At 45.3% G+C, this 56,982-nt stretch overlaps 1 protein-coding gene across 3 annotated transcripts; it reads left to right on the top strand.

Moving 5' to 3' along the window:
• Positions 1 to 7,269: 7,269 nt before the first annotated feature.
• On the top strand, positions 7,270 to 56,407 carry ATP6V0A4 (ATPase H+ transporting V0 subunit a4). Of its 3 annotated transcripts, none has more exons than XM_074940316.1 (21): positions 7,270 to 7,486; positions 10,817 to 10,949; positions 13,579 to 13,657; positions 17,078 to 17,172; positions 17,734 to 17,859; positions 18,264 to 18,358; positions 21,578 to 21,704; positions 22,434 to 22,516; positions 27,533 to 27,626; positions 30,790 to 31,002; positions 32,500 to 32,650; positions 32,945 to 33,084; positions 33,674 to 33,831; positions 35,315 to 35,408; positions 38,105 to 38,223; positions 41,533 to 41,791; positions 43,892 to 43,999; positions 46,102 to 46,233; positions 48,061 to 48,178; positions 50,982 to 51,153; positions 55,761 to 56,407. In XM_074940316.1, the coding sequence occupies exons 2-21, from the start codon at positions 10,833 to 10,835 to the stop codon at positions 55,852 to 55,854; spliced, it is 2,574 nt and encodes an 857-aa protein (XP_074796417.1). In that variant the 5' UTR covers positions 7,270 to 7,486; positions 10,817 to 10,832; the 3' UTR covers positions 55,855 to 56,407. The 3 variants fall into 3 exon arrangements, with proteins under 3 accessions (XP_074796417.1, XP_074796426.1, XP_074796436.1); XM_074940325.1 differs by having other exon boundaries at positions 10,756 to 10,949; XM_074940335.1 differs by having other exon boundaries at positions 7,271 to 7,486; positions 41,575 to 41,791; positions 55,761 to 56,406.
• Positions 56,408 to 56,982: the final 575 nt, after the last annotated feature.

Below are 56,982 nucleotides of genomic sequence, written 5' to 3'. Positions count from 1 at the left end.
TTGATATCGATCATATAAGCCTCTATCTCTTTGCATCTTCCCTGTGAGTAACTAAACCTCCAGGTCCACGTTTAGAAAAGAGATTTGTGGGGATGGCTGGGGCTGTTCAGTGGCTCCAAAGCCCCTTAGCCTCCCCTCCCCTTTAGTTTATCATATTTATATTTGGGACTCGGTGCTTTCTGCAGTGGCCCCCTCACAGCTCCAATTCAAGAAGGTGTTTACACACATGCCTAACTTTCAGCATGTGAATAGCTAATTCTCTTTCATGGGTTTTCTGGATATTTTTGTTGTTGAAATTGTAAAGCAAAAATGTTATCAATGTTATCAAAATGAACATTGGCTAACTTTTCTCAATAACATTTTTGATGATGTGTTTGAGAACAAAAAAAATTGGGGGGAATTTGCAAAAGATATTGTGAGAATCTCTTAGCAAATGCAATGTGGTTCCGTGTGAAATGCTTCGGAACAAAATCAATTTCGAGGTTTTGAAATGGTTTGCAAAACTTTTGGGTTTGCCAGCCAGTGCTAGGTTTGTTACTTCGACTGGTCCACGATAGTGTGACCTTAATGTGCCTTCCTTTCTCTTCCCTTTGTCCCTCCAGCACCCTAGAAATTGTATAAGTCATTACTACACAGTTCCTTCTGGCTGAGTTAGAAAGAGGCTCCCTTTAATTCCAGCTAGCACAGCTGCTGCATACAGACAATGGGGCTCCTGATTCGAGACCCAGATCCAGTACTAATTAGAACACGCTCACTACCAGTCTAGGCACTGCATATGGGGGAGGGGCTCTTCTGAATAGAATTTACTCCTGGGTCTGGTCACCACCAGTGACAATCTGATCTTTAATAATATTCTTTTTAATAATGTTCTGCATTCAAAATGCCGAAGGAATGAAATGGATTATCCTTTCAGCTTCTATCATGAGTCTGTGAAGGTAATAAAAATGGGGATCCAGCTTTATTACTCCTCTCTATATTCACTCAGTGTCAACTAATTAGATTTAGTCTCCAATGTAGGAGGGATCTTAGCAGTGCTCAGCTGGTGATGATTGCATGTCTGGAAATACCAGGCCCCTCTCCCAGCTACCTTCTAGGACAGTATTTGAATGTAATTCTGGACCTGCCACTGAAATGTTGTGAATAAAAATGGGAAGAGTTTTATAGTTTTGTTCCTACCCCTTTAGTACAAACAAAGTTAGCATTAAAATAATATGATCTTGTTGGGAGGGAAGGTGATCTTGTGGATACTAGACTTAACATGGGAGACCCTGAGTAGCCAGTTTATTTTATTGCGTCAGTACACCTCAGCCAAGGAATGAATGATGATTTCTGTTCTCTTAGCATTATAACCAAGCTTAGCAACCCCTTTGTTTGGCAATGCCCACTCTGACCTGTGCCGGCTCCTTCACAGCACCATTTGGGTGGGGAAATGCAACTCCCTTGCCTTTCACCAAGTATTGAAGCCAGTTACTTTGCATCGGTCTTCACAGCTGAGGATGTGAAGGAGATCTCAAACCTGAGCCATTCTTTTTAGGTGACAGATCTGAAGAACTGTCCCAGATTACAGAGTAGCAGCCGTGTTAGTCTGTATTCGCAAAAAGAAAAGGAGTACTTGTGGCACCTTAGAGACTAACCAATTTATTTGAGCATAAGCTTTCGTGAGCTACAGCTCACTTCATCGGATGCATAAAAGTGGAAAATGCAGTGAGGATATTTTTATACACACAGACCATGAAAAAATGGGTGTTTATCACTTCAAAAGGTTTTCTCTCCCCCCACCCCGCTCTCCTGCTGGTAATAGTTTATCTAAAGTGATCACTCTCCTTACAATGTGTATGATAATCAAGGTGGGCCATTTCCAGCACAAATATAGGGTTTAACAAGAACGTCTGAGGAACTGTGGGGTGGGGGGGTAGGAAAAAACAAGGCGAAATAGGTTACCTTGCATAATGACTTAGCCACTCCCAGTCTCTATTCAAGCCTAAGTTAATTGTATCCAATTTGCAAATGAATTCCAATTCAGCAGTTTCTCGCTGGAGTCTGGTCTCGAAGTTTTTCTGTTGTAATATCGCAACTTTCATGCCTGTAATCACGTGACCAGAGAGATTGAAGTGTTCTCCGGCTGGTTTATGAATGTTATAATTCTTGACATCTGATTTGTGTCCATTTATTCTTTTACATAGAGACTGTCCAGTTTGACCAATGTACATGGCAGAGGGGCATTGCTTGCACATGATGGCATATATCACATTGGTAGATGTGCAGGTGAACGAGCCTCTGATAGTGTGGCTGATGTTATTAGGCCCTGTGATGATGGTGTCCCCTGAACAGATATGTGGGCACAGTTGGCAACGGGCTTTGTTGCAAGGATAGGTTCCTGGGTTAGTGGTTCTGTTGTGTGGTATGTAGTTGCTGGTGAGTATTTGCTTCAGGTTGGGGGGCTGTCTGTAGGCAAGGACTGGCCTGTCTCCCAAGATCTGTGAGAGTGATGGGTCGCCCTTCAGGATAGGTTGTAGATCCTTGATAATGCGTTGGAGAGGTTTTAGTTGGGGGCTGAAGGTGACGGCTAGTGGCGTTCTGTTATTTTCTTTGTTGGGCCTGTCCTGTAGTAGGTGACTTCTGGGTACTCTTCTGGCTCTGTCAATCTGTTTCTTCACTTCAGCAGGTGGGTATTGTAGTTGTAAGAATGCTTGATAGAGATCTTGTAGGTGTTTGTCTCTGTCTAAGGGGTTGGAGCAAATGCGGTTGTATCGTAGAGCTTGGCTGTAGACAATGGACCGTGTGGTGTGGTCTGGGTGAAAGCTGGAGGCATGTAGGTAGGAATAGCGGTCAGTAGGTTTCCGGTATAGGGTGGTGTTTATGTGACCATCGCTTATTAGCACCGTAGTGTCCAGGAAGTGGATCTCTTGTGTGGACTGGTCCAGGCTGAGGTTGCTGGTGGGATGGAAATTGTTGAAATTCTACTGACAATTCTACTGACCGCATTTGCTCCAACCCCTCAGACAGAGACAAACACCTCACTGCATTTTCCACTTTTATGCATCCGATGAAGTGAGCTGTAGCTCACAAAAGCTTATGCTCAAATAAATTGGTTAGTCTCTAAGGTGCCACAAGTACTCCTTTTCTTTTTGTCCCAGGTTAAGATATCATTAGAGGAGGCTTTGGAACAAATTGATAAATTAAACAGCAATATGTCACCAGGACCAGATGGTATTCACAAGGAACTCAAATGTGAAATTGCAGAACTAATAACTGTAGTCTGGAACCTATCATTTAAATCAGCTTCTGTACCAGATGACTGGAGGATAGATAATGTGATGCCAATTTTTAAAAAGGGCTCCAGAGGTGACCCCGACAATTACAGGTCGGTAAACCTGACTTCAGTACTGGGCAAACTGGTTGAAACTGTAATAAAGAATAATATTGTCAGACATATAGATGAACATAATTTGTGAAGGAAGAGTCAACATAGTTTTAGAAAAGGGAAATCATGCCTCAGCAATCTACTAGAATTTTTTGAGGGGGTCAACAAGCGTGTGGACCAAGGGGATTCAGTGAATATAGTGTACTTAGATTTTCAGAAAGTCTTTAACAAGGTCCCTCACCAAAGGCTCTTAAGCAAAGAAAGTTGCCACTGGATAAGAGGGAAGGTGCTCTCATGGATTGGTAACTGGTTAAAAGATAGGAAACAAATGGTAGGTATAAATGGTCGGTTTTCAGAATGGAGAGTGGTAAATAGTGGTGTCCCCCAGGGTCTGTTCTGGGACCAGTCCTATTCAACATATTCATAAATGATCTGGAAAAAGGGGTAAACAGTGAGATGGCAAAATCTGCAGATGATACAAAATTACTAAAGATAGTTAAGACCCAGACAGACTGCGAAGAGCTACAAAAGGATCTCTCAAAACTGGATGACTGGGCAGCAAAATGGCAGATGAATTTCAGTGTTGATAAATGCAAAGTAATGCACATTGGAAAGCATAATCCCAACTATACATATAAAATGATGGGTCTAAATTAGCTGTTACCACTCAAGAAAGAGATCTTGGAGTCCTTGTGGATAGTTCACTGAAAACATCCACTCCATGTATAGCAGCAGTCAAAAAAGCAAACAGAATGCTGGGAATAATTAAGAAAGGGATAGATAATAGGACAGAAAATATCATGTTGCCTCTCTCTCTCTCTCTCTCTCTCTATATATATACATGGTATGCCTAAATCTTGAATACTATGCGCAGATGTGGTTGCCCCATCTCAAAAAAGATATATTGGAATTGGAAAAGGTTCAGAAAAGGGCAACAAAAATGATTAGGGGTGTGGAATGTCTTCCGTCTGAGGAGAGATTAATAAGACTGGGACTTTTCAGCTTGGAAAAGAGATGGCTAAGGGGAGATATGATTGAGGTCTATAAAATCATGACTGGTATAGAGAAAGTAGATAAAAAAGTGTTGTTTACTACTTCTCATAACACAAGAACTTGGGGTCACCAAATGAAATTAATAGGCAGCAGGTTTAAAACAAATAAAAGGAAGTATTTCTTCACACAATGCACAGTCAACCTGTGGAACTCCTTGCCAGAGGATGTTGTGAAGGCCAAGACCATAACAGGGTTAGAAAAAGAACTACATATATTCATGGAGGATAGGTCCATCAATTGCTCTTAGCCAGGATCAGCAGGAATGGTGTCCCTAGCCTCTGTTTGCCAGAAGGTGGGTATGGGTGATGGGATAGATCACTTGATGATTACCTGTTCTGTTCATTCCCTCTGGGGCCCCTGGCACTAGCCACTGTCAGAAGACAGGATACTGGGCTCACTGGACCTTTGGTCTGACCCAGTAAGTTCATTCTTGTGTTCTTACTTCACTCCTGCTTCTGTCTCCTTGGAGGTCAGAGATGAGGTTTCTTCTCCTGACAGTAAGTACCTCAGTTCAACAGCTGTCGCCTCCAGTTCTGGCTAGTTTAAATGAAAAGCAGAGTTCACTGACACAGGGTAGAACACGAGGAGCAAATCACAAGCAAAACAGGCACGAAGCAGGCAAGTGCTGGGCCAAGCAGAGTTTCTAGGCTCTAAAGTCACTTGGAGGATGCCAGGTGATCAAGATGAAAACCTTAGGCCTAAATTTCCAAGGTAACCCCTGGTTTTAGATGCCTCAGCTTTCTAGCTACCCCAATTGGAGAAGGTGGGGGAGGTTCAGAAAGTGCAGAGCACCCTCCCTCTCAAGCTGAGCAACCAGAAACTGAGGCATCCGGAATCACTTGTCCTTGTTTGAAAATGTAGGCCTTACATATTCACAAGCTCTTTATTTCTGCCAGTGTGGTTGTCTACCCCACGTGGTCAAACTGTGGCTTTCCGCTTGTGAGCTCACTGTTGTGTGTCCAGAAATGTCTGGGTCTCAGAAAGTGTGTCGTTGTCTCTTTTAACAGTCCAGAGTCTGCAGGTATTAGACAATACCCTATTTTACGTAGTAACATGCATTATCATTAGCCTTCATGATTTTGCTTTGAGACAGGCCTTTGTCCCTCCAGTGGACCCCAGTCCCCAGCTGTAGAGGGGTATATATCTGTAGCTAGGCCAACCTTGGGAGCTGTTTGTCCAATCACACAAGTACAATTTAGTCATATAGTGCTCGATTGTGCTTTTGAGGGTATGTCTACATTACAGCTGGGAGCGTGCTTCCCAGCATGAGTACATAGACGCACTAATTCTGCTTGAGCTAGCATGCTAAAAATACCAGTGTCGCCAGGAGCAGCATGGACTGCAGCTTGGGCTACCCGCCTGAGTACAAACACATCCGGACCCCTGGGTGCATACTTAGGTGGCTAGGGTGAGTCGATGCCCATGCTACCCCCAGGCAGGGCCATCCCTGGGGGAGTGCAGGGCCCACGACATAGGCACCGGGTTTCTAATCTACCAGGGGGTGCTTCCCCTTCCCCCAGCTCAGCCCAGGCACTGCCCCCACTCTACCCCTTCTCCCAAGGCCCCGCCCCTGCCCAGTTCCACCCCCTCCCCCCGAACGCACCACGCCCACGCTCCTCTCCTCCTCCCCCCCCTCCCCAGTGCCTCCTGTTGCAGTGAAACATCTGATCTGCGGTGGGCGGTAGGCGCTGAGAGGGAGCTGGAGGTGCTGATTGGCGGGGCCCGCCAGCGGGCAGGAGGCACTGTGGGGAGGGGGAAGTTCTCATAGGGGGGCTGCTGGTGGCCGCAGCTCACCTCCTCGCCCCCACCACCTGCCTGCCCGCCACTCTCCTCCCCGCCGCCTGCCACTCACCTCCCCGTTTGCTTCCTCACCCCACTCACCTGCGCGCCTCACCTCCCCATGATTTTATACAAGTGTGGGGCCTCCCAAAGTGCAGAGCCCAGGGCGGTCGCCCTGATTCGCCATACCCAAGGGAGGGCTCTGCCCCCAGCTAACTTGAGCAGAGCTAGCACATCTGCCTACCTGCACTGGGAAGGATGCTCCCAGCTGCAGCGTAGAAATACCCTTAGTCCACAGCCCTGAGCAAGGGGTAATTCATAAGAATCCCCACCCCAGGAGAGACCCTAGAAGGGACCATCCCTCTGAGACACCATTCCCTCCCTGCTTCCCCTTTGCTCGCCATGTTGAGGAGTAAAGGACTTCAAGTCTCTGGGGCTCACAATGAAGTAGCTTTCATGAGTACTAAAGTTCGCTTAAATAGTACAGTTTTCAAAAGGAAAAAAATAATGTTAAATCCCAACTCCCGTGAAATCAATGGGAGTTTTGCCATTGACTTCACTGGAGCCAGGATTTCACTGAGTCTTTTTTCTTTAGCATTTGAGGGGAAGGAATATAAAGCATTCATTTCCCATCACACAAACCAATAAAAATAAAGGTCCATAAAATCAGTATTCATGATCACTAACATAATACTCCTCATAGAACCTCTTTTTGGTGTGTGAACATTCCACATTAACCTCATACCAATGTTTGGCTGGAAGAAAGTCATAAATCTCTCCTTGTTCCTATCTGATCTCCAGTATTGTGTCTTTGCCTTAAAGCTGATAGAGATGTGTGAGAAACAGCTTGAAGGTTTTCTCTGTTTCCTGGGGATTGCTATTTCTTTAACCAATATTTGAATGAGTTTTCATTGGTTTATACTTCTCAGAGTACAGCACTTTACAAAAGTTCATTTTCATTTGAGAGCACCTTGGCTGTGCAAAGAAGCATGTCCGATTTGTTATTAATCACAACACTTTGCACGCTGACAAAACAGCCAACTCTTGTCACAGATCTGACATGAAAAATTTAGAATGAGCCAGACAGCTCCTGATCCATTTCACTCAGTGCTTGTTTTAGGACAAAAAGGGTCTCTCTTCTCTGGTCTAGACCAGTTCAGCCCTTAAAAGAACTGGTTTCTATAGATATGTTAAAGAAAGAAAAGTTTACTTCAGTCCTTCATTTGCTGCTCAGTAGAATTGGAAGTAGTTCCAGAATTCTTCAGGCTCCATAAAGAGCAGGTGATCAAGGTAAGAACAGGCATTCATATTACCTAACACAAGAATTCTGGCTAGCTAAGCCAAAATGCAATATTTTCATTGTTGTAGAACTACCTTTAGAATTGTTAAGACTTGATGGGTGGTTCTCCTCTCACCCCTGCTAAGGAAACAGCCTACATAAAGTTTTTTGGTCATTGACCTGATGACACATAATAATATTCTTTTTAAATCAACAACTAACTCTTACAGCTATATCTAAACGTGTGTACATTCTAACTATAACTTAGGAGATCACAAATGGAGTAACTGTGGATGATTGTTTAGCTATCCCTTTGTCAAACTGAAGAATTTTGAGGAAAAGAAAACTGACAGCAACTCAGATTGGGATTATATTCCATATTAAATTAATAGTGGCTAAAGTAAATGAGAAACTTCTACTATGCTCATTAGAGCTGGGCAGGAAATAATTTTCCAGTCTGAAATCTTGAAAATTGTCACAAATCAAAAATCTGATTTTTTAAAAAAAACAACCCTCACTTTGGATTGGGTCAATCAAAATGTTTCATTTTAAAAAAATGATTTCAAGATTTCAATCTTGATTATTTTTTTTTTTACCTTTAAAGTATATAAATTACCTACAATTTCAAAATGAAAGTTGAAGATTTTGTTTCATAAATGTTGAAATGGGCTGTTTCAACAAATTTGAAACTTTTCTTTTCAGATCTTTTCAAATGGGGAGATTTGTTGAAACTGAATAATTTAGGTTTTGATGATCTGTTTTCTCTGATGGAAAAAATGTTTTACTGTGAAATTCCCAACCAGCTGTATTGCTCGCATCCTATCTCAGCCATGTGAAACTGACAGATGATATATTTTATTTTAGCAAGTTATTAGTTATCAAATGTTCTGTTTTTCTATACCTTAAACTACCTAGTGAATGGGTACAGTGAGTGATGCAATGAAAGCTCAGAGGAAAAGGGATATGCATTGACTCTATATACGAATAATTGACTTCATTGAATCTCCATAAATCAGGCCATTTAACACCTTTTGTAAAACTCATCTATTATTTTTAGGGTGGTTTTTTTTAATGTCCTTGGTGCTTTAAATAAGAGGTGATTTGAACACACACGGACCTACTAGGAATAAGCATTGCAAGATTGGGTTGAAAAAGAGAGCAGGTTAGGGACAGTTCCCTTCCCGCCTTTGTTATTAGGTGGAAGAAATTCATCAAGGGATGCAGTTAGTAGTCGAAGTATAAAAATGTCGGTTTGGGTCTGATTTTTATTTTTAAATGCATGGAAATAATGTGTTCAATTGCATGTTTCTTCTGGCCAAGTGATTGCTATGTTTGTGCATTGAAATTAGCTGATTACATGCATGAATGCTCAGTGACATGATTATCTGCAGTTTGCATGTGCTGTTACCTAATGTAAATAGTGATAATAGCATGCACAAAGCAAATGAAAAATTGCATGTGCATTTTGCGTATGTCATTACATGTGCCTTATTTTGAAAATAGGCCCTTTGTGAAAGAAAGAAAGCATTTTATAAAACAAATATTAGTATGAAACATTCCAAGAAATGTTGATTTAGATTTAAATGAAAATAGATTTCCCTTTTATGATGTAAACTGTCCCTTGCTGTGTTTGCAACCCAGACACCACATTGTGTTAGGAGTGAAACTGACACGAAACAGATCAGTCTCCCTTACCTATCTATATTCAAGATGAGTTTAATGGAACAAGATGTCAGGCCTCTTGGCTCATCACTTTTGTGGACATACTGTGAATTTCAGTTTCAGTATCCAAACATGTTAATCACCCACATTTGGGTGGTCTGAAGTGCCCAGATCCTAGGCTGGGCACAGGGAGAAGAGGAGAGGGCAGGATTCACTCACCTGTTTAATGTAGAAGACCTATGAGACTCACCTCCCATGACAAGCATGCACCTCTCCCAGCCCCACCGCTAACTTTCCATCCTGCCATAGGGTGACCAGATAGCAAGTGTGAAAAATCGGGACGGGGTGGGAGGTAATAGGCACCTATGTAAGACAAAGCCCTGAATATCAGGACTGTCCCTATAAAATCGGGACATCTGGTCACCCTACCCTGCCATGATGATGACTCTGCGGGCAACATGGCTACTGCCCTCAGGAGAGGAAGAAACACTGCTGTTTGTTGTGCTGCAGCACTTCTTCCTCCCCTGCAGGTTGTGCTGTGTAGAGAGCCCTCTCCCTGCTGCTCTCCTCTCCCCAGGCCTGCTCCTTCCTCTCTTCCTCACTGCAGCTACCAGGAGGAGGAGAAGTGGAGGGACTGTGAGCAGACAGAGGATTAAAGGTGGGTAGGGTAACCAGACAGCAAGTGTGAAAAATCGGGACGGGGGTGGGGGGTAATAGGAGCCTATATAAGAAAAAGACCCCCAAATTGGGACTGTCCCTATAAAATAGGGACATCTGGTCACCCTAAAGGTGGGAGAGGTGGACGGGGCACCCTTTCTGGATTCTCTCTCTCTCTCTCACCCTGATTTTCTGTTTGGAGAGTTGTGAGGTGTAAATAGGGAGAAGCAAACTAGATGCCTAAAATTCATCCAGTCTCCCTAATGCGTTAGTATCTTGGACAAAGACCATATATTGTTGTATACAGGGGTACTGCCCTTTGGCTGCATTCTGCCCCCTTTTATGCCACAGGAGGGCCATGAAAGAGATGGGGGAAGCAGCTGGATCCTCATGTGCCAGGAATCCCCCTACCATAAGGGGGGGTCCTCCTGCTGTCATAACAGCCCTACACCCCTTGCCCCCAAGCTGTGTCTGGGTGGGCAGGAGGTTGCATGGCTGGATAGCTGTTTGTTCTGGCTCCGAAATGACCTGGAGGTAGCGGTGGAAAGCAGTTGTAAAGTTAGAGCAGCCCTTTGGAGATCTGGTTGGGATTCGGTCAGTGCCCTCTGCAGCTGGGCTGTGGCTGACAGGCTTTGTAACCCCTCACAGCTAAACCCAGTTCCATCGTTGTCCTTAGCTAGGGCATATCAAAACACCCCAGTGCTCTGTACCTGTCACACTTTTACTGGGGCTGTCAATTAATCACAGTTAACTCAAGTGATTAACTCCAAACAAATTAACTCGATTAAAAAATGAATCGCAATTAATCGCAGTTTCTTGCCATTAATCACGATTAATTTTTTGTAATCGTTTGACAGCCCTAATTTTTACCAAAGGTGCAGATTTTCTGGATGCCCAGCATTTAGCGTTCATTGTATTGGCTTAATAAGCCAGCATTTATACTGCCCTTTACATTTTAAAGTTTGTCACAAAGCAAACGAGCCAGCGTCACCACCTTAATTCTCCCATCAACACTGGTGCAGAACAAGAGCGAGCAAGATGGCGTCGATGTTCCGGAGTGAGGAGATGTGTCTGATGCAGCTGTTTCTCCAGGTGGAGGCTGCCTATTGCTGCGTTGCAGAGCTTGGCGAGCTGGGCTTGGTCCAGTTCAGAGATGTAAGTAGTTATGAGAGGTTCTCGGGTAGGAATGTTGGGATCAGCTATTAAAGGGCCACGGGAAATGTGGTTGGTCCCAAAAGATGCTGGGACAATAGATTAATCTGGAAGCGGGGATGCTACAAAAGTTTTTATAGTGGGGGTGCTGAGAACCCTTGAACCAAACTGTAATCCCTGTCTATAATGGAAACCACTTCAAGCCAGGGGATGTGGCAGACCCCCTGCATCTCTAGTTCCAGCACCTATGCTGGAAGGGCTTGGCATAAAGACTGTAAATACCTGTCTTGCTCTGGAAAGGAAGGAGGCCATGGGGTTCAGGCGGTGGCCTGGGAGATCCAGGTTCAATTCCCAGCTCTGACACAGACTGCCTGCATGACTTTGGTCCAGTCACTTATTTTCACTGCACCTCGGTTCCCTATCTGTAAAATGGGGATAAAAATATTTCCATTTATCTGTCTTGTCTATTTAGATGGTCAACTTGTGGAGGCAGAGACAGTCTGTGTATACACAGAGCACACTGGGACTGTGATCTCACTTGGGCCTCTAGGTGCTACTCAAATACAAATACAGTAGAACCTCAGAGTTACGAACACCTCGGGAATGGAAGTTGTTCATATCTCTGAACAAAACATTGTGGTGGTTCTTTCAAAAGTTTACAACTAAACATTGACTTCAATGCAGCTTTGAAACTTTACTGTGCAAAAGAAAAATGCTGCTTTTCCTTTTTTTTTAGTAGTTTACATTTAACACAGTACTGTACTGTATTCCCCTCCCCTTTTTTGGGGGGGTCTCTGCTGCTGCCTGATTGCATACGCCAGTTCCAATTGAGGTGTGTGGTTGACTGGTTAGTTCATAACTCTAGTGTTCATAATTCTGAGGTTCTACCGTAACAATAATTACTCTGAGTTTACTGTTACACATAATACTCTTCCTATCATTGACTTTCCAGTTTGATCGGATTACCTGAACAGTGTCCCTGTCTGAAAATTGAAAGTAAAGGTTTATTTATATGTCTGTTTAAGGCCAGATACAGTATGGTAAACAGAGCCACAGTCTAAATTATCTACAGTAAAGGGGGTTTCTTCTGTGAGAATTATAACAACTTGTAAGGGGAGTATTTGGAATTGCTGGAGTCCAAGGGTGTCTACTACCCTACAATGCAGTCTGTGGCCACCCTCACCCATAATTTAATATGGAGATACGATCCACAGAAATTACATCCACAGAGCTCCATTGTAATCAGAGCAGAGACATCTTGGCTCCAGATAGAGCATTGCTTGCTGGGTATTGTAGTCTCTATAGTAAAGATGAGCAAGGATGCAATGTCTCCATGTGATGCCAATTATGCATGATTGAAGTATATGCACAGTGTGGTGCTTCTGCAAAAATCTAAGCCCATCAAGGAAGATGCTGCTCCTCCAGTTCATCAGCTAAATCTGAGCCTGATGCCAGAAGTTAGATTCAGCTAAGAAAATATGAACCATTTCTCTGCATGCCAATTAGGCATCATTTGCATATCCTTAAAGTCAATCCCCATCACCCACCTAAATCACCTGGTTACCTTTGGTGGTTTTCCAAAGTGGGTATCTACAAGAACGTTGTTTTTGGAGAGCAAAAACTGCAGCATGAGATTTATCTGTACAAGGCAGGGACTATAAAGTATTTATACAAGGCTTGAAGCTGAGATTTATTGATAACTGCCAGTAGTGAATGGCATAGCGACAGACATATCCTTGGTGAATTAGCAGACCAAAAGAGTCTGCTGTGGGACATGGAAAATTCATGAGTATTTTTTCTGCCGTGGTGCTGTTGGTAGCAATGGTGGAAGCTGTACTGCAGACAGGAGGCAATGGTTAGTGTCTTCCACCGGTGGAGCTGCATCAGTGCAGATAAATGTTTACTAATTTGCTTAGTGTAAACAAGGTATATGGAATGTGCCTCACAAAATTACACCCCAAATAGTTACACCTGTGACATTGGCATGTACATCCCCAAACAGAGGTTTGGTTATTTAAAGAAATGAGAGGAAAGAGGATTCAGAGTCTTGTTCAGGAGAATATCAAGTCTCCCATTGCTAGGACCCCAGTTCATATCCAAGCGAGGTCAGCAGTGGTGGAGAATAATTGTCTGATGCCTGTTCAGTGGCGCTGGTGACACAAGTTCAGGGATCTTGGTTCAGTTCCTCGGTGGCAAGTGGGGAAGAACTCTCCTCTGTCAGGATAATGAGCAGGCTGTCTTGAGTGAATCACTGGCTGAATTCTGTGGTCCCTGTTATGCAGGAGGTCAGACCAGATGGTCCCAGTGGTTCCTTCTGGCCTTAATTTCTATAAAATCCAAGAAGCCTTTTCTACCCCTGCTCAGACCTCTGGCAGCCAGAGAAGCCATGACTGAATGGGCCAAGCATACCAGTTAAGGTTGAGGCACAGTGATTGTCTGAAGAAGTTTTGTATTCCCATTGTTTGTGTGGTGCCTGTTGTGTGGCTAGGAGGCTACAAGTTTCAGTAATATGCAAAGGCAGCATCTTTCACCCACGCTAATATACAGTTAAACTAAAAGTCTCCCAATTGGCAATGTGCATTCAGCCCTGGATTTGTTTGTTTGGTTTTTTGTTTTGTTTTTTAATTTCTAGTTGAATGTGAATGTGAACAGCTTCCAGAGAAAGTTTGTGAATGAAGTCAGAAGATGTGAATCCTTGGAGAGGATCCTCCGTAAGTAGACATTTGTACAATGCTACTGGCTCCAGAAGTGGTAATCTACTATTTCAAAAGGCAAAGTGATCTAACTAGCAAAATTGAATGGAATTTGTTCTAAAGATGGCAAAGCTTTCATTAGAAAGTCTTTGTACTTTTCATCTGAAGGCTTTGAAGTGTTTGCATGCACCAATTAAGTGCCACTATACTACTGGGGCTGGGGAGGGGGAGGGGGAGGGGGAGTGTACGTATCACACCTATTTTGCATATGGGTAAAGTCAGAAGAGAGGTTAAGTGTCCTGCATAAAATCACATTTCCAGCAACTGGGCTGGAAATGAAACCCGGGGTCCTGACTCCTAGTCCCGTGTTCTAACCATTAGAACATACTTCCTGCAGCAAAGCACACTGTCCCAGTCAGAGATTTCTTTAAAAAGCCGGCAGGCAATAAAAAAGGGGGGTTTTTTTAAGCTGTTTTTTCTTAAAGTCATTATTTTTGTGGGGCTTGCTAGGAAATGGTATCCAGTGAAGTGTCCATAGGATCCTTAAAATGTCTACTTTTCTACTGTGTGAGGGGGAAATAATTACACTCACTTAGCATTTATAGTGCTAATCACCCATTGATCCTCACGCACCTTGCAAAGGTGGGTAAGCACTATTCTCCGCATTTTACAGGCGGCTCTATTGAGGGCCAGAGAGGTTAAATTTCGTGTCCAGTGTCTCTCAGTGGGTCAGTGGCACAGCTGGGGATAGACCGTAGGTCTCCTACCTTCCAGCCTTCAGCCCTATCCCTTTTGGAAGAGGGCCCTGGATACTTAAGACAAGTGCTGCTTGTCGGGGAGAGGAGGGTGAAAGCTGTTGTTGCCTGGGGACAGTTTTTCAGTTGGTGTTGCAGGGTGCGGATTTTGAAGGGGTGCAAACAAAAAGTCAGTGGCCATGGATATAGGGCTAGATTCACAAAAAGACATAGGTACCCTAACTGCTATTTTAGGCACCTAAATCCCAGAATCAGGCCCCACCGGGATTCACAAACCCCCGGTCAGCTGCCACTGAATGCTGTAGGCAAAGAAACTAATTTGGCGGCTACATTTTTGCATTAGAAGTTCCCTCTGCCCCTGTCTTTCTTTCTCCGAGCACGTGCACTGCTGCCTTGCTCTAGACATCCAGATGTCCAAGCCCCAGTGTGATGCCTGAACTGCAGGAAGATCAGCCTTCCTCTGCCCAACTCACCTGTGGGGCCCAATCTGGTAAGCAGGCCCAGAGCTTGCCTACCAGATTGGGCCCCTGCAGGTGAACTCACACAAAACAACTGGAGGGGAGGGAAGGAGGAGCTCCCTCATAACTTTTAGTCCAGTGGCTAGGTTGGTCACCTAGAATGCATGAGACCCCTAGTTCAAGTCTCGCTCCAGCTGCGAGGAGATGGGATTTGAACAGGGATCTTCCATCTCTCAGGTGAGTGCCCTAACCGCTGGCCTATGGGATAGTCTGATATGGGGTTTCCGCCGTTTCTCCTGTTGAAGCTGTTCCACTTGGCCCCTAGCACCAAGAGAGAATCCCAAAAGAGGGTGGCACCTCTCTCCAGCTTGGATTTAGGCGGTGAACTCCCTGAGAGGGGTGGGGCAAGGACTCACCCCTTGCTTTGGCATCTCCCATTAGCTAGCTCAGGTGAGGAGCTGCCTAGCATGCCGGCTTTTGTGAATCCCATTCTCAGGTGCCTGTCTCATTCATTGTCCAGGAGCCTGGGCACCAAACCCTGGCTTTGTGATATCAAAACGAGGAGGTGCAAGGTTCAAGGTGTCTAAATAAATCTATTGTATGAAATGAAACACAGGAAAAATGTAGGCTGGATAGCAAAGAACCTTTGCTACCAGTGGGATCTATTCTATTGCAGTGTATTCTCCTGAGGTACTCCTGGGGGAATTCTGCGCTACTGCACATGCGCATAATTAATGAGCCCTGCAGATTTCTAATTTTTTGTGAGGAAAAAAGCTTCTGCCAAAATGTTGCTGCAGTTCCACCTTTTGCGCACCAGAGGGTGCTGTGGCAATAGAGCAAAGCTGCAGCTCCCCACCAGCGAGGGAAGGCGAGAGCTGCCTTCTTCACAGCGGGCCAGGTCAGGAGACAGGGCTATGGGGAGACAGACAGTATGGGATGCTGCCGGGTCAGGCCGGGTTCAAAACAGCTAGTGGGGGAGGACAGACTGGGACAGGGGCTGAATGAGAGTTGAGGTGCAGGGCCACATGGGGACAGGGGGAGGAGTGCAGAGCTACATGGGGACGGGAGTGGTGGGTGGGGGCACAGAAACACATGGATACAGGAGGAGGGGATGCAGGGAAACAGGGACAGGGGAGTGGCTGGGTGGAGGCATAGAGACACATGCTGATGGGGGGTGCAGAGCTACATAGGGACAAGGGAGTTGCTCGGTGGAGGCACAGAGACACATAGGGAGGGGGTACAGGGACAGAGGGTGGCTGGGTGAGAGCACAGAGACACATGGGGACGGGCAGATGTGTCTGACTGAATGGGAGAGGCTAGGGGTCAGCCAGGGTCTGCATGGGGAAAGCTCCCTAACAATCCCTCCGCTCCCCTGTTCCATACTTTTCCCACCCTATACAACAACCCTCCAAGTTCACACCCAGGCTCCTTCCCAGCAATGTACTTTCCTCTCCCTCAGCGCCTCTGTTAGCTCTGACTCCCCCAAACCTTTGCACTTTGCTTCTGAGGGGTGTGGGAAATATGGTTCTGTATTGTAGTTTAAATGAATTATTACTCAGAGTTCTGTATTAATATGCTTAGTAAGGAATCTATTTGTCAAAAAACATTTCCTTAATCTTTTTGTTGTCTGTATTGTTACAGATATACTTGCTGACAGGTATTTTGAAATAAATGACCAAAAATAATTGAAACTGGTGTGATTATATTGTGTTATTTTGACAAATAAAATATGCAGAATTTTGTAGAATTTTAAAATATTGTGCGCAGAATTTTTAATTTTTTAGTACAGAATTCCACCAGGAGTACTAAGGGAGGTTGGAGTAGCCCCACCCCTTGAGGATTTGAAACTGTGCTGGAGAAACCACTGTATGCTGTATTGTAAGGAACAGCAGTCTGGAGAGCAGGCACAATGAACTGATGATCATTTTCCACTGCCGTGTCTATGATTAGGTTAGCTTCGTACTACAGTCACGATTCCCAGGTGTATACAATTATCTCCTCTGGAGAAGGAGCAGCTTCCTTACTGCTGAGGGAGGCTCCAGGGAGCCAGATTCTTGGGTGTCGAAGAGTTCCACAAATATTTGGTGAATCTCCTAGAATAAGTGTCGAATGACATTTGAATACTGTGATCATGTGTCATGATGTCACATGCGGGTCACCACCACAGGCCGTGTCAGTGACCCCAGGGAAAGCCTAACAGTGCCTTTTGTGTGGTTTCCTTGCAGGCTTTCTGGAAAATGAAATGGAAAATGAGATTGTGATCTTCAAACCTGAAAAGTATCCTGAGACCCCCCTGCCTCGAGAAATGATTGATCTGGAGGTACAGAATTCTGCCCTGCCTCGGGGGCATATGGAGCAAGATTGGGCAGGGAAGGAGTGAAATTACATATATACCCATATATTTAACATCTCAGGAAAAACATGTGGGTCCCAGAAGTGGAGGAAAGTGACTCACCAGTGACAGATTCTCATGGGTTAGCCATGTTGTTCTGTAGTTGTGGCACAACCCTGTGTACTAGATCAATAATACTGCATTTATATATCGCTGATTGGTTTTAATCAAGATTGACTGTCACTGTTTGTCTGGGAAGAGACCATGATCTCTCTTCACATAGAATGATGGTCTGCTGGCTTGCCTAATTTAATGCCTAAATATAACTTTGAGTCACTGCATGTAACAGAGAAGGTGGCGGGGGAAGGTCAGGGGTTTGATAGCTGTGTGCATATTCCTAAACAGCCGATGCATATTTTAAAATGTTCATTGCACAATCGTACGTCTGCCCATATTATTTTACAATCCTTTTGATAGGGATGTGGCAGCCTGTAAAAGGATAACTGGGCCTGTCTTGAATCTTTCCTGTTTTGTTTTGGTTGTAAACAGACAGTTCTGGAGAAATTGGAGAGTGAGCTGCAGGAAGCCAATCGGAATCAGCAAACCCTGAAACAGAACTTTCTAGAACTGACCGAACTAAAACATCTCCTGAAGAAAACTCAGGACTTCTTTGAGGTGAGAGTTCTTCAGATGTGTTACTATCTGTCCGTTTTGTCCTTCTTTCTTTTCGCAGAGGGGTTGATGAATTTTAAAGTTGTTTATGCTTTTGGCTTTATTTGGGGGGGGGGGTAAAAAAGACTCCAGATTTCCTTTACTGCAGATTCGAGGTCAAATTTTCCAAAATGCCTTGGTGAGCCAAGTCTCACTGGGTCTCAGGCTTCTCAGTGCCTAAATCTCATGGGCTCCTAAGTCACTTAGACACTTGAAAGTTTGGTCTAGACACTTGGTCTAGCTCTCTGTAAAAAACTGTCTTCAGACAAAAAATAGCAACAGTAAAGACGTGACAACAGTTAAATCCATTGGAACATGTTAGTGTTTTTAAAATAATTTCAAAAGAAAATGATGATTTCTGCTTTCAGACAGAAACCAATCTCCCAGATGATTTCTTCAATGAAGACACTTCTGGTCTGTTGGAATTAAGAAGTACTCCTACTGCAGTGGCTGCAAAGCTGGGGTCAGTGTGGTTATAGGCTTATAGCTTTAATAAGGCCAATGCAAATATACCCTTCCCTTTTACTTCCACCAGCATTAATAAGCTGGTTTCAGCACCATGACCCAGTCTTAGAGGTTTGCTGAATTCAGTTCCTATCTTCGGACAGCTTAGTACAGGCTGCTTTTCAGTCTCTTAATTGTAACTCATTGATTAAAATGAAAGCAACATTAGTGTTTTGAAGGAGACAATAGATGATTTAAAAACTGATCTTTATGGCTCAGACTATTGCTAAATGGGATGGACAGCCTTTCAGCTCCAGGTCACTGGTTCAAATGTGCCTAGTGACTGAAAATCACTGCCATCTGACAGCTGTTGAGTGGCCTCTGGGAAACTTAGTGAGGAAAATGGAAAGGAGCATATATTCTGATAAGTCAAGTGTTAAAGTGCAATTAGGCAGGCCAAAAAAGAATTTGAAGAGCTACTATCAAAAGATACAAAAAGTAATAGCAAAATTTATTTTAAGTACTTTAGAAGCAGGTAGCCCGCAAAGCAATCAGTGGGGCCACTGGACGATCAAGGTGCTAAAAGAGCACTCAAGAAAGTCAAGGCTGTTGCGGAGAAGCGAAATGAATTCTTTGCAGCAGTCTTCACTCTGGGGGATGTGAGGGAGATTCCCACACCTGAGCCATTCTTTCTGTGAGACAAATCTGAGGAACTGTCTCAGATTAAAGTGTCATTAAAGGAGCTTTTGGAACAAATTGATAAATTAAACAGTAATAAGTCACCAAGACCAGATGGTATTCACCCAAGAGTTCTGAAGGAACTAAATATGAAATTGCAGACCTGCTAACTGTGGTATGTAATCTATCATTTAAATCAGCTTCTGTACCAGATGGCTGAAGCATAGCTAATGTAACACCGATTTTTTTAAAAGGCTCCAGAGGTGATCCCGGTAATTACAGGCCAGTAAATCTAACTCCAATACCAGGTAGATTGGTTGAAACTATAGTAAAGAACAGAATTATCAGACACATAGATAAACATGATATATGAGGGAAGAGTCCAACACGGCTTTTGTAAAGGGAAATCATGCCTCACCAATCTATTAGAATTTTTTGAGGGGGTCAACAAGCATGTGGACAAGGCTGATCCGATGGATATAGTGTACTTGGACTTTGAGAAAACTTTTGACAAGGTCCCTTACCAAAGGCTCTTAAGGAAACTAAGTAGTCGTCAGGTAAGAGGGAAGGTCTTCTCACAGATCAGTAACTGGTTAAAAGATAGGAAACAAAGAGTAGGAATATATGGTCAGTTTTCACAGAGGAAAAAGGTAAATTATGGGGGCCCTCAAGGATCTGTACTGGGACCAGTGCTATTCAACATATTCATAAAGTTCTGGAAAAAGGGGTAAACAGTGAAGTGGCAAAGTTTCAGACGATACAAAAGCATTCAAGATAGTTAAGTCAAAAACAGACTGCAAAGAGTTACAAAGGGATCTCACAAAACTAGGCGACTGGGCTACAAAAGGGCAGAAGAAATTCAATGTTAATAATGCAAAGTAATGCACACATAATCCAACTGTACGGACATAATGATGGGGTCTACATTAGCTGTTATCACTCAAGAAAGAGATCTTGGAGTCATTTTGGATAGTTCTCTGAAAGTAGCTGCTCAATATGCAGTGACTGTCAAAAAAGCAAACAGAATGTTAGGAACCATTAAGAAAGGGATAAATAAGACAGAAAATATCATAATGCCACTGTATAAATCCATGGTACGCCCACATCTTGAATAATGACTGCAGTTCTGGTTGCCCCATCTCAAAAAAGATATATTAGAATTGGAAAAGGTACAGAGTAGGGCAATAAAAATGATTAAGGGTATGGAACAGCTTCCATCTGAAGAGAGATTAATAAGAGTAGGACTGCTCATCTTAGAAAAGTGACAACTAAGGGGGGATATGATAGAGGTCTATAAAATCATGACTGGTGTGGAGAAAGTAAATAAGGAAGTGTTATTTACCCTTTCATGTAACACAAGTACCATGGGGCTCCCAGTGAAATAATAGCCAGCAGGTTTAAAACAAACAAAAGGAAGTATTTCTTCACACAACCTTTGGAACTCATTGCCAGGGGATGTTGTGAAGACCAAAAGTATAATTGGGTTCCAAAAAGAGTTAGATAAGTTCATGGAGGATAGATCTGTCAATGCCTATTAGTCAAAATGGTCAGGGATTTAACCCCATACTCTGCGTGTCCCAAAACCTCCAACTGCCAAAAGCTGGGACTAGATGACAGGGGATGGATCTACAATAAATTGCTCTGTTCTGTTCATTCTTTCCAAAGTCTCTGACACCAGCCACTGTTTGAATTTAGGATACTGCACTAGATGGACCATTGTTCTGTCCCAGGATGGCCATTATGTTCTAATGAAAGATATGCACATCACAGAAACCACCGCTGCAGTTTACACTCAGGGCTTGTCTACAGCAGAAAGCTGCAGTGAGTTTGAATGCAGTCGAGTCAGATGGCATGATGCTGACTGTGACTTTGCAGCAATGTTGGCTGAGACAAGTCACGTTCAGCACTGTGTTAGCTCGTCGTGGATAAATCTCCATATAGTGGTGTTTTGTAAAGTAGGCAATTCTTCAGTGGCCCTCATGATGGCAAGATTGCCTTGGGTCAGGGCTTAGTTACTCCAGCCTTGCGCTAGAGAAAGAGGGAGAGAAAGCCGGGAAACTGAACTCTGCTCTAAACCTTTGACCTCATCGGGTTGAGGCTGAGGTACATTGTTCGGTCAATATGGTGAAACTCACATGCCCTACCTATGCTGCACCGGCTGTGTGTATGGAGAGTATTTCAGTTTCCAGTGCTGTCATCCAGGTGCCTTTCACCATCACTGTATCCGCTTCACATATTTAAGAAGAGAATGAATCATTCTCTCCCTGTTCCTCTCCCTCCCTCCCCTAATCGTGAAGCAGAGAGGTGGGCTTATGGCCCCCTAAAAAGATAGAGAAAAGTGAATAGATTAAGAAGTAAGATCCGTGCTTGAACTTCTCTTAATAAAGAGGCCTCACCTAACTACAGCCACACCTGTGGCCAGGGTCCCAGGTTGGATTTGAATGTAAATACAGTCTATCGTAGACTACGGCGCCTTAATGATTATAAAACCCAGTATGGTACATGTTCAAAAATATTTAAAATATGCCTGCCATTTATCGGTCTTGTTAACACTGCCTAGATTCACAGCAGGGGTGATAAAAAGGGAAAGGATGGTGCCTTTTGAGCGTTTATTGTGGAGAGCCTGCAGGGGAAACATCTATTTGAGGTACACTGAAATGGACACTTCCCTGGAGGACCCTATTACGGTAGGTATACTCCTGCTTTACCTCCTTCCCATTTTATGTGCACACACACACCCCTGTAGAGAAACCCAAACTACTGCCATGATAACCCTCTGCCACTCTACTGTACCTGCCACCTTAGTTAAACCTGGGGTTCAAAGAGGCTAATCCATATAGTAAGAGAGGCGGGACAAATATGAGGTGGGGAGGCCCTCTTTAAAACACAACAGATCTTTGTTTTCCCCATTTTCATTTGTTATGATCACTGTTGCCCATTTGGCCTGAGCAGTTTGCCAATAATCAGGGCCTTGTAGGGCTGTTTTCAATAGGATGAGGACTCACTGTCAGGTACGTTCTTGGTGTATTCTTGTTTATTTATGAAAGTGTACACAAAGTTGTGTGTCCCTGAACACAGTAGAAACAAACAGCGGTTTTCTCGCTCAGAAATTTCCAAGTCTGTCCCTCCAGCAAGCTCTGTGCCCAAGAAGCCCTGTCCTTTGCTTCCTCTGACGGTCACACTTAGGACTCCTGCTGGCCTTCTGTCTCCAGTATACACAGCCTGCAACAGATATTCTAGCCCTTGGGTCTGCAACCAGGGGAACCCCTCTGAACAGCATTTTGTGTTTTAATTATTGTTCCTGGAAAACTATTTTAAAAATGCTGTTGAAAAAGGGTGACTAAAAATTTTCCCTTTTCAGTACTGTGCTGTACTTTGTTATGAGCATTTTAAAATCTGTCTGCATTGCTTTTCAGAAGGAACAGATGAAAAAGAATGTGTTCATTATCTTCTATCAAGGAGAGCAGCTCAACCAAAAAATCAAGAAGATTTGTGATGGGTAAGGCAGGCTGCTGAGAAAGTAGCAATGACTCTTTCGGGGGTGTTTACTTGGCAGGATTGACAAAAGGAGCCTGGGAGTAGAGATTATTTCTCAGCACTCTGCTGTCAGTTCTACCAATTTGCTCTATCCTGCTTTTCAATTCTGCTGTGTCTAATAATAAAAATATATATCACTTTGGCATTTTAAAATTAAGGCCCTCAGTTTTCCAAAGTGACTAGAGGTTTCAGGAGCCTCAATTTCTAGATTTCTAAGCTGATACCTTAATGGGCCTGGGTTTCAGAAGGTCTCAGCACCCACTCTATGGAAATCAGGCCCTTATTAGGGTGTCAGAAGATGGGCAGTCCAAAACTGGGGATCCCTAAAATCTCTAGTCATGTTTGAAAATTTAGGACAAATTTTATTAAGCTTCTGTTTAAAGGATCTGGTGCTATATTTTTAATAAACCTTTCTGTATTGAATTAACTGCTGACCTCTGTGCTAGTCTCTTTAACTGGTGTCAAAATGAAACAGCAAAGAATAAAAATTAAAATTAAAATCTTAAACATTCCGTCTCGTTCCCACCCTATTGAGCAAACTTTAAAAAAACGAATCAGGTCTGAATACTGCGTTACTGCTTCATAGCACTCAGTGCTGATGGGCTTTGTACTGTGTAAGTCAGATTTGATTAACTGTCACTCACACATAACCCCCTCCCCTTTGGCATGGTTAGCCGAAGTCTTAAGGCTGGCAGATTTTTGCAATGGTGACTCCAAGAAAGAACCCTATGTGAGAACCAGAACTGACCATACCTGACACAGCCATCTGGTGGGTGGGTCTTTTCCTTGGTCCCTAGGCTCAGTCAGGACTGGATCGGGAAGGAGAATTTTCCCAGCAAAGGTCTTTGACTGTGGAGCTCCAACTTGACAATCTGACCTTTAAGATCTGCTCCTGCATAATTGATATCCATGGGAGTTTTGTCCTTCACTTCAGTGGGAGTGGGATCAGTCCCTTACTGGCTGCCTTTACAGCGTGCTGCAATAAGCAACAACAAAAATTTCTCATGTATGTAACATGGCGACGACTATGCCTGAAGGCTTGTCTGTGCCAGGGCTCTCACCGGTGCCACCACCCAATCCGTTGTAGAACCAGCGGGAATTTTTCAGAAAACAATTTTAGTAGATATAAGAACCATCATCATTTTGGTTCTCAGTGCAGATTGAACTCAGGTCCCCAGAGCTAAAAGCATGAACCTCTGCCCCTTGAATAAAAGGGCAGCAGCTGGGAGCCTAAGGGAGTTAGGTACTCAAATCCCATTTAAATTCAAAGGGAGTTAGGCACCAACACCTACACCCTCTACCTGAGAGCTGAAGCAGACTCCTCCTTTGTGGGAAGCAGACACTGAGCAGTGGCTCTATGAACATGCCCGTAGGTTCTCCTAATCCTGGTTAATTTAAAAGTAGAAGTGAACTTGGTGGTGCCATTGTAGTCCTTAAAAAGCATTTGCTCACATCAGAAACCCAACATCATCAGTGCACAATTAAGCACAACCATTAACAGTTAATATTCTGCAGAACCCCTGGATTGGAATAGCAGGACTTTTACAGGTTAGAATAAGCTTTGATTGGGGGAACAGTATATGAAATGTTTGCACATCCCTCACTTCCAGTATGCTTGGCTCTAACTGATAACATTAGTCTGCCAATTTCATGAGCATTAATCCCATGCACAAATTTATTAAAGAGACGGAGGGGTGGGAACAAGGAGATTTTCCCCTTTCTCTTAAGCTGGTGGCTGCCTAGATGCTAATGTGAATGCCAAAATGGGTTTATCAGTGTAAGGGTTCCCTGCTGAATTCTCCTTCAGCTTTCATAGATGTCTGTCATGAAGGCAAAGGCGATATTTAATATGCAAAGGGGCTGTTAACCGATCAAAGTAGCATTGCTGTGATAATGTGCAAAATGTAGGAACTCTACAGCATGGTGGAATAAGCTTTCAAGTTTGATTAAAAATACCAATTAAAAGATGGGCTAAGAGCTCTGAAGCATAAGAAGCTGGAGATAATTAAGTGGGGCTAGTAACCCTGGGATTCTTTTGCAGGATGTTTTGTGGTTAGAGATCCCGTTCAGAGTGGGAGGCTAGGTAAAGAGATATTGTTGTGATTATAGAGGGCTCAAATACACGGCTGTGTGTTTTGTTAAGTTTGCCACTGTTCTTCCTCACGCACGGGCTAGAACTGATTCTGGGAAACATACCGTGACATGCTTTGAGACCATAATGTGACACGCATTTCTAAATGTCACATGCTGTCTTTTAAAACGATCAATGGAATGGTCGCTTTACACCAGCTGATAATCTGACCACGTATCCTTGTGTAAAAAAGCAGCATTCTCTTCTAGGCGTTCTTTTTCAGCTGTTTGATTCATGGAGCCATATCTCAGGACAGCCTTTGTGACATCCCCTGAAGTGACAGTGGTGGCACGAGCACTAGATAGTATGCCATCGCTGCATGAATCAAACAGCTAATGACTGAGAAATCTGTGTATAAGTAGAAGCTAATATGTTACCTTGCACTCATTTATTTTCTGCAGTTAAAAATCTTATCCACTGAGAGAGCCTCGTGAGATGTGTGTCTCGTTTTGTGAGGGTCCCAGTGGACAGCAGGCCAGAAAAATCTGTCAGTGTACACTACATGAGTGTAACACAAACTACAGCCTGCTCTGTGTGTAATTTTTGTACTGGTATAACTATGTTAGGGGTGTGTGGTGTTTGTTTTTTGACTGCTTTAGTTATACAAGTACAACCCCTACTGTGGTTACAGTTATTCTGGAATAAAGGTGTTCTATGCCAATATTGCTTATTCCCCTTCCTGTACAGGAATAAGGCCAAGTCTACACTATGCGCTACAGTGACACAACTGCTGCCTAGCACTGTCATGTAGACCCTTCCTACATCAATGGAAGGTGTTTTTCAGTCTTTGTAGGTAATCTACCTCCCTGAGTTGCAGTAAGCCGGTTGATGGAACAATTCTTCAGTCTACCTGGCTGCGTCTACACCGGGGGTTAGGTCGGCTTAACTGCAGCACTCGGGGGCTTTTCACAGCCTTGAGCGATGTAGCTAGTTCAGTCTCAGTGTAGACCAGGCCTCAACTATATTGGTATAAGCACATTTACACTGGTATGGCTGAATCCAGATTGGGGGGGTGTAGACTTTTGTGTGTAGACAAGGCCTTAGTCATGCAGACCGTGCTTTAACTGTAACTATCCCTGTACAGTTAAATCAGCAAAACCCTCCCAGTGTGAACACAGGTTTATCGATATAAAAGTGCTTCTACTGGGGTCGACACTTTTAGATTGACATAATTGAGTCCACGCCCCAGCCCAGGTAAACTCTACAGACTTCGGCTGGCATAGCTGTGCCAGTCAGGAGTGTGAAGAAGTGTGGTTCCTGACCAACACAGCTGTGCCAGCAGAAGCTCCCTGTGTAGATGCAATTATAGCGTCAAAACGGCTTTCACCAGTATAGCTTGTTTCACTCGGGGGTGGTTTTACTATACAAACTGCAGTTTTGCTGCGATAGCTGCATTCATGCTAGGAGTCCTTTGCTGATGTAGTATACAACTATAGCTATCCCAGTATAGCACTGCTTGTGTAGGCCTGGCCTCAGTCTACACAATACTGTACATTCTCAATTTTAGTTGTTTACACTGGCAAATAAATATAGAAAACATACGTTATAGACTAACTGTGTTTTATTAAAATTTTCCTCAGTGAAGGCTCTTAAGCGTCGTGTAACAGCTCACTGACTGGGGATATGCTGATTTTGCAATTGTGATGCAAAGAGAAAGGTGAATGGCTACTGTAAAGACATGGTGCTACAGGGACATCTATTGGCTGCTCTGTTCAATGACTGACTTTTCAGAAACTGCATGAAATGCCCCAGTAACAGCTAAGCGGGTGAAATGAGACAATCACTATGTTCTTGAATGAACTCACATAACAAAATGATCCCCCCCCCTCCCCCCCCGAAAAGACAAAAACACCCTATTGCCTGTCGGTGAACAGTTTTTTCACAAAGCGATCGCTTTATATCTGACCTCTCAGTCCTCAGCCTCAAAGGGAGCCTGCACAACATCTTCAAAAGATGAGCCTGGGAGCTTAAATTCATGACTTTGCTAGACACTAAAAATCATGGCCTGAATCGAGACACCGGGTTTATGGCCTATTACAACAATCTGTAACCCACCAATGTTAACAGGTCTCTTCACCTTGAATGTTCCCTTGAAATATGTGTTATGCTAAACAATCTGTTCCACTTTGCATTTAGCTGTGGCACTCTTGAGTACATTTCCCAGACCCAAAGAAGAGCTCTGTGTAAGCTCAAAAGCTTATCTCTCTCACCAACAGAAGTTGGTCCAATGAAAGATATTACCTCACCCACTTTGGCTTTGCAGAAAATGTTATTTTTGTCACACTTTAAAATCCTTTCCACTAAGGTTAGGTCTACATGTCGGCAAAACATATGTTGCTCAGGAGTGTGAATATTCCACATGAGTTACCCCATCGTAAGTGTTTCTGTGCACACCGCTGTGTTGGCGCGAGAGTTTCTCCTGCCAACATAGCTTATGCCACTCATGGAGATGGGTATTTTATGCTGACTGGAGAGCACTCTCCTGTCAGTATAGGGAGCATCTTCACCAGACGTGCTTCAGCGATACAGCTGTATCCATTCAGTTGCCCCACTGCAGAGCTGTATGGATAGACATGACCTAAGGAAAATCAGGTACCTTAACTCACAGCACAGAATGAGAGGCCTTTTGTCTGAGCAGCCACATTTGAATGAGAGTCTCATTTACTGTTGGATTGAGGGAGGTTCCTATGTATAACTGCACCTCAGCTTCAGTGCCAGTGCATCTCAATGCATGAAGTGGAGATGGGGACCAGTTTTCAACTGAAAAGAGTGTGCAAATAGCCTTACAGATGACTGTGCATAGTGACAGTAAGTATGACTGGGTCTTTTCCCCCTTCTTCATACTAGGTTTCGTGCTACAGTATATACCTGTCCAGAGTCTGCTACTGAACGTCGAGAAATGTCTGATGGTGTGAACACAAGGATTGAGGATTTAAACGCAGTAAGTGACACTAGCTTTATTTAGGCCCCGATCCTGTGACTGACTGCGTGCAGACAGACTGGCTCCTATGGTCCTGGGCAGCCCAGCTGACAACGGCAGGGATCCACACACAAATGGGGCTCTGGCCATGTACAGTCAGTTGCAGGATTGGGGACCTGGTGACGAGGACAGGCTCCAGGAATAGCTAATCATGGAATCATAGAACTGTAGGGCTGGAAGGGACCTTGAGAAGTCACCTAGCCCAGCCACTTGCATTGAGGGAGGCCCAAGTAAATTTAGACCGGTCCTGACAGGTGTTTGTCCAACCCTTTTCTCAAAATCCTCCCATACTGGGGATTCCAGAACCTCCCTGGGAAGTCTTTTCCAGAACTTAACTACCCTTATAGTTAGAAAGTTTTTCCTAATATCTGACCTACATCTTCCTTGCTGCAGATTAAGCTCATTACTTATTTTTCTACCTTCGACAGACATGGAGAACAATTAATCCCAGTCCTCGTTGTAACAGCCCTTCCCATATTGGAAGACTGTTACCAGCTGCCCCCTCAGTCTTCTTTTCACAAGACTTAATGTGCCCAGGTTTTTAACCTTTCCTCATAGCTCAGGGTTTCTAAACTTTAGCATTTTTGTTGCTCTCCTGTGGATTCTCTCCAGTTTGTCCACATCTTTCCTGAAATATGCTGCCCCGAACTGGACACAATACTCCAGCTGAATCCTCACCAGTGCCGAGTAGCCGGGACAGTTACCGCCCATGTCTTGCATTCGACACTCCTGTTATTACAGCCAAGAATGACATTAGCCTTTTTTGCAACTGCATCATATTGTTGACTCATATTTAATTTGTGACCCCCAGATCCTTCTTCTGCAGTGCTACCACCTAGCCAGTCATTCCCCATTTTGTAGGTGTGGGTTTGATTTTTTTTTTTCCTTCCTAAGTGTAGTAAATTTGCACTTGGTCTTTTTTTAATTTCATCTGGTTGATTTCAGACCAGTTCTGCAACTTGTCAGCTGGGGCAGAGCCTTCTTTTTATGCACAGGGTGGTAGCTGTGCCATTTTCCATTAGACACAGGGAGAGCGACGCCGGAAAGGCCCCACACGTTACAGGTCATCCAAGACAATATAATAATAATACTCCTACAGCACGTTTTAGCGGTAGATCTCAAAGTGCTTCCGAAAGAAGGTGTCATTGTCCCTGTTTTACCAGTAGGGAAACTGAGGCAAAGAGAAGGGAACTGGCTTGCCCAACTTCTCCAGTCAGGCCCGTGGCAGAGCTGGAATAGAACTCAAGTCTTGTGCGTCCCAGTCTAGTGGTCTAACCACTAGGCAACACTGCTTCCCCTCAAGAGGTGCTGGTAACGTATTTGTACCACATTGCATCATCATGTATGTGCCACATATGTGACAGAAAAATGTTTGAGAGAGCTTTACATGTTTTTATTGGAACTATTTTGTTTTGTGCAATAGCTTTAGCAGAGGATGGGGATCTCAACTCTTGTATACAAACACCTACTTTACCACCTGGTCCAACTGTATAGGGATGAGAGGGCACCATAAAACCCTTTAAAAATACCTGAAATAGCTTTACTGTACCTAAAATGGCTGATCTCTCAGGCCCTTGGTGTAGTAACAAGTCCTGAACCACTCTGGAAAGCCAGGGATCTTCCTTTTCCAGTGGTATCCATCTCCTGTTTCTAACTTTGAAATCTCAACCCTTAAATCTGTGACAGCGGCAGAACTGAAAATTACCCATCTTGGGCCTCAGAGGTGTATAATTTTGTGGGGAAAATTCCACATTTGAGGGGAAAGAAGGAAAAGTTTCTTTAACAGATTCCTTTGGGGAAAAAAAACCAGTGGCAGTTGAATGAAGAGGCTCCGAGGCTTGTAGCAGTCGTCTAGTGAAGCTGGCTGAGCAGCTGAGTTGGCTAAAGGCACATGATAAATTGCAAAACCGTGTGATATATTAAAAATCCATGTGTTTGTGAGATAATTTATCCCACACGTGACCTTTGCTCTTAAAGGGCCTGATTGAACTCAGATTGCAGTCTGTGGAAAGACGCCCATTGGTTTGGATTGGGTGTTTAATCTATTTATTTGACTGGTTAGTTGGCACTGATAATGTCCTAAATAATCCATGAATTCTGCTGTCTTTGAATCACGCTGAGCTTTCCAAAACTCATTTGTCTGGATTGCTTTGACTTTTGTCACCCAGCCCCTATTTAGACACACATTAACCTGTAAGGCAGGAGGGTGGCATAGTAAGGATGTGGGGTAAGAACTAGGGGCCCAGTGCTGTGGCCCATGCTCCACTTTGTGAGTAGTGTGCGGAAGTCAGGATGGGGCCCTGAAAGAGTATGATAGTTAAAATAAAACGCTCCCGCCCATTTATAAAGACACAGATTTTCCTCCATTTGAAAATGAGACTGATGCATTGGGTGCTGAGCTTTGGCCTGTTATGTTGTGCAAACTTTCGGTAATACTGCTCAGTGCGACACAGTGGGCAGCCCTCATTCTCTGTCTTTGTTCCAAACCGTCCCAGCTAGCAGTTGGAGACGCAGACGTTTATTTGACATGATATCATCCCCTCTTTAAATGCTCATGTCAGACTGACCCCCTGATAGTCTCACTGCTGACTAGCCAGCTGGTCAGGATTTTGCTTTTAATTCTGCGTGCCTCAGCCAGCCAGACTCCTCTATCTGCTTGTTAGCTGTGGAGGCCTTCTTGAGAGAGACTGAACTAGGGCCTGATCCTACAATTGTTGCCCAGGAACTCCTGAAGGTGTCATCAGTGTTGAAGGTGCTCAATATCTGCAAGAAATATCTCAGCCCCTTTCAGGACCAAGCTCGCAATGAGCAGAGTTTTAAATTTCTGGTGTCAGGAAAATGTGCCTTACAGTATCAGCTACTGAGCCACTTCCCTGGAAAATTTCTTAACAGGAATGAAGCTGTGATAATTCTCCCCCGTTCCTCCCCCCCCCCAGTATTTCAGCTTTCCAGAGATTGGCAAATTGCGTCCATGTTCAGACATCTTTGAATGCCATTATCAGGTGTTTGGCTGACTCATACTAAACACCTGCAATCCTTCCTCAGGCTTCCCTGAAATGCAGCTGAAGGGCACCACACCAAATAAGTTCCCATTGCTTCACTATTGCTCCTGCTTTGCTTGCAGGTGATAACCCAAACGGAATCGCACCGCCAGCAGCTGCTGTGCGAGGCGGCTGCCAACTTGTGGACCTGGGGGATCAAGGTGAAGAAAATCAAAGCCATCTACCACATCCTGAATTGCTGTAACATTGACATCACCCAGCAGTGCGTCATCGCTGAGATCTGGTTCCCAGTGGCTGACTCCGGCAAGATAAAAAGGGCTCTCCAGCAGGGAATGGTGAGGGGCTAAGCAGCGCTTCCCAACCACTCTGTATCGGAGCCCCCTTCTTGCTTCGGAATGGACTCCCAGGACCCACCAGAGCTTCTTTTTCCTCTGCCAGTTTTTTTTGTCTGTCCCTCTCTTTTATCTCTCTCCTGTCCTTTTCCTTGTCTGTTCTTATTTTTGGCTCTCCCAGTTCTGGTGGCTCCTGTCCTCATTCCCTGTCAGAGAGATACTCGTGGTTCAGGCTGGGTGGGGACGTCCCTGGGTGCGTCTGGAGTTGGGCCACGTGTGCTGTCGTGGCTGAGCTGAGCTCTGCGTTGAGTTGCTCTGAGCACCCAGCAGCATTAGGCCCACTCAGAGAAAGGAGGAGAGGTGGGCGGCCCTCATGGACTGCCTGCTCCTTCACTTGCGGCTGTGGGAGCACGTTTGCCTCAGGGAAGTGAGTACGGTATAGGAATGCGCTGTTTTGCCCAACGCCACTGTCAAGGTTCCTTCCCCACTCTGAACTCTAGGGTACAGATGTGGGGACCTGCATGAAAACCTCCTAAGCTTACTTTTACCAGCTTAGGTTAAAACTTCCCCAAGGTACAAACTATTTTACTTTTTGCCCTTGGACTTTTGCTGCCACCACCAAACGTCTAACCGGGTTTATTTTATTAGGAAAGAGCCCGTTTGGAAACGTCTTTCCCCCCAAAATCCTCACCAAAACCTTGCACCCCCCCTTTCCTGGGGAAGATTTGATAAAAAATCCTCACCAATTTGCATAGGTGACCACAGACCCAAACCCTTGGATCTTAAGAACAATGAAAAAGCATTCAGTTTCTTAAAAGAAGAATTTTAATAGAAGAAAAAGTAAAAAGAATCACCTCTGTAAAATCAGGATGGTAAATACCTTACAGGGTAATTAGATTCAAAACAGAGAGAATCCCTCTAGGCAAAACCTTAAGTTACAAAAAGACACAAAAACAGGAATATCCATTCCATTCAGCACAGCTTATTTTCTCAAGCCATTTAAAGAAATCATAATTTAACGCGTACCTAGCTAGATTACTTACTAAGTTCTAAGACTCCATTCCTATTCTGTCCCCAGCAAAAGCATCTCACAGACAGACCCGGACCCTTTGTTTCTTCCCCCGTCCAGCTTTGAAAGTATCTTGTCTCCTCATTGGTCATTTTGGTCAGGTGCCAGCGAGGTTATCCTAGCTTCTTACCCCTTTACAGGTGAAAGGGTTTTTCCTCTGGCCAGGAGGGATTTTAAAGGTGTTTACCCTTCCCTTTATATTTATGACAGCCACTGTGCCCTGAGTCTGCTGGGGCTAGTCTGTCTATCCCGTCTCCTGAGGGGACCTGCTTCCAAGGTTGGGAGACCGTGGGCTAAAGGGGTGTATAATGCAGACCTGTTGGGCAGGGTTCACTAGCCAAATAATACTCCATGGGTGAGGTTTCTTGGCAAAACCACGTGATGTGACTAGTAAAAATGGGCTAACGTCCATCCTTGTCGCCTGTTTGCAGGAACGTAGCGGCTCTACCATCTCCCCTATCCTGACTGCAATACAGTCTAAGATGGCCCCACCCACCTTCAACAGAACCAACAAGTTCACTGCAGGTTTTCAGAACATTGTGGATGCTTATGGTGTGGGGAGCTACAGGGAGATGAATCCAGGTAAAAAGACACGTGCTTTGCTGCAGCCTGAAGGTGAGATCCTGCCAAGGGCGTGGGTCAAAGGGGAAGGCCTCCGGTCTCTGACCACACTTTGTGATCCAAAACCACATAAGTCACAGCTGAACCAAATTCTCTGCTGGTGCAAATTAGTTCAGCTCCATTGACTACAGTGAAACTGACCCCTTTACACGTGGCATAGAGTCTGGCCTTCTGACCCTAGTGGTTGATTTAAAAAGCTGATTCTTGTTGAGGCCCTTCAGTGAAACTGAGCTCCTGTCTGTCTCCTTCCATCAGCTCCATACACTATCATTACCTTCCCCTTCTTGTTCGCGGTGATGTTTGGAGATTGTGGCCACGGGGCTGTTATGCTGGGCTTTGCCCTCTGGATGGTCGCTAACGAGAAGACACTTTTGGCCCAGAAAAGCAATAACGAGGTGAGTTTCCTAGGGCTGAATGCATCCTGTCAGCCTTGCAATGGGTTCCAAAACCCTTACTCAATACTGAAGACATCTAAACCCCAAAATGTTAAATGAATTTTCTTCTGTAAAACTCAGAGGACCTAAGAGGCCTTGCTGTTTGGCAAGTAGTTCCTCTGCCTAATAATAACACAAAGGGCCAGATCGCCCCAAACACGCTCTAACTTTGCACCTGCAGTTTCATGCACCCGCGTATATGTCTGTACAAAACTGCAGCTGGCATTTGTATGTACAAATTGGGGCTCAGTTTTCAGAAGTCGGATACTAAAGTCAGGCTCTTAAATCCACCTTTAGGGGTCTAAGTAATTGGCCTGATTTTCAAAAATGTTGAGCAACCAGCAGCTCCCATTAAAATGGCAGGGTGTTCAGCACGTCTGAAATTAGGCCATTTCTGTAGGAACATCTTATCCAAGCATGAACATCTGGAAATACGGGGAGTGAGTGAATGACACTCTAAAAGAATTCCTCTCTCGAGGCATGCTGCACAGTGCGAGCATTGCTGTGTTGTGTGATGGTTGCTTACTCTCCCTGAATTCTTCCCTTGCAGATTTGGAACACCTTCTTTGGTGGGCGCTACCTGATCCTGCTCATGGGCATATTCTCTATTTATACTGGCTTTATCTACAATGACTGCTTCTCCAAATCTTTCAACATCTTTGGTTCTTCCTGGCATACCCGCCCCATGTTTAGAAACAACACGTGGAAGTAAGTGGTAAATGATGTAAAAACAAAAAGCAAGATGACATGTAATGGAACAATATTTTGTTCCATGGGGATTAAAAGAAAGACCTGCTGAGGATGCATGTGGGGCTGGGCTGAATCCCTGGGGTGAATTCATGTGTGAATGGACCAAGCTGTATGACTGAATTCACGTTTAGACAAATCTCATCTCAAAATCAAGGTGTATTTTAACAGATACTTAAAATAGCTGCTGACTTGGGGAGGGGCCATCATAAGCATAGTGGACTCCATCACCCCGGCACATGGGAGTATGACCTGGCTTTCCTGTTCCTCACCTCTCTCTCTCACTCCACTTGCCTCCCACTCACCTTTCCCAGCCCCCTTTTACTCCTGGAGCCTGCCCTGCCCACTTCTTCTCCTCCCCTGTCTGTACACAGCCCCATATCACTATAACAGGTTTAAAAAAAGAACTAGATAAATTCATGGAGGATAGGTCCATCCATGGCTATTAGCCAGGATGGGCAGGGATGGTGTCCCTAGCCTATGTGTGCCAGAAGCTGGAATGGGCGACAAGGAATGGATCACTTGATTACCTGTTCTGTTCATTCCCTATGAGGCACCTGGCATTGGCCACTGTCAGAAGACAGGATACTGGGCTAGGTGGACTTTTGGTCTGACACAGTATGGCCGTTCTTATATTCACGATCCAGCTTCGTTGTCGGTATCCAAGAGATTCCAAGGCCCAATAAATTCCTGGACTGAGATTCTTTGATGTACCAAAACTCTCATGCTCCGGGAGCTTGGGAAGCTTCTGGCATAATTTAAACAGTGTTGGGGGCCTGTCTAAATTATGGCAGCCTCCCCTGGGCTGCCCTATGGGCCGCAGTACTGCCTGGAACCTCTGCAGAACTGTGTGCTAAGGCCCAGTCCCACCTCCAGTCCTGCCACCGACATGGTCCTTATGATGCTAGCAAGGGGGGTCTTGGAAGGCAGCTTTATGGCAGTTTTCCTCAGTTCCTGTTCTGGGGAACCCCCACTCCTGTCCAGCTTACAGGGCTTTTTGAGCCCTTTACATTGCTCCCTCCAGCCCTTTTACCAGGTGTGAAGGGACTGGAATGAGGGTGAGGATCTAGCCCCTAGTATCCACACAGCAGGGAGAAGTGGATTTGTGACATTCCTTCAGATTTTTCAATGACAATGTGAACAATCAAAATGCTAGAGAGCAATTGCCTAGACATTCCGGAATTATTCGGATGCTACCTTGATGTGTTTCCTCCCAGACTCATTGTAGCTGGAATAGGAGTGTCAGGCCTTGTATATCCAACATAGACACGTATGTGTGTACACACACACACACACACATATATGTATAGCATATGCACACGCACAATGCCACTGTAGGCCTTGGGTATATGACATTTTTAATTTTGTAGTACTTAGCACTCTTGATAGAGAAAAACCTCAGGTTGAGGCAGTAAGAAACTGCCCCTTCTCTTTTCTTTTGTAGTCCACATGTTCTTGAAGAAAATCAACTATTGCAGTTGGATCCAGCGATCCCTGGAGTCTACTCAGGAAATCCATATCCATTTGGAATTGATCCGGTAATAAAGTTCAGTTGGTCCAAGATCTTTAGTTATATTCCTTCCTCACGTCTCCAGATCTAGTACATCAGCAGCTTGTGTATAGCCTTCAAATATGCAAGCAGTCCCTCCCGAAGCCACATTGGCCACTTCCTGCTCTTTGCAAGTCCATTACACCTTAGTTATGGAGTCTTTTAGGATGCTCATCTTCAGCCATCAAGATTTTAGTACAATATTCCTTCCCCTCATGCCATGACCAATAGACAGAGGCTGTGTGGTCTGCAGGCTTGTGCACAGATTTGGGACTTGGGAAATTCTGAGTCTAATCCTTGCTCTGCCTGTGAGTCAGTGGATTTAATTTACCCAACTGCATAAGGATAATGATAACGTGTACCTATGTATCTCATCATTTTGATTTGAGGATTAACTCCTTAATGTGTGTACAGTGATTTAAAGCACTAAATAAATGTAAGGATTATTAATGTCTCCAAATTTGAGTTATTGACATCTAATACCCCATCATTGCAATTTTGTGTGAACCCTTTTCCTTCATGCTGGGTATGAAATTCAGTTAGCACCAAGTGGTCACTAGCACCAACCTCCCTACTTCCCTTTCATTCTCATCCAGCATGCCCCTGTTTGTAAAAGAGCTAGATGGGATTTCATTGTCAAAAAACAAGGCAAAGAAACTCATAGCAGCACAGTAACATGTTAATGTCCTGGGCCCAGACCTGGCAGTGTAGCTGAGAAGCATTCACTGCAATTCAAGAAGTGGCCTTAAAGTGGGTTTAAGCCAGCTGTATGTTCCCTCCCCCACTCCTGGGACCATCTGTGTCCACTCGCTGGTGTAAATTAGAACAGCCGTACGCTTTTATTTACTCTGGCTGCTAATTCTCCCAGTGGGCTATTCTGGCATCCAAGGATGTGGTGGGAGGAGGGTAAAAGTGAACCATGGGCATATGCCACCGGCTGTGCATAGAAGACATTACAGTGACTCTATGTACGCCATCTGAGGATTCCCCGGCACTCTGGTAATCCACCGGTGGTTGGGTCAGCTAGCTTTAGGGCAGGACATGGGCTTTGCTGCATAATTATTATTAGTTAATTGGATTTTATTGAAACAAAGCAATTATCCCAGCTGTGTCATTTAACTGGAATGTAGATGTGCGGCATACAGCAACATGAAAGCGGACAAGAATAACTGTGATGAGCCCAGCAAGCCACTAGATGGCAGCTTTTCTCTCCAGTACTGCACAGGTTTAGCTGAAAGTTCTAACAGGAATCCTAACAATGAAGCAGGCTGTAAGAAAATGGACAGTGCCGCACATTTCTTGGTGTGTTTGCAGGGTTGTTGTAGCCGCGTCAGTCCCAGGATAGGAGAGAGACAAGGTGGGTGAGGTGATATCTTTTATTGGACCAAATTCTGTTGGTGAGCTTGGAAGTTTCTCTCACCTCAGCAACAGAAGCTGGTCCAATAAAAGATATCACCTCACCCGCCTTGTCTCTCTGCTTTTTTAATATGACCATTTCTATGGGATTTAACCAGTTCACTCATTATAAAGGCCTGGCTTGTTTCTTTTGTGGAGAATACTTTTGTGCGGGTTTAGTAGGATGGTATGATGCCTTTATACCTTGAAGAGAAATCGTCACCCTAGACTGAGATCTGACTATTTTGGGGTCGCCTTCAAAATGATAGTATATCCTACTCTAAAGTGTGTGTAGAAGCTAGTATGTTACTAGCTAAATAAATAAATAACTAGTATGTTACTTTCCCGTCCAGCCTCCCTTCCCCCCCAACCCCGCTCCCCGGCTCCTTTTTATACTGTATCTCACAAGTATTGCCTGAAGAGGAAAGTAGGTATCTACTCAACATCCTCCACAGTGGAAAATGAGGCAAATAAACTATTTGAATTACATGCAAGGTACTTTTCATCCTTAATTTCTCCCTCAGCTTCAGGTAGTCCAGTGAACCCTCTGATTCTCTTACAGGCTTTCCTGCCTTCGGATCTGTTTCAATGGTTTCCGTAACCATAATGGTTCAGCTGCTCCTTTAAGTGGTGACCAGAGCTGTGTCTCAGTTTCATGCATGAGAATAGTCTTTCTTGAGTTGAAATGAGCATGTGTTCTACAGGTCACTGTTTCCTCCAGCGAACATGAAGACCTTTTTTATAGTGGATGAAGGCAGGAAGGATATTCACATTGTTATCCACCTCTGCTGTGGAGAGAAACACCACAGTCCAGTGGTGCTGGAACAATTTTTATAATGAGGGTGCTGAGGGTGGAAACTATGTATTTGCGTTGTTATTACTACTTCAAGCCAGGGGGTGCGGCAGCACCCGTAGTTCAGCATCTATGGCACAGTCTAGTGGCTAGTGCCTGACGCTGGAGAGATCGGGGTTGTATTAACAGCTCTTCCACTGGCCTGCCATGTGCATGATCTTAGGTCACTTCAGCACTCCGGGCCTCAGTTTCCTCATCTGTTTAAAAACAGGATAATAATTATCTTGGAAATCTTTGGGTGAAAAGCTTTATATAAATCCAGTGTATTATGAGTCAGCCTTAGATTTCAGTCATTTGGGACCATTCGAAGTAGAGCTAGCAAAAGGAGTTTGATGGCATTTGAAATTAATGGTCTAATGATTTTTCACCTGTCGTCATCAAAAGCATTCCCCCAAATCCTGCTGTTTTCATCCATTTCTCCCTTCGCTTTTCTGAAGATCTGGAACATCGCTGCAAACAAGCTGACGTTCTTAAACTCCTACAAAATGAAGATGTCTGTCGTCATGGGGATTATGCAGATGGTCTTTGGGGTCACACTCAGTCTTTTCAACCACATGTAAGTGTAACGGTTTCGCGCATGCCTTTTAAAGGCTGCTCTGGGTTACTGGGCTAGAGGCGTGGACTCTAGGCCTGTTGCTGCTGCTCATGAATAGCTTCGCGGCTTTAACTCCTTTTCTGAAGCCTGGGCACCGCACCCTCGTCTGGTACAGTGGAAAATCCTGATAAGGATCAAGTGTTGGCCAGAATATTTTATCCTTATCAGCAAGTGATTCTTATGTACTTATGTTTTACGTATTTTCCACGGCCTTAGCTTCCACTGAAGGAGATTTGCATTCCTGGCCTTCAGCCTTGCAGAAAATTCTCCCCAGCCCAACATTCCCTGTACCGTTCACTTTTCTACCACAGCTATCGCTGAGTCAGGGGTCCCAGTAACCGCACACTTGTCCCTCAGCCTACTTGCAACATGTTTTAGTGCGGATGGGACCTAGCGATGTCCTTGTAGGTAGGTGAAAGCCTTGGACTGTTGTTTGTATCAAAGCCTCTACTTAGTGTAGACAGGGCTTGAGAGAAAATAAGGCCCAGAAGCCTGTAGGAAAACAGGTTGGAAGTAAGGTACGTCTGCACTTGACAGCTGAGTCAGAGGACCCATTTACAACATGGTTACAGTTTGCAGTGCCAATGGGACCTTAGCTGGTGCTCATATATCATGACGAGCACAGTATGGGCTTGGCTACACGTACGTTTTATAGCGCTCTAACTTGCTGGCTCAGGGGTGTGAAAAATCACCCCCCCCTCCGAGCGCAGCAAGTCAGAGCGCTTTAAAGCGCTAGTATAAACAGGCTCCGAGCGCTGGGAGCTAATCCCCTTGTGGAGGTGGGTTACCAGGAGCGCTGGGAGAGCTCTCTCCCAGCGTTCGTGCACAACCACACTCGCACTTCAAAATGCTGCCGCGGGAGCGCTCCCGCGACAGCGCTCTGAAGTTTCCAGTGTAGCCATGCCCTATGAAAACCTAGCTAGGTGAGGAGATAGACCTGTGATGGGACACAGTTCTACCGCTCATAAGATAGGGTAGTAGCCACAGGAGGGCTGTGCATAGGGTGACCATAGGTCCCGTTTTGGCTGGGACAGTCCTCTTTTTAAGCTCTGTCCTGGCTGTCCCGACTTTTTTGACAAAAATGGGCATTTGTCCCGTTTGCTGTTCCCAGCTGATCAGGTGGCAAGAGCAAATGAACGAATGCCCAGTTTAGCAAAAAGCTCGGGTGCACCCCCCCAGGGGGGTGCAGAGGAACGTTGTGGGGGGGGCCAGCGATGCGAGGTGCTGGGCAGCAGGGCTTATGGGGTCAGCCCCAGCAGGCACGGGGCTCGGGTGCTCAACCCCAGCCGCAGGAGGCATGGGGTAGGGAGTTCTGGTGGGGGGGGTCAGCCTCAGCCCATAGTGATGCGGTGCTCGGGGGGGGGTCAGCTGCAGCATGGGGCTCAGGTGCTCAGCCCCAGCCGCAGGTGACATGGGGCTCAGGGGGGTGGGGGTCAGCCCCAGTCATGGGCAGCACGGGGCACGGAACTTGGGGGTACAGCCCCAGCCCTGGGCGGCGCGGAGCTCGGGGAGTGAGCCCCAGCATTGGGTGGCATGGGGCACGGAGATCAGGGGAGGGGAGGTCAGCAATGGGTAGCAGGGGTGTGGTCAGTTCTGGCGAGACCTATGGGCAGGGGGAAGGGCGGCTCGGTCGAGCCCCATGGGCATGGGGGAGGGCAGCTCAAGCGAGCCCTGTGCCATCCTGTTTTTACTTTAGGAAATATGGTCACCCTAACCATGCAGAAACCCTGCTGACCGTGCTGGTGCCCCACACCTGCACTTCACCCACATCAAGGCTGATTCTTCGGTTTACTGCAGGTGAAGCGAATTTTCCCTCTAATGCAGATGGGCAAGCCCTGTGTGTTGATGCACATCACCGCTCCAATTCATTGCTGAAACCGAACCAAGAGCAATAGGTCACCAGTTTTCACAATCTCTTCTTGATTAGGGTTGTGGCTTTTCTGCTGAGTGATCTGTGTGTGTGTATGTGTTCTTGATTTCACAAACTATTTTCAGAGATACAGAAGTGCAGTTAATTTTATATGTAGAATCTATAGCTTTTTTGGCTAAAATCTCTCTCTCTGGGCCTGATCCAGAGCCCACTATAGTTAATGGAAGTTTTTCCATTGACTTCAGTGGGCTTTGGATCAGGCCTTATATGTACAATACATCCACAAAACCCAGACTCTGTTCTGGGATCTCATGGAGGTTGTGTAGTGGATGAGGCTGCCTATAGGACCCTCGTTTGCTGAAAAGTCGGAAGGTACATAGTGAATGAAGCAGGGAACTGCAGGAAGAGGAAGGCTGGTCTCATAGTTAAGGCAGCTGAACGCTCCCCTGGAGAACTGGATTCTATCCCTGCCTCTGCCATAGAGTTCCAGTGTGATGCCGGGCAAGTCCCTTAAACCAAACTTTTCCCAGGTGGCCCCTAACTGTGTATTCCTCATTTTCAGAGCGCCCAACTTGAGACCCTGGGTCTGATCTACAGAAGTGCTTAGCCCTCACAACTGTAACTGCAGTTAATGGGAGCTGTGCTTTGAACACAGTGTTATATAAAGCTAAGCACTGTGAAAAGTCAGGCCCTGTATGCCTCAAATTGGGGACCCAAAATTACTGGGCACTTTTGACTTTAATCTGTATGCCTCAGTTCCCCATCTGTAAAATGGGGCTAAAAACCTCTCGCCTCAGAGGGGTGCTGTGAAGATAAATTCACCAGTGCTTGTTAGGAACTAACGTAATGTGATGAGAGCACCACAGAAAAGCCCATAAGGAAATTAATAATTCTGCATTCAGTGCAGGGTGTGGATGGTATGCAATAAATAAGGCCTGGGGTCACACAGGGAGGAGAAAACAAAACATTGAATAACTGCTCATTCAGCGAGCACCATCCCTCCTGTGCACTGACTGCGGCAGGAATCCTATAGAAAAGTCGTATGTGATCATGTAACTAAAGACTGTATCATGCACACACACAAGGGGGGTGTGAATTAGGGCTGCACGGGCAATCTTAATTCTGGCATTTCCTAATATTTGCTACTTTAACATTCTTTTAATGTACTTTTTAATGTAATAATCTATACAGATGCTCAGATACCATAGTGATAGGCAAAGTGTAAGACCTGAATAGAATATCTGTAAAATAATATTTATATCTTAATAGTACCTTTAATCCCTAAATTTGCCCAAGTCACACATTTCTCCCTTGTCCATCCATAGCTGTACAATTCTAGTTTCATTTTTCGGAGACTACATTATGTGCTCCACAGCCCTAACCCAGTGACCTTGTCCCAGGTGTGCCGCACCAATCCCTTTGGTGGGGTTCTGTCTTTCCAGCTACTTCAAGAAAACCATAAACATCGTCCTGCAGTTCATTCCAGAGATGATCTTTATCCTCTGCCTGTTTGGTTACCTGGTCTTCATGATTATTTTCAAATGGTGCCGCTTCGACGTCCATGTATCCCAGAAAGCACCGAGCATTCTCATCCACTTCATCAACATGTTTCTGTTTAATTACAACGATCCTACAAACGGTCCCTTATATCCACACCAGGTAATGACTCGAGTATTTTTACACCTAGTTTTACCCCAAGTTTAGAGAGCCATTTCAGCCCAGCTTCATTAACTGGTGTGTGTGGGCCCCAAGCTATGTTAGTTTGAAAATTAGACAAGCACTGGTATAATAAGCAGTTTAGACTGGTCCTACCTTTCAAACAGTTCAAGTCTGTTGAGAAAATTTCTATGGGACAAACATACAGCTATGGGTAGCATAAAATCCCTCCTTGACCTGTAAGGGGTTAAGAAGCTCAAATAATCTGGTTGGAACCTGACCAAAAGGACCAATAAGGGAAGAAGATACTTTCAAATCTGTGCGGGGGAGGTTTTGTTTGTTCTCTCTCAGACAGAGAGGGACCAGGGCAAGAAAAAAAAATCTCCTAAAACCCTACCTGAAATAAGCATCTAAGATTACAAAAATTGTAAGTAATAGCAAGGAAATGCATTAGATTATCTGTTGCTTTAGCTTGTGAATTTTCCCTGTGCTAAGAGGGAGGTTTATTCCTGTTTTTGTAACTTTGAAGTTGAGCCTAGAGGGGAATCCTCTGTGTTTTTAAATCTTTTTATTACCCTGTAAAATTACCTTCCATCCTGATTTTACAGCGGTGCTCCTTTTTTCTTTATTATAAAGTTCTTCTTTTAAGAACCTGATTGAATTTAGTGCCCTAAAGAAAGGGTCTGGTCTGTACTTTTATTAAAGGCAATTGGTTGGTATATTATTCTCAAGCCTCCCCAGGAAAGGGGGTGAAGGGGCTTGGGGGATATTTTGGGGAAATAGGAACTCCAAGTGGTCCTTTTCCTGAATCTTTGTCTAAATCACATGGTGGTGGCAGCAATCCCGTCCAAGGACAAGGAAAGGATTTGTGCCTTGGGGAAGTTTTAACCTAAGCTGGTAGAAATAAGCTTAGGGGGTCTTTCATGCGGGTCCCCACATCTGTATCCCAAAGTTCAGAGAGGGGAGGAAACCCTGACAGGGTCAAATTCTGCCCTCCATCACACCTCCGTGTGTGGTGGGTTGTGTAGGGTGGAATTTGGTTCTAGTGAAAGCAGTATCTCCTCTTAATGTCTAACCCTGCTGTCTTTTTGTTCTGTGAGAGGCAAATCCTGTCTCCAGGCAGCGAAATCAACGTTGAGCCCCTGTGCGCCTCCCCAGTAACAACTGCCAGGTGCCAGGCTGGGGAGCGTTGTTTTCCTGGAATTCAGGTTGCTCCGGTAGTGAGGAAATGGGTCTAATTGCTGACCCCAGTGATGACGCGCCCAAAACTGGGAGAGTGACTGTGGAAGCAAAGCTGTGGTGCTCTATTGTCTCGTGGTGACTCCGTTTTCAGGGCTGCTCATAAATGTTTTGGCGAAACTATTTTTGACATAAAACCAGGTTTTTGACAAAGCAAAATTTTTTCCAGAAATGTCTGCTTTCCTCTAGAATTTCTGATTTTTCATCAGAAAAGCTGAAAACTCAACATTTTTGCCTGAAAACCGAAATGTATTTGTTTTCAGGAAATTTTTGATCAAAAATTATTTGGTTTGGAGGTTCTTTACTTTTAATGAAAAGTCAAAATCTTACACCAAAAGAAAACTGTTTTCCTACCAGCTCTGTCCATTTGGTCAGATAATACATGAGAAGATGTTTTTTCTAACTGTCAGCCCTGCAAATTCATGCTGGCTTCAGAAAGTCCAGCTGTGTTCTTTCTGGCTCGTACATACTTAATCTCTAATAAGAAAGGTTCTGCAGGACAAATTCTGCCCTTCGTCGCATCTGTGCAACCCTACAGCATTCTGAGGTCAGATTTCTGTCCTGCAGTTTGGACTCAGTTGCCAAGACTGTTGTTGATGCCTAAGATGGAATAGACTCGCTGTCCAATAGCTGTGTAGAGTCTGCAGTGTTAACAGGAATGCAAAGGAGAGTATATGCTTATTTTTGTCACCAAGCAAGCAGATGACACTCTGAAGGCACACAGGGAGCAGACTGGTTGAGTGAGAAGGGGCCATTTTTACTGAATCACTTTTCTGACCATAATTGCGCTTGCAAAGCTTTTTTAAAAAAAGCTTTTGTGACGTCCCTTTAACAGATTTTTTTTCCCCCCTTGGTCCCTTGTAGGAAGAAGTCCAGAGCTTTCTGGTCATATTTGCCCTGATAGCCGTTCCCTGGATGCTTCTATTTAAACCTTTCATCCTCCGAGCCAATCACCGGAAAGCTCAGCGTATGGTAAGGGCACAAGTCCGTTGCTGCAATCAGAAGTTGCAGACAGCTCTGTTTTCACTACATGGGGCCAGAGCTGAAGATTAGAGGTGGGATTTTCCAAAGCACTCAGCATAGGACCTAACTCTGCTTCCCTTGAAGTTAACGGGAGTTATTTACCAGCAATGTTCCCTCTAATTTTTGACAGGCCGTGTGCGCAAAAAAATTAATTCTGTGCAAACTGTTGTGTGCGTGGTGTTTTGCCGTGTGTGCGGGGTTTAGGATCTGTGTGTGCGTGCACACGCGCACGCAGCTTAGAGGGAACAGTGTTTACCAGTGACTTTGATTGGAGCAGAGTTAGGCCAACACTGAGTGTTTTTTAGAAACTATATCCTAGGTCAGAAGCAGTTAGAAAAAAGTAATTGTGAGGCCAGTGGTCTGGTGATTGCCTCAGTTCCCTGCTGTGCTCAGTTCACAATCACTGTTATGGCTGATTGCTTGCTCCATATAAACGGGGAGCAGGGCAGAAATGGTGCTCTCAGGGAATGTATACAGTACCTGGGGAAATGCCTGATTTAAAAGTGATTGACCACTTTTAAATAATGCTTTCCTCCTTAAATGATAGAACTCATCTGAGCAAGTTTTAAAGCCCCTGGTCCTACTCTGTTGCACATAACAGTCAAAGCTGCTTGTGAATTCTGTTCTTTATCACATTTGTTTCTAATTTACTTTTCTTGGTAGTTAGATGTAGTGACTGGAGTATCTTTTATATGGCACAGATGTTTTCATTTAAAAAGAGATCAGCTAGTTATGCTAAGTGACCTTTTCCAGTCCAGTAGCTCATAACCTATCATTTGTCCTGTAACTTCTTACTGTGTAACTCTTCTGGGATTTTCAGGCAAGTTTTACATTGTTGACTCCAGCTTCTGCTTTACGCCAATAACATTTGATATCTTTCCTCCTCTTTCCCTCTTTCCCCCCTATTCCAACCAATGATCTTCATATGTCAGCTGTCTGATCAGATCTTAGATTTGCTCAGTGGTTTGAGCATTGGCCTGCTAAACCCAGGGTTGTGAGTTCAATTCTTGAGGGGGCCATTTAGGGATCCGGGGCAAAAATTGGGGATTGGCCCTGCTTTGAGCAGGGCATTGGACTAGATGACCTCCTGAGGTCCCTTCCAACCCTGATATTCTATTCTATGATTTGGCCAGATTCATACAGCTCCAACAAAAGGCGCTCTTTGTATGATATTCAAGACAACTCTAAGATAAGCGGGTATCACAGAGATTACTGGTGCAACGGAACAAAACACATTATTATGAGACCTTTTCTACAAAACATGTTGGAAGCATTAAAGAATGCCAGGATCCGGCCTAAAAAGCTGCTATATCCGTACTAGAATGAGACTTTTATTGTGCCCTATATTATGTTGGCTATAGGATTCTTCACATACTCGTTCATGGTCTTTGGAGGCATGGATCAAGTCATCCTGTGTGTATTATAATGCTGTGCACTTTGATGATGCTCCACAAATACTGATTATGGAGAGAGGGTGGATAGTCTTGAGATTTTGTCACCGGATATAGGTCAGGAGATCTGGATTCTGTTCCCAGATCTCTCTCTCAGACTTACTGTGTGACCCTGAGCAAATCACTCAGTCTCTGTGAGGCTGATTCTCTCCTCTGGCTTTTAAGAGCGTGACTCCATTGGTTACAACTATTCTCGATTTGCATCGGTGTGATTGCAAGGAGCAAATCAGGCTTTCAGTGCCACAGTGTCCTCATCTGCCCAGTGCAGATGGTATCCCCCTGCCTCACAGAGGGGTTGCGAGGCTGAAGGTAGTGCATGTAAATTATGTTGCAATCCTTGGCTGGAAGATGTTCTAGAAATTAAAGAATTTATTTATTCCTAGTGACGGAGGCAGCAATTCACTCTTTCTCTAGGCTAATAAATGTCTGACTGTCGCTGAAATCACCAGTATGTCACACATAGTCTGTGCTACAACTATATAGGGGAGTTATGTACCACATACGTATAGGTATAGTTACATAGTGCATCTATGGACCTGTAGGACCACTGAGGCAATTTGAATAATACAAACCTCGCCTCTCTCTTTTCCTTTTTGAAAGCTCCAGACACCAGCCATGTCAGAAAACCCTGCTGGTGACATTGAAGTGGAGATCATTGACTCCAATCACGCCAAGAAAGCTGGTCAGGAAGACCGTAGTGGTGGCCATGTGGGACATGACCATGATGAAGAGGTAGGGAAATCAGAACACAGGACAGGGGGAGGAGCAGCCCTCATGAATCCTACCTGCAAGTAGGTCAGACTGGAATGTGGATGATCTTCTGCAAGGCCAAACTTATGTCTTGGAATTTGCCTGCGGCCTTTTCAATAGTTTCAGGGAAAGCTCTTGAACCCATTCCTTGTAAGAGAAGAGCCCCCTGAACCTTAACCCAATCCTCTGACCAAATCTGAACCTAAACTTTGTTGAGATTCAGACAGGTATAACGCCCCATCCCCTTCCACTCCCCATCTATTATTGTTCATTTTCATGCCTCACTGGGTTTATAGCTGGCAAAATAAAGCCAGCGTGTAGCATATCATAATGTACTTCCTATGGGAGAACCTGTTCTTTTTTATCTTCTCACCCAGTTCTGTGAACCCATGAGGTTCAGATTTTGAGGCTAAGCATCGGAGGTTTTGGGTGTGAACCTAACTATAGGAACTTCCAGACTGGATCAGACTTCAGGCCCATCCAGTCCCGTACCCTGTCTCTGATATTGGCCAGTACCAGCCGCTTCAGAGGAAGGCGTAAAGACCTTGCAGAAGGCAGATGTAGAACAATCAGCTCCCCATAGAAGTCTCATCCTGCTCTCTAATTACCAGAGTTGGCTTAAGCCCTGAAGCCCAAGGTTTAACATCTCCCCCACCTTCTGAGGTTTTGTCCGTCACGAAGGTCTGGTTTACACTACAAACTTCTATCGGCATAACTATGTTGCACAGGGGTGCAAAAAATCCACACCCCTCAGTGATGTAGTTATACCAACCTAACCCCTATGTAGACAGCACTGTGTCAGCAGGAAAGCTTCTCCCGCTGACATAGCTACCGCTCTTGGGAAGTTGGATTAACTACACCGATGGAGAGCTCTCTTCTGTCGGTTTAGAGCGTCTTCGTTAAAGTGCTACAGCGGAGCAGCTGTATCGGTGCAATGTTTTAAATGTAGACTTGCCCGAAGGAAAAGCAGTTGTCCCGGTGGAAAAAGCACAGGAGTGTTCGGCAGTAAAAGAACTTGAAATCTGGAGAGGAGGGTGAGAGCAACTAAGATAGTGACAGAAGTTGGGCGTAATTCTCACCTGAATGTACTGATCCAACACCCACTGAAGACAATAGAAAGACTCTCGTTGATTTCAGTAGTGTTGGATCAGCCCCTTTGTGTTCCACATTTATTTCAGGGTTGCACCCTTGCAGCCTGTAACGTGTGTGTGTGTGTGGCGGGGGAGGGGGCCATTAGGCCTCATTCATTTGAACTGGGGGAACCCAGGATGTGGGCCTCTGGCAGCAGACACTCTGCCTAGACTGGGGTTCACAGCAGTCCCAGATGCTTCAGGGGGAGGGGGTTCAGTCTCAGCCGGCAGTTCGGGAAGTGGGATTGGCTGGCTGAGGAGGGAGATGGTTCTTAAGAAATGCACTGATTCGGCGTATGTCCCCAGAAGCATCTGCCACCAGGTTTCCTGTGCAGTTCCAGCCATAAACTAAAGCTTCAGGCCTTAGGGGAGTTCAAGGACGACAGTGGTCATCTCACTGCCACCCCCCAGCAGGGGTTAAATTGTAGGGATGGTAAAGGGTAGTTCTTTAGCAGTTGCCTCAAGTTGCCTTTCTTCCGAATGGTGGGCTGGGAAAATAAAGGAGAAGGAACAATTTTCAAACCTTTCCTTTTGACCTGTGAAGTACCCATGTGTTGCTCCCACGGCCATGAAGACGAGGAAGGAGACCAATGTGCCGCACATTAAGGCAGCACTGCGCTGTTCACTTACGCTCGTTTAGTGCTGCTTGTTCAGCAGCTTCATTTTTACATCATTCCAGTTCAGTTTTGGCGATACGTTTGTCCACCAAGCTATCCACACGATTGAATACTGCCTGGGCTGCATCTCCAACACAGCATCCTACCTTCGGCTCTGGGCCCTCAGCTTGGCTCATGCACGTGAGTTATCGCTCTGTGTTCGTTATTCTTCAGGTAGTGACTGTGAAGGGCTGCTACAGAAAGGATTTGAGTAGAGCTGGTTGGGAATTTTTTGTCAAAAAGTTTTCTGTGGAAAATTTTGGTTTCCCCAAAAATCAGGGAAATTACCCATCAGGAAAATCAAACCAAATGTCAACCCAAATAAACGTGTTTTGGTTGGTCGAACGAAATCAAAATGTTTTGTGGCAGTTCAGTCTGTTCACCTAAACTGCCGCAGCGTGGGGCACGGGGTCACTTGCAGGTGTAAACTAGTGTAAATGGTGGATTATCTGTAATTTAAAATCTTTAAACCATGATTTGAGGACATCAGTAACTCAGCCAGAGGTTATGGGCCTACTACAGGAGGGGGTGGGGGTGGTTCCATGGTCTGCGATGTGCAGGAGGTCAGACTAGAGGATCATTATGGTCCTTTTTGGCCTTAAAGTCCAAGTCCCTCTGGTGTCTTGTAATTGTGGTTCCTCATGTCCACGCTGTGGCCTTGGCTCTCTGGCTGAACTACATTTCCCATGATGCACTGATTGAACCATCATGGGAAGAGGTAGCACATCCGGGGAACCCAGCCCATAAAGGAGAATGAGAGCCCGAGGCACCAGAATTACAACTCCCCATGAGGCACCGGGGCAGCTCAGGCAGACACAGATTAAGGTCAAACTGACGTGAAAAGAAATATTTTGATTACGTGCAGCAAATAAAAATGAAACATTTTGATGTGGGAATAGCTAAACTTTTCATTTTGATCTGAAATTTTCCAATCAGAATTTTTTAGAACTCTCCATTTCATGAAAAATTTCAATATGTCAACTTTTCATCCTGATTTGGAATGAAACAAATGTGAAAATATCAGAATTCCCTGTAGGACAGAATTTCTGATTTTTTGACCAACTCTAAGTATTATTATATATTTATTATTTATATTTTTGTGGCACCCAGGAGTCCTAGTCATGTACTGGGGACCCCACTGTGCTAAATACTGTCCAACACAGTACCAGACAGTCCCTGCCCCCATAGAGTTTACAATCTAGAAATGGGCAACTACAGAAGGAAGGAGTGCAGAGATCCCTGGATTGGAAGGGGTGAGCTGCACTTCCCCTTATAACAGTCTTGTTGGCACATAAATGAGTCTAATAGGACTTAATTAGAAGCCAAGTCACACTAGCCTTATACTGGAGATAAAGTGATAAAAAGTATAAGACGTTTGAGTAAAAGGGTGACATGCACTTAAATATACAGGTAGCCCTTTTATGAACATCTGAACACCTGTTTTTCTTGGGAGGTTTAGCAGAGGTGTTCATTACAACTATTGGCAGCTAAGATGATAGCCCATTCATCTGAACTCTTACATCAAAATATAGTCTAAGGATCTTTCTGTACTGTCCAAGGAGATAGAAGAAGGATGATCCAATGGTTAGGGTGCCAGCATGGACTGTAGGAGAGCTGAGTTCAATTCCTTGCTTTGCCACAGACTTACCGTGTGACCTTGGGCAAGTCACTTAGCATCTGTTCCCCATCTGTAAAATGGGGATAGCAGCACAGAGGTGTTGTGGGGAGAAATACAATGAAGACTATTAGGTGCCTAAATACTGTAGTCAAGAGGGACATGTAAAAACTAGGGCTGTTGATTAATCACAGTTAACTCGTGATTAACTCAAAAAAATTAATCGTGATTAAAAAGATTAATTGCAGTTTTAATCGCACTGTTAAACAACGGACTACCAATTGAAATTTATTAATATTTGTGGGTGTTTTTCTACATTTTCAAATATATTGATTTCAATTACAACACAGAATACAAAGTGCTCACTTTATATTATTATTTTTTATTACAAATATTTGCACTGGAAAAATGATAAACAAAAGAGATAGTATTTTTCAGTTCACCTCATACAAGTACTGTAGTCCAATGTCTTTATCGTGCAAATGCAGCTTACAAATGTAGATTTTTTTTTGTTACATAACTGCACTCAAAACCAAAACATTGTAAAACTTTAGCGCCTACAAGTCCACGCACAAGTCCACAAGTCTTGTTCTGCCAATCGCTCAGACAAACAAGTTTGTTTACATTTACAGGAGATAATGCTGCCCTCTTCTTATTTACAGTGTCACCTGAAAGTGAGAACAGGCGTTCGCAAGGGACTTTTGTAGCCAGCGTTGCAAGGCAAAATCATAGGATAGACTGATCAGAGAAATAATTTTGAACCCCAAGAGAACCCACCTTTTACACAGGCACCTATTGCCTGCGATCACAGATCTTAACATTAGCTGGAGATCAAGTAGACACTCAGTGGTAAGAAAGGGAACTGATTTTGGCAGTAAGGATGAAATGCAAAACCATGAAGGACACTCCTGGCATCCCACTGTCTGAGGGACCAGAACTATTACAATGACACAGACTATTATAACTCTGATAGAAACAAATGGGAGATCTCAGGAGAAAGCAGCCCGGATTTCTCTAAAGATCTCTGGCAGGTGCAGTCACACACACAGCTCCGCAAAAGGACATAGAGCCAGATCCTCAGCTAGTGTAAACTGGCAGTGCTCCAGTGAAGTCAATGGGGCTCTACGGAGGACCAGGATGTTACACCTCAGCTGCACTATATACCCACTTCCCATTTGTTCTGCACACAGCTTCCCTTTAGGGAAGGCATTGTGAATGATGGAGCACAGAACAAATGGATTGTTCCATACAGCGAACAGGGTGGGCGTATGGATTTTACCATTGTGATGGTTGAACTAATCTTGCTCTTCCCCCCTGCTTGCTTTGCAGAGTTATCAGAGGTCCTCTGGACCATGGTGATGAACATCGGACTGAAGAACAGCGGCTGGGGAGGACTTATTGGGGTCTTCATCATCTTTGCCATCTTTGCAGTTCTCACTGTAGCTATTCTGCTTGTCATGGAGGGCCTCTCTGCCTTCCTGCATGCACTGCGCCTTCACTGGTACGTATTCGTCCCTCTTCAAGCTATGGAAGCCTTTTCTAGTGCAGAGACGAGGGCACGCATTTTACTGCAGAGAGTCCATGACGATGTGCATGGGGAGGGGCACGGGGTGAGGGCATGTAAATACTTAATTAGAAGTGAGACTGTATGCCTCGGTAGATGCTCATATTTGTTACAGGATGTTTTCTATTCACAGCCGTTTATTGTACCTCAGGCTTATGCCATAACACTGCACGAGATTGCACTTTCCTGTTTGAAGACGGGCAGGCATGCAAAAATATGTAAACGGTCAGGTGAAGTGGCCTAACTGAGACCTCCAAACTCATGTCTGTTGGGGAGTAGCTCATGTTTCTTCTTCGAGTGCTTGTTCACGTCCATTCCACATTAGGTGTGCGCGCGGCGCGTGCACGAGCGTTGGAAACTTTTTCCCTTAGCGGCTGCCGGCGGGTCCCCCGAAGGGCACCACTGCGCCCTGCATATATACCCCGGCCGGCCCAACCCCCTCCAGTTCCTTCTTACCATCCGTGGCGGCGTTGGAACCATCTCTCTCTCTCTCTCTCTCTCTCTCTCTCTCTCTCTCTCTCTCTCATAGAAGAGCAGTCCCTTAGCCTTTAGAGTAGCTGTTATCAGTTTGTTTACTTACAGATTGTGGACACTTAAGTCATTAGGTGCTTGGAGGCCTCTAGCACGGGCCGCGGGGCATGCTGCAGGCCCACGGCTTCAAGGCTTGCACCACGTGCCGCAAACCTATGCCAATTAGTGACCCCCACAACTCGTGTCTACGTTGCCTGGGGGACGGACATCAAACTGAACGGTGTAGGATTTGTAAGGCCTTTAAGCCAAGGACAAGGAAAGAAAGAGACTTTCGCCTAAAGCAACTGTTGATGGAGGCTGCATTGCAGCTGCCAGGCCTGGAGCGCCTGACGCCGGCTCAGGCTTCTTTGGTGCGTAGTGCCCCGGAGCCGTCAAGAGACCTGGCATTGGCTAAGCACCATAAACTGTCGGCCCTGGAGTGCCAGGCTAGATCCTGGCACCGATTGTCCTCCCCGGTGTGGCCCCCAGTGCAGCCTAAAGGATGGCGTGGTCGTTCCCCGCACAGGAGGCTGGTGCCTCCCAAGGCCCCGAGTGCCGATAAGAGCGGGAAGGCTGCGGTACCGGCGCTGACACCGACAGTCCCGGCAGCACAAGCCCCACCGAGCCCAGACCTAAGTGAGCTCAGTGCGGACGATGGGCTCGAGGGCATAACAGATCAGCCCTCTGTGGAGCGATGTAGCCCAACCTGCTCCCCATCAGCTACCTCGGATAGTGGCAGAGGCTTCCGTCAGCTCCGGGTGCCGTCCATGCCAGAGGCCCCGCAGGCGGTGCAGAAGATCATGTCCCTCCCGGTGCCGCCCACGCTGGCTCCTGCGGTTCCCCGGTCACAGGGTAAACCTGTGTTCAGACCACCACGGTCCCCACCTCAGTGGGCACCATTCCCCATCGTGGGGGGACGTCCCGCCGGCACTCACCCTCCCATAGCCGCCACGCATCTGACCGCAAAAGGCAGACACCGCGCAGCACCATTCGGTCCCCAGCCCTTGGGCACAGGCAGAGAGGCTCGAGGCGCAGCTCGCCAGTCATTGGGTGCAGACCTTTGGAGGCACGTGCCCCCCGGCAGAAATACCGATCCTGGCACCTGGTATCTCTGAGACTGCAGTACCGCTCCAGGGACCAGTCGAGGGATCACCGTCACCATTCCTTGGACCGTGGCCGATCCCCTAAGAGGGCATCACTGCATGCGGGTGCTTCCCGGCATTGGGCCCACTCTGACTCCTGGGCCTGCTCCTTTCATCGGAGCAGTGTTCAACTCTACCCCTACCAGGGCATTCCTGCTGCTGGAGCGATTCAGGGCCAAGACCCAAGGTATGTGGTCCCCAGAGGAAACGACGCTGCACATAAACATCAAAATGCTCAGGGCAGTGCGCAGAGCTTGTGCGGTCTTCCTACCTCACCTGTCAGGCAAAGTGGTCAGAGTCCTGACAGACAACACAGCCTCGATGTTCTACATCAACAGACAAGGGGGAGCATGATCCTCTGCCAAGAGGCACTCCATCTTTGGGACTTCTGCCTCGACCATGGAATCCATCTAGAAGCGTGTCACCTTCTGGGTGCCAAGAACATGCTAGCGGAACACCTAAGCAGGGACTCCTCCTCTCACCATGAGTGGGTGCTCCATCTAGAGGTAGCCAGAGTGATCTTCCAGAGGTGGGGAACTCCCCAAGTGGGGAACTCCCCTCTTCAGAAGGGGTCCAGAAGGTCCTCCTCGAGAGTAGAAAGCCCTCGACTAGACAGACTTACCTGGCAAAGTGGACGAGGTTCTCCCACTGTGTGGCCAAATGGGGCATCTCCCCTTCGCATTCTTCAGTGCAGTCGATCTTAGACTACCTGCTTCAGTTGAGGAACCAGGGTCTGGCACACTCCTCTGTCAGGGTGCATTTGGCAGCCATTTCCGCCTTTCATCCACCCATCCAGGGGCAGACGGTGTTCTCCCATGACATGACGATCAGGTTCCTCAGAGGTCTCGAGAGACTTTTTCCTCGAGTTCAGTCTCCGGTCCCTCGATGGGATCTCAGTTTGGTTCTCTCCAGGCTCATGGGCCTGCCCTTTGAACCTTTGGCCTCATGCTCCCTGTCTCACCTATCGTGGAAGGTAGATTTCCTGATGACGGTGATGTTGGCAAGGAGAGAGTCTCCAAGCTGCGAGCCCTGACCTCGGAACCGCTTTACATGGTCTTCTATAAGGATGAGTTTCAGCGCCAGCCCCACCCAGCCTTCCTTCCCAAGGTGTGTCCACTTTCCACATGAGCCAGGACATTTTCCTTCCGGTCTTCCACCCTAAGCCCCATGAGATTAGCAAAGAGAGGCACCTTCACGCTTTGGACGTAAGAAGGGCTCTGGCTTTCTACCTAGATCGGACAAAGCCTTTCTGTAAGTTGACTCAGCTTTTCATCTCTACTGCTGATAGGATGAAGGGCCTCCCGGTGTCCATGCAGAGGATTTCTAACTGGATCACCTCTTGCATTTGGACCTGCTATGAGTTGGCGGGAGTCCTTCCACTGCCGATCATCAGAGCTCACTCGACCAGAGTGCAGGCATCTTTGGCGGCCTTCCTGGCACACTTCCCAATCCAGGACATCTGTCGAGCCATGGTCCTCGGTGCACATGTTCACAGCCCACTACGCCATCATGCAGCAGGCCAGGGACGACGCTGGGTTCCGCAGAGCGGTGTTGCAGTCAACACATCCGTGAACTCCTACCCACTTCCAAGGGTACTGCTGGGAGTCACCTAAGTTGAATGGACATGAGCAAGCACTCGAAGAAGAAAAGACAGCTACCTTTTCTGTAACTGGTCTTCAAGATGTGTTGTTCATGGCCATTCCACAACCCACCCTCCTTCCCCACTGTCAGTTTCCGGCAAGAAGGAACTGAGGGTGGGGGGAACCGGCGGCACCCTATATACCGCATGTGCGCACCACTCCAGGGGGCGCTGGAGCCGGTCCCCTACAGATAATGGTGAGGGAAAAACTCCCGACACCAGTGCATGTGGCGAGCACACACACCTAAGTTGAATGGACATGAGCAGCACATCTCGAAGAACACCCATTACAGGAAAGGTAACTCTCTTTTGTAAACTCCTTCCTGGTGGTGGAAGATTTAGGGTTAACTCACTGTTCCACCTGCACTTAGGAGTTCAGAAACTTTTCTAAGATCTTATAAGAACCCAGACTGATGTGTAAAACAAACTCAATGCAAGGGAAAAAAAGAACTCATCAGTCCTGGAGTTCTCTTGGAGGGCTTGTGTTGTTTACTTTGCATCACGTGACATTCCATCCCTGACCACACAATACAGTGAGCAAAAACCAGCTTGTAAAGCTTGGAATCACTTGATATGGGGCTGGAGGGCCTGAGAAGTTTGCTAGCTCTCGGATTCCATTGTACTGCATGAAGGAGTGAACTTGGCTGCCCCTGGTGGTTATCAAAGCTCTCTCGGATATTAGGTTTAGTGTAGGAACAAGGGCCTAGTTTTCACTGCTTCCAAGATACTGGTGATTGTCCCCTCACTGGCAGTGTTTTCAGACTGATGTATGAAAGGGGCTGTAATGGTCCGTGGCTCTTCTGAATTCCTTTTTTAGCCATACTCTCTCTCAGACACTTTACTTTCCTCCTTGTACCCCCAACCCAAGGAAGGTGGGAACCAAATATGTCAAGGGTGGTTCTTCTTCCTTTGAAATGTAGTTGCCAACGGTGCTGTTGCTGATCCTGCCCCTTTCCATTACGTCAGAGCGGCCCTCAGGAAACCCTAGCTCAGCCACCAGTCCAGACCATATGCACATCACAAAGCTGTAGAGATTCCTGGAAACGTGTGCATGTTTCCGACACCCACCCTCCACTGTTAGTTAAGCTGCCGGTCTCTCTCTTCCTGGAGCTGCTATTTTTGTACCTCACTGCTTGACTTTTAAATGTTCCTTTCTTCCCTCTCTCCCCACCCCCCTATGTTCTCTTGCAAACTCATGTAACACATTACAGTGCCTCTTAAACTTCTCTTTGTGTTTATTTTCCCCCTATCAGGGTGGAGTTCCAGAACAAGTTCTACGTGGGGACAGGTTATAAGTTTTCTCCATTCTGCTTTAAGTCTATCATCGATGGAACTACAGAAGACTAGAGACAACTCATTGCAAAAACCCTTTATTCCCTGGACCATATTTTTCATTCCTTGAAACAGATTACACTGTGGAGTACAGAATCCTCTTCAAGTGAGCTTCATATTCTATGTGGTTAAATGGAATGGTTGCGCTGGCCTAGCACTAGGTACAAACCAGACACTACTCTCATTGAAGGGTTAACCGTCTGTCATAATTTAGCAAAAATTTTAATCTAAAAGGTGACCATTTTTACCTATACAATGCTAAACTGTAAATCAGTGGAGCAACAGAACACAGAGACAACTCCCAGCATGTTGGCCAGATCCTCAGCTGGTGTACACGTGCATTGCTCCGTTGATGTCAATGCTGCGTATCTGGCCCTATCTGTAGGAGTCATCTGTCTACTCTTTGGATTAAAAACAGAGGATGTGTACTGTTTTGAAATAAATTAATCATCAACTCTCACGTGTTTTTCCCCCTTTGCTGTCCTGCTTTGTGGTTTTTGTTTTTTAAGAAAACATTTAAGGGTTGATTTAGATGAATTCCTTGGGTGATCAGAAGACAACTGCATGTGATGAATCCCTGTACAAGATTACATTTCTTAATACAGCACACAAATACAATTCAAAGTAACTTGAGAAAAATGCTTGCTTTTAAAGACATCCTTTACTACGACAAACTGCTTATTATCTTATTTGTTCCAGAGCTTAACATCGCTGGATTATAGGCTTTCTCACACATTGTCACTTTAGAAAAGCAGTAAATTTGAATCACACAAATACAAGGACACACCAGCTGCAGATCAGCAATGCGGGCCTTTGGGGTTTCTAGTTCTAGTGTGTACCTGTCATGGCTGAGCTCAGTAAAGCTGATCATTATTTACTAGCAGGTCTTAGCAACAAATCCTGAAATCCTTGCTCACTCTTTACTCAGTGCTGACCACAGGCACAACTCCCATGGGAGTCACGGGGAATTTTGCCTGAGTAAGGGCTTCACAGGATATACATCTGGGAATAAGCTCTCAAAAGCCTGAGGCTCCACAGATATCTGGGGGCGTAGCTACCATTGCACGAGTTCAAACCTTGTTAAAACAGTAAAGAGAGGTCCTCTCTCTGAGATCGTGGTCACTAAGACTTGCCGGGTCCAAG

This window comes from Natator depressus, chromosome 1 (assembly GCF_965152275.1).
Source record: "Natator depressus isolate rNatDep1 chromosome 1, rNatDep2.hap1, whole genome shotgun sequence".
In the NCBI taxonomy this organism is placed as follows: Eukaryota; Metazoa; Chordata; order Testudines; family Cheloniidae; genus Natator; species Natator depressus.
The sequence above is the reverse complement of the archived record's forward strand: the minus strand, read 5'-3'. Positions and strand labels throughout refer to the sequence as shown.

What these genes read in the sequence shown, in the direction of transcription:
- ATP6V0A4 (XM_074940316.1), top strand. Translation starts at nt 10,833, where the DNA reads ATGGCGTCGATGTTCCGGAGTGAGGAGATGTGTCTGATGCAGCTGTTT. An exon ending in ATCCTTGGAGAGGATCCTCC is followed by an intron (nt 13,658 to 17,077) that starts GTAAGTAGACAT and finishes GTTTCCTTGCAG; the next exon opens with GCTTTCTGGAAAATGAAATG. An exon ending in CCCAGAAAAGCAATAACGAG is followed by an intron (nt 33,085 to 33,673) that starts GTGAGTTTCCTA and finishes CTTCCCTTGCAG; the next exon opens with ATTTGGAACACCTTCTTTGG.